The 72089-nt window shown below is 42.7% G+C and overlaps 2 protein-coding genes across 2 annotated transcripts; one reads left to right on the forward strand and one right to left on the reverse strand.

Annotated features, from left to right (window-relative positions):
* Window positions 1–1223: 1223 nt before the first annotated feature.
* On the forward strand, window positions 1224–4086 carry TRIM60 (tripartite motif containing 60). The gene has a single exon (XM_026647877.2). The coding sequence runs from the start codon at window positions 1703–1705 to the stop codon at window positions 3125–3127; it is 1425 nt and encodes a 474-aa protein (XP_026503662.1). The 5' UTR covers window positions 1224–1702; the 3' UTR covers window positions 3128–4086.
* An 11723-nt stretch (window positions 4087–15809) lies between these two features.
* TMEM192 (transmembrane protein 192) lies at window positions 15810–51294 on the reverse strand. Its single transcript, XM_024218922.1, has 6 exons — window positions 51145–51294; window positions 38534–38680; window positions 34225–34489; window positions 29879–30013; window positions 21899–22001; window positions 15810–17262 (listed from the first exon to the last, which is right to left on the reverse strand). The coding sequence occupies exons 1-6, from the start codon at window positions 51187–51189 to the stop codon at window positions 17139–17141; spliced, it is 819 nt and encodes a 272-aa protein (XP_024074690.1). The 5' UTR covers window positions 51190–51294; the 3' UTR covers window positions 15810–17138.
* Window positions 51295–72089: the final 20795 nt, after the last annotated feature.

Consider the following 72089-nt stretch of genomic DNA (forward strand, 5'->3'; position numbering starts at 1 on the left):
GCACTTGAGTGCAGGGCAATCCCTGAGCTGTCTTCCCACACAGACTCTGTATGATGCTACAGCTGGGAGTGTCCCTACCTGTGTGTAAGCAGCAGGACACAGGGAGGGAGCCCAGGCTGGTGGAACGGGCAGGCTCAGTGGAAGCTCAGTACATCAGGTGGCACCCTAGAAGAGGGGACAACTCCTAGAATTTAGACATGAGGAAAACCCCCTAGAATTTAGAATTAAAAACTAATATAGTAATATAAACAGGAAGTGTTGTACCAGAACTACTGTGAGATGTGATTGCTGAAGCTTCCAGTAACTTCAATGATTCTTACTAAACCTATGCACAATTATATCCATCCAGTAGTAACAAATGTAAATGATGAAGACGTGCTAAGAGTAAGAAATGCATTTTAAAAAGTAAACTAGTTAAAGGAGCAAAACCACATTTACAGTGCATCACAAGAAAAAGGCAATCCAATTCAGGTCATCAGAACAGCAGCTCAAACGCATTTGGGAATTGCTGTGAGGCTTTATGCAGTCATAGGAACAGATAAAGGATTCTTGTAAACACTAACACCATGTATAAATGTGAAACTGCTCGGACGGGGAGGGAGAATGCATGTAACTATTTCACTGGTCTCCTTGAACAGCTCCAACATCACCTCCGACAGGGAAGAGCTGCCTTGTCTAGGCACAGGGATGCACACAGCCTGGGGAAAGGGGTGCTGAGCTGTACCATCCTGCTAGGGTGAAAAGACGCCTCTGGTCCTCATCATCTTATGTTTGCAACTACTGCAGCTAGCTCGCCTCGCCAGCTGGGGTAACTTATCCCCTCTGCCGTCCCCAGTGCCTCGTTCACAGTCCCGACTGCTTGCCCTTCTCCTGTGCATTCAGGCCCCACCCCCCGGGCTCTGCCCCCCTTCAGGCCCCGCGCACAGCAGCGGCAAGGCACCCCGTTCAGCCGAAGTTACTGCGCAGGCTCCATTCGCGGCCCAAACCTGCTCAGTAACAGCCAAGCAGCGACGTGCGGCGGGCAGCAGAACGTAACGTTACTCCGGCAGCCCCGCTGAGACTACAGCTCCCAGCGTGCCACAGCTCCCCGCCGCACGGAGACCGCAGCTCCCGGCAGGCAATGCTCTGTCATGGGCCTGGCCGGGACTTGTGCCCGTTGCATGCCGGGACCTGTAGTCTCCGGCGCACGGAAGTGTCACCGTTGTAATCTCCTCCCCGAGGAAAGGCGCACGGCTGGGGAGTCCTCATGGCGGGCGGCTCAGTCCCAGTACCGAGCGGAGAGGACGTTATTTGGCGCTGCCGCGAAGGCTCAACTAGGCTCAGCTCCGCCTTTCACAACTTCCGCTGCGTCGGGAAGCCATGGCGGAAGGAAGAGGGTATCTCTGATTGGCTGAAGAGAAAGCGAGGGGCGGGAAGAAAGACCCTTAACCCCGGCCGCTCTCCATTTTGATTGGATACAGGGCCCGAGGCCGACGTGGATGCAGGGGTGGAAAGTCCTCTCCTTATTGGCTGCGGGCCGCAGCGTCTCCCCGGAAGGAAGGGATAGATGTTGGGCCCAAGCAGACTTGAGCGGCTGCGCGAGCGAAACCCTGGAGACTCCGCGACTGGGCCCCCCTCTGGCAGGGTCACGTGGCAGGCCTGTCTCAGGAACTGTTGGTCTGGGGGCCGTTGGTGAGCGCGCGGGCGCTGGGCGGGGCTGAGCATGGCGACGGCCCAGGCCCTGGAGAGCCTGCAGGTGGAGGCCAGCTGCTCCATCTGCCTGGACTACCTGAGTGACCCTGTCACCATTGACTGTGGCCACAACTTCTGCCGGGGCTGTATTGCCCGCTGCTGGGAGGAGCTGGAAGGCCACTTCCCTTGCCCTGTCTGCCGCCGGCGCTTCCACCTCCGCTGCTTCCGTACCAACCGCCAGCTGGGCAATGTGGCTGAGATCGCCAGGCAGCTCCGTGCCAAGCGCAGCCAGCGCCACCGGCGCCCCCGCCCTGATACCGCCAGGGCTCTCTGTCACAAGCACCAGCAGGTCCTCAGTCTCTTCTGCGAGAAGGACCAGGAGGCTGTGTGCCTAGCCTGCCGTATCTCCTGCCACCACCGTGACCATGCCGTGGGTCCCCTTGACAGGGCCGCCCTGGCCCATAAGAAGAAGCTGCGTGCCTACCTGGGTCCTCTGAAGAGGCAGGTAGAAGATGCTCGTAAATTCCTCTCCAGTGAGCAGAAGAAGCCGGCTGAGCTGAGGGAGAAAGTTGAGAGCCGGCGGCAGAAAATTGCATCCGAGTTTGAGAGGCTGCACCAATTCCTGCAGGAGGAGCAGCAGGCCGTGCTTCGGCGGCTAGAGGATGAGGAGAAAGAGATTCTGCAGAGGCTGAGCGAGAACGCTGCCAAGCTTGCCGACCACAGCACCAGCCTCAGTAAGCTCATCACAGAGATTGAGGAGAGGTGCCAGCAACCAGCCATTGACCTACTGAAGGGCATCAGGAGCACGCTGAATAGGTGTGAAAATATCAGGATCCCCAAGGCCATCTCCACTGAACTGAAGAAGGACAGTTGCAGTTTTCCATTGCAGCACTTTGCCCTGAAGAAAATGATAAAGAAATTCAAAGCAGATGTGACTCTGGATCCAAAAACAGCTCATCCTAATCTTATACTGTCCGAAGACCGCAAAAGTGTGAGGTTCGGAGAGGCCAAGCAGGATCTGCCTGACAATCCTGAGAGATTTACTTATTACCCATTTGTTCTGGGCTCAGAGGGATTTGTCTCAGGAAGACATTACTGGGAGGTGGAGGTGGGAGATAAGACTCAATGGACTTTAGGAGTTTGTAGGGACTCTGTGACTAGGAAAGGGAAGATTACACCATCACCTGAGGATGGATATTGGAGACTCAGGCTGTGGAATAAAGATGTTTACACAGCTCTTACTTCCAGTCCCACACCCCTACTGTTGAGAGTGAAGCCTAAACGGATTGGGATTTTCCTGGATTATGAACTGGGAGAGATTTCATTTTACAATCTGAATGACCATTCTCACATCTACACTTTCACTGAAACTTTTACAGAGAAACTCCGCCCTTTTTTCTATCCCGGAGTCCATACAACTCCTCTGATAATCCGACCAGTTACAGATTGGGAATAATGAAATCAAGACATTAAAATAAAATACATTTAGAAAACCAGGATTTTTTTAAAGTGGTCATCTTCACTTCTAGTAATGGACTGAAGACCTGGTGGTTTAAGGCCAGAAGGGACCATCAGATCATCCAGGCTGAGTTCCTGTATATCCTAGGCCACCAGCTCCACCCAGTACCCACACATTGAACTAAAAAAAACGAGAGTTCAAAACCATTAGAACAGTTGTGGACCTTCTCACAGTAATTTCTTTCTACAAACCGAAGGCATATTTTCTTTTAACTAATGGAAGAATTGGCTTGTTAGCTCCGGTAGATATCCCATTCTTCTCCAGAGTAGAAGGGAGAGCCCAGGTTATCAAGGAGTAAACTGATACAAGATGACATTGTTTGAAAGTTTTATAAACAACACGGATGTATAGAAAGTTACATGCGCTTATGCTATTATGGCTTTTTTGTTAGTGGAATGGTATATGTTAACTTTTGCTGGGAGTGCAAACTGCAGTTAAAGTTGTATTTAGGCTTCCAGTATAAGTTCTTGTTTTCAAATATTCATGATTTTTTGTGTAAAATTCAGGAAAATCTGTCAATTTGTTTTTTAATTTATGAGAGTTTGGGGATAAAATGACTGTTTTCTACCCTAAAACATGGTATTAGTTTTGGGTGATTGTAAAATGGTATAATGGGTTTTCATGTGTTTTACTAATTCTAGACCAAATTTGCTCAGTTTAGAAGTTAATAAGATGGGGTTTTTTTAAATTGTCAGTCCTGCAAACTCAATCTCTGGGCACTGACAATCAATCTGGGTTCTCTCTTGTTTAGGCATAATCAATAAAGATTCTTCAGATTAAATTATAATCTTATTACAGATCCAGTTCAGTTATCTTTAGGTGGTTTGTATACATATGTAACTGAAGGCAGAATTTGTCCCTCCAAGTGAAATTTTAATAAAACTGTTTCACCACAATCAGACTGACATTCACAGCATCAACCACTCCTCTTCCCTCCTCAAAAAAACAAAACAAAGCAATCTTACAGAATGTTCTGTGCTTAGGGTAAACTGAAAAAGAAAAAAAGCAAGAGAATCCAAGTAGTCTACTAGGGCTTGTCAACATTTGGAAGCTTATCAAAATGCCCATTCTGGAATAATTATTACCGAGTAGTAACTTTGGTATAAACTGCTCTGTGGATACTCTTCTTCCAGGATTCATCTCTCCTTATTCCATTACTTTTGATGAGGTGTGGATCTCTAAGTCTGATTTGGAGCTACAGGAATGCTATGACATTATTTATGGATTCCACCCCCCCAACCAAGAAAACTAAATGGAAAAAACCCTAAATCAAAGCAGCACTAAGGTCACAATTTAAATATGCACAGAAGTGAGGGGGAGACAGAGTCATGCTAAGCTTTTGTAAAAACCGGTTACCTATGTTTCCTTAACTGGTGTTCTTTAAGATGTTGCACATGTCCATTTCGCTCTGGATATGTGTGCTCTTCACATACAGTCATCAGAAATTTTTTCCCTTGGCAGTAAGCACTGGGGATGTGTAAGTGCCCTCTGATGCCTCACACCATTGCACCCAGGTATAAAGGGCCATGCTGCCCCCCTCAGTACTTTCCTACCAGAAAGACTGGAATGGACATGTGCAACACATCTCAAAGAACACATAAGGAAAGGTAGATAATTTTTTTCTTCAAGTGATTTTACATATGCATTCCCCTGTAGGTGACTCACAAGCAGTTTGAACTGGAGGTCGGCCTCAACATCTTTTATTGTGTCTAGGTTGATAAGAGATGGCATAAGAGGAGGCAAACGTATGGACTGATGACCAGATTGCCAACCTACAAATGTCCAACATGGGTACAGAAAGGATGTGGAAGCTGCCTGCAACCTAGTTGAGTGAGCCACATCAGTCAATCAGTAGCATAAACGAATACAGGTGGAAATCCAGGAAGAGAACCTCTGGGTGGGTTTAGGGTGGCCCCTACTCTGTCTGAAACCACAATGAAGACCTGAATGGTTTAGTCTGATCCGGGTAAAAAGCCAAAGCTCTTCTAACAGCTAGAGTATGAAGTTTTTCCATTCCTTTTACTTGAATGTGGCTTTGGAAAGAGTCGGTAAAGAAATTGCCTGATTAATGTGAAAAATCAGAAGCCACTTCAGACAGGAATTTAGGGTCAAAGGAAAACCTTGTCCCTGAAGAAAATTGTATAGGGAGGCTCTGATACTAAAGCTTCTAGCTCCCTTGCTCTTCTGGCTGAGGTTATAGCAACCAAGAAAGCCACCTTCATAGACAGGGGGAAAATAAGTCACTAGAGGCACAAAAGGGACCCACCAGCTTTGCTAGAACCTAAATTTAAACTCCTCTGTGGAACCAGGCTATGAACCTGTGAGTATAATCTGAGAAAACCTTTTAGAAATCTGATGGATATAGGTTTTGAAAAAATTGACAGTTATCCACAGGAGGGTGGAAAACTGAGATAGCTGCCAGATGGACACTGATGGAACTAAGAGCTAATCTTTGCTGTTTTAGAAACAAAAGATAGTTCAAGATATGGCAAATCAGAGCCTGAGCTGGAGGGCGGTACTTTTTTTGTATGAGACAGAGAATCTCCTCCATTTAGCAAGTTAAGTAAACTTTGTTGAAGGTTTTCTACAATTTAACAGCACTTCCTGCATCCCTTAGAGCAAATGTATTCGGAGATTAGCGATGAAGCATCCACACTGTCAGGTGTAGGGTCTGACTGAAGGTTGGGATGAAGGAGGTGGCTGTAGTCCTGGGAGACCACATCCACATCTCTTGGGAGCAACAGAGCTAGTAGAGATGAAAACCAATGTTGATAGGGCCACGCTGGGGCTACTAGAATAAGGTGAGCAGACCCTTGCTTGACTTTGAACAGGAGCAGAAGTGGAGGGAAGGCATACAGTAGGCCTTTTGACCAGGGTATGAGGAACGTATCTATCAGTGAACTTGGGCTGTGACCTGCTCAGGAGCAAAAAAGACTTGTTTGTTCTTGTTAGAAATAGGTCCACTTAGGGAATTCCCCACTGGTGGAAAATGGCCCTGGATATATCTGGGTCAAGAGACCACTCATAGTGGTGACCTGCACATGACCCAATCAAGCAGAGGTGACGGGGGATGGGCAGCCCCCAGAATTCTGCCATGGTTTATACCCTTTTTTCCTCTTCCCTTTTTTTTTTTTTTTTTTTTTTTTTTTGGTTTTGGGTTTTTAGTTAAAAATTCCACTTCCCCCCCCCCCCCCCCCCCCCACTATCAACAGTTAAGCTTCACCTCTGTGCTCAAACGGTCTGCCAGAGTGTTTTGAATTCCCATAACGTAAGCAGCTTTCAGGTTGATGGAACTGGAGAGGCAGAAAATCTAGAGGAGAATTGCCTCTTGGCACAACAGCTCCAAGCACTTAAGAAGTGGGAAAGGTGGTTGGAAAAATTGGGATGGGGAAAGATGGTACTTATTGATAAGTGGGAGACTGCTCTCAACCAACAGGTCAAAATGATTGAGGACCCAGTTTGACTAGGAGAACAGCTGCAGAAGAGGGGGAAGAAGGAAGATGCTTCTTGTATCTTCTGCTCTTTTTGGGTACATGACAAGAAGGGCTGAAACTGTTGGGACTGCTATAGTTTTCTTTTTGTCGACAGTGTATAAATCTCCAGAGATTTAGGGGTAGCCTATAAATCCTTAAGACTATAAAGCCTTCTTGAAAACAGCAAGGGGCTTTCAAATGGGAGGTCTTGAATTGTTTGTTGCACATCGGGGGAAGACTTGATGACAGCAGCCAAGATGAACACTGAATCGCAATGACAGAAGCCATAGCTCAAGCCACAGAGTCCACTTTATCCAGGCTTACTTGAAGTGCTGTTCTGGCTACTAATTTGCCCTCTTACACCATAGCAATGAATTTGTGTTTTGCCTTATCAAGAAGCTTGTCTTTGAACTTCAGGATATTATCCTATCAACCCAGCACAGCCTCTTGGTTTGCAAATCCCAATCCTAAACTGTAAACCTGTGGAATAAAGTTACCTGCTGACCAGATCTAGCTTTTTAGCTTCTTTCCTTTTGGAAGTAGAAGCCTGGTGTCCCTGTCTCTCTCTTTCATTAGCAGCAGTGACTAGCAGGGAGCATGGAGAAGGGTGGTTAGAGAAGCGCTCAAATCCCTGTGAAGAGACATCTCTTTTCTCCATCCTTTTAGCAGAGGGAGGCATGGAAGATGAGGTCAGCCATAAAACCTTGTCGGTTCCTAATAGGGAGAGCTACCCAGGAGGGTTCTGCAGAGGCTAAAATGTCCATGTGTCAGAGACTCTTCCTACACCTCTTCTGGTTGGATATCCAGAGCAGCAGCCAGTCTCCTCAATATGTTTTGATGAGCTCTGAAATCATCAGGAGGGGGAGGAATTGACTGTTATTACCACCTCATCAGGTGGCAAAGAGGCAGCTATGGGTTGTTGAGGAGGTTTTCCAAAGATTTTCAAAAAAATGTATTAGTGTTTCCTTGATTGGGTAGTTTAGTAAGTCTAAATGTGCCAAAGTAACCCACTGCCACAACTAAGGTCTGATTTTTAGAGCCTTTCTTCCCGCTGAAGTACTCTGTCTCTGCTTGGATGGTCTTCATCCCATTAGGGATTTAACTTTCTAGTTGGAGCATTGGAAGAGAATTTTAGATTTTTCTCCCCCAACCCTTGACCTCATTAAAAGAGTTGATGCTGCTTAGGATCAGGGCCTTTTTCACAGAGGTAGGGTCCGACTAACATTCTTTTCCCTGGCAGATCAGCACTTGGATAGGAATATGGTGTTAGGTGATTTTGAATAACATATCTGTTGGTCACCAAAGATGGCAATTGTTTCAAGTAGGAAAGGGATCTGAAAAAAAAACAAACAAACTAAGAACTGACTCATCTGGCACTCAAGCTAGATTAGCTTTGGGTGAACATTTCATGTCCTGAGTTGGACAGCTCTGTTCTGCAGAGCATTTTTCTTCTTTGTTACTGTCACATGTACCCTTTTTTAAGTTAGGGTGACACACAGATTGCTTCCCTCTTCCTGCAGTTTTAAACGTATCTTGTCTTAAAGAAATAGACTTCTCAGTGAAAAGTAAGAGAAGTACGAATCTTAAGAAAAAGCAGCACAATGTCTGCCACAAAATCAGAAATGGACAGTAATACAAAAGACACTGCAAAACTTTTCTTGGACATAAATGTCTTTATTCAGTAACATTCACTACATTTGTGTATCTGGCCACTATAATAAACTGCTTGAAAGGGAAAACAGCTACTTTAACTCTTGTATTAATTTGAACAACTTGTTTCAATCCTTAGATATGTTTTGAGTAACACTAATATTTGAGAAAAGTAATGGTTACTGGAACAAATGTTGTAAAACAAGTCTAACAATTACATGTTACTTATAGACAGAGATGGGTCCTGTTCATTCAGTGTACCTTGTGTTTGAGTGCATGGGACATTGAGTGCTGGTGTAAATTGCAAAGTCGATGCTAGCCTTAGCTTTGTCCCCATTGACTTAGAGTACCCATATAACCTAATACCAAATCACTTCCACTAATGTGCTGCATATTAGCATAAATATATATGCAGAGCAGTTTTCATTCTGGAAACAAACATCAAGCTGATGTGACGAGCATTTATAGTTAAAGGTTAGTATAAACAGATTAAGTAATCTGTAAAACAGTGTTATAAATTCATAGATTCCAAGGCCAGAAGGGACCATTGTGATCATCTAGTCTGACCTGCCATATAATACAGGCCATAGAACTTCCCTAAAATAATTCTTAGAGCATATATTTTTAAAAAGCATCCCCTCTTGATTTAAAAATGTCCGTAATACCGAATGCACCAAGACCCTTAGTAAATTGTTCCCACAGCTAATTACTCTCCCTGTTAAAAATGTATACCTTATTTCCAGTCTGAATATCTAGCTTCAACTTCTAGACACTGAATCGTGGGATTTTTTTTTTTTTTTTTAAATCTTTTTCTGCTAGATTGAAGAGCCTATTGTTCAATATTTATTCCCCAGGTAGTACTTAGATTGCAATCAAGCCACCCCTTAACCTTTTTGTTAAGCTAACTAGATTGAGCTGCTTGAGTCTATCAGTGTAAGGCATGTTTACTAATCCTTGAATTAGTCTCAGCTTTTCTCTGAACCCTCTCCAATTTTTTCAACATTTTTCTTGAATTGTGGACACAGTATTCCAGCAGTGGTCACACCACGGCAAAATACGCAAGTAAAATAATCACTCTACTCGCAATTCCCCTCTTTATGCATCCAAGCACCAACCCTGGGAGCTTATGTTCAGCTGATTATCCACCACAACTCCTCAATCTTTTTTCAGAGTCACTGTTTCCCAGGATAGAGTCTCCCAGGGTGTAAGTATGGTTTACATGCTTGATTCCTAGACATATACATTTAGCCATATTAAAATGTCACTGACTCAGTGACCTGTCCTCTTCATTTGCCACGCCCCCAATATGTGTCTCATCTGCAAACTTTGTGATTTGTGTTTTCTTCCAATGTTAAAGAGCTAAGGCCAACAACCCCCCTAGAAATACACCCATTCAGTGATGGTTCCTTGTTGAAAGTTACATTTTGAGGCCTCTCAGCCAGCTTTCAATCTATTTAATGTGTGCTATATGGATTAAAAATAGATATAAAATTTAAAAATGTTTAGTAATTGTTGTTGCTCTTACATTATCATGTCATATTAACATTAGGTTTTTTACATCTTTACGTAACTCACAAACTTAAGCAAGTTTGCCAAAAGCCAAAATATAAAGCCCATTAATTATGCTCAAATAATGTACATAGCATCTCTGAAAATTAGAGGCCAGAAAAGTTATCAGTTATATGCAGACATCGCATCTCCAAATATGCTGTATTTTCCTATTTTTCTTTGTTCGGTAGAAAACATGGTAGTGTCCAAAAGGGTGAATGAGGATTGAAACCCCATTCTGCTCAATGCTGTACAAACCTACCTGAACCAATCCTTATGCAGGAGGCTTCCACTCTAAATTATACAAAAACCTAAGGGAAAAGATGAAAATACAAACGAATGTGGTGAAGAGTTAGGAAAGTGTTATGTTTATTGAAGGTTGAAGAATAGGGAAGCAAGAAGGGGAAGACTAACAATTGCAGATGAGGAGGTAGGGTTTTGTATGGTCATGTAACCATGTTTTCCAGTTACAATATTTCAGACTCCTGGGGGAAACTACAGATACTGCCCTCACTTTGTGTATGCAGCCACAAGGAAGGCCTACCTTTCTCCCCCTGAAGTGGAAAGAGAAGCATCAGTCCTACTAATTCAACAACAATTTCCCTCTGAAAGCAGTAAAATTAATCTTTTACTAGGCTGTGCAACTATTTTTTCACATCCTGGAGACAGGAGACGAGGGGAAACAATAGTAGTTGGGTGAGATGGAAATAAAGGAATGGGTGGTAGTGGTGGGAGGAAAAGAAGTGTAGGGTGGATGGAAATGTAAGCCTAAATGAAAATTAGTGGACAGTTACTCCACCATAGCATTTATGAATTAAAAAAAAAAAAAAAGCAGTTACTCAGTTCTGTAAAACATTACAGCTGAGATTTTAAAAATGGGAGGCTCAGGGTTGGTTCTTAAATCCATCTTTAGGCACTGAAGTGTCCTTATTTTCAAAGGTAGCAAATCTGTGCTTTTAAATTGGAGTTTGAGGGTTTGCAGAGCAGTGAGTACAACATGCCAACTAAACATGGGTATAACAGTCTGCCTGCTGCATTGCTGCACTTGAATCATGAAGTATTTGCTTATGTGTCAGTGTCTAGAAGTAGGAAAAAATAAAAAGCATATTGTGAAGTTATCTCCCACATTAATTGTGAATAGAACTAATTTCAACTTTGAATTCTGAACTTCATAAAACTGAATGTGTTGCCAGTTTGTCCGTCGTCCCTTCCCCCCCCCCGAAGTGTGCTGAACCAAGCTGGATGGGTACTATATCACTTGAAAACACACACATCTGAACTTTAATTAAAGCCAGAAAACTGGTCATCAGATCAAAACCCATGACCTATCAGTCATGCCATTTGCTTTGTGGGAAAGCAGTTTACTTTGTATAACATGCCTCAGCACAAGTTTCTGTAGCAAAGCCATAGATGACATGAAAGTAGAGGTTCCCTCATTCTATTTCTCCTTATTGAAGAAAGACAAATACATTTGCTCAATTACTGCAAGCTGAAAGCACTGAATTCCACCCAGAGGCAAGAAGGTAAAAAGCTTCATAATCTGAACACAGTTTCAGTTACACAATTAGCATTACTAAGTCTTCATTGGTATGAATTGCTGCTTGTATCCTGTCAAACCAGGCCCTCAAATTTAAGCAGAAGAGATTTAAGTTATGAAAATAGGGAATTATAAGGATTCTGTGTGTTTTTGAAGCTCAATTTGTTGGGTGGGAGTTCAGAGGTGCTCAGCATTAGCTTAACATTCCTATTGATGTTAAACAAATTTGACTTTTAAAAGTGGGCACAAATGGCTATGGAAATTAAGTTTGGGCTAGCTTCACAAAAGCTTTAAGTGCTTAACTGCTGCTTTAGGCATCACTGAATCTTCAAACTCCTGCTTAACTGCCACCTAACACTGTAGATGCCTAAAGTCCAAGTTTCTGCTTGTGAGCATGCATGCAGTTGCTTGAGTCCAGGTACCCAGCTGCTAGTCTCAGGCCTAAGACGCAGTGGGATTCTCAAACTAGATGTTCCCCTATTTTGCCTGCAGGGCATGATTAGGTAGCATGTCTATCCACACAAAGGAGAAGGTAGTGCGGCCCCCTCCCTCTTCCCCACAGGTTGGAACACTCAAAGGATGTGGGAGACTCACTTCCAGATATGGAGCAGGGATTTGAACATTGGCTTCCCACCTCCCAGTAGAGTGCTCTAACCACTAGGCTATAGTCGCTGTCTTTGGCCCCATGCATATTTAGCTTATGCCCTGCGGACCAGCTCCAAACAACAGATACTGAAAAATCTGCCCCAGAATATCCCATAGCCAGGAAGCTCAGGGTAGGGCATGCATGTGCACTACACAAGAGTTCAGGCCGCCCATTACCAAGATTATCCAGGACCAACCAACCATACTATCCCCATGCCAGGAAATACAGCCACCTCCCGCCCAACATCCATGGGAGCTTTCAAGTCAGTTTGAGCCTGGATTAGGTTCTCAGGTCATTATGGGGAGAACAATGATGACCAACATGCCAGCCCATGCAAGAGAGACATGAACTGCTCCCAGCACATGCCCCAGATACTGTGCCAAGACAAAAATCATATCCCAGGCAAGGCTCAGCTACAAGCTTGTCACTGAATTACACACTCTTGTAAACTGACTATACTGGTGCATTATATACAATAGACATAGGAAAGAAGTAGACATTATTAAAACCAGTGGCACTTATAGCCCCCAATCTGCATCCACCTCTCCCCCAGGCAAGCACATTAAGAATTTATAGGCCTGGATTACCAGTGTCCTATAACCTGGACATCTGATGCACCCAAACCCAACTGGGTAGCCACTGTTGCAGACCCTATATGGAATGAGTGGAAGCCTGCTGGCATCCTGCAGTCCTCCTAACTCACCTGTCCAACATTGTACTGAATTTTTTTTGAAGACTGCACACAAAATAGCACAGCTCATGGGCATTGCTTTGTTCACATAAAACTGACCATGAAAGGAAAACCCCAAGAGATCAGAGTCTGTCGGGTAGACCAGGAGGAGGCAGAATGCCAATTTTGTCAGTCTTTGCAAGCAAGGGTACAGTGGTGCACAAGCCGACTACATGCACCATTGCATCAAGTGATACATAGGGCACAATGCACAGCTTGGGGTTAATCACATCAGTCAATAATTCTCCCATTGGGTACAAGAGATCATGAATAAGAAGACACTCACTGGACACTTACGTGACAAGGCCCAAGGGGAAGATATGAAGACTAGGCTGTGGCAATAGCCAAAAGGGACCCACAACTCTGCTCAAAATAACCCTTTCTAGATCTTATCCCTGGCAGTGCCCTCCATTACTTTAACAGATCTGAAGTTATTTGCCATTACATGCACCCTGTCCCCTTCATACAGGATCCTGAAACCCTAACAAAAACCTTCCACAAATATATGGAATCCTCCTCCTTGGGCTAATTCCTGAAAAGGGGGGCTAAAACACCCATTAATTGGATATGTTGCTCTTTTCAGCTGTGTGGCCCCAACCACCCTCTGAGTGGACTTGAGCTGCTGTTCATATACTCTGCCTGCCATATCTTCTCACGCATCGACTGGAGAAGATAGGCCCCCAACTGATCAGAAACAGCTGTATAAGACACTGGATTCAGACCAATATTAGTAGACCCTAAACCTCCAGTTGCCAAAAGCTGGGCTTGGATCACTCGATAACTGCCCTGTTCTGTTCATGCCCTTTGAAACATATGACACTGGCCACTGTTGGAAGACAGGATAATGAGCTAGATGGACCACTGAATCTGACCCAGTATGACCATTCTTATGACCCAATAGGTTGCTGTAGAGAGCCAATGGGGGGAGGGAAGAGGGAGGAGAGAGGAGAGAGACGCAGACGGACACACAGAGAGGACCCGAGGCTGTAGGGTTAGGAATGAGGGAGCCTGTTGGCTGGAATCTGTAAGGCCATTGACTGAGATGCTGGAAGGCTCAGGCCTTGGGTTCCCCCTCCTCCATCCCCAATACCTGAAGACAGCCAGTGTGTTGTATGACCCACTGTTCACATTCCTCTTATGGTTCCCTACAGGCCAGACCCTGAAGCTACCTAGAGCTCCTCCCATTACTTCCACCAGAAGCACTCACCTGAGACCATAAGGCCACACTGAAGGAATATGCTGAACCCCAAAACACACCCACTGAGGAGGCTGGAACCTAGGGCCTGACCCCCTCCCCCCCTCACAGTGGGCCCCGATTGTTTGTGAAATCACTCTGCTGCAAGGACAGAGGTGTTGCATTGCACCTGGGCATTGTTTTCAAGCTGCACATTATCTCCATGAGTTGCCCTATCCCTGGCTGCTTAGGATGTGGTTCCCTTCCTAGCCTTTTGCTGTTTCCTCTCGCTTTCCTGACTTTTCCCCATTGCTTTCCCACCTGGGATAGGCAACACAGCCCCCTGCATCAAGCAGCTGTCCCAGGTCTGTTAGCCCATCCTGCTGCCCCACAGGTTCTTGGTCCCAATGCTGCAGTTGGCCAGCCACATGCCCTGCATAATTGAGTTGGTTTTGGTCATTGCCAAACTGCTGCCTCTAATCCATGTGATTATCTGCATACTCTGTCTACTAGAAAAAAACAGGAAGTGGCCTTAAGTACAGAGCTCCTATCATGGTTCCAAATCTCCTGCCAAATCTCACAAGACCTCCAGCCCACTCCGGAAATCCTTTGGGGGCTGGAAATCTCGTGGTACCTGGCCCATCCTGTTCCTTTTTGCCCTCTGCCATTGTCTGAGCCACCAGACTCACCCCTCACAAGGCTCAGAGACCTCTTATGATTTGTTTTCCTGGGATCCTCTAAAGGAAGCTTCTAGGAGACTGAGCAATTAAGTCTCAGAATGGGACTGAAAAGAAACTGAGGTCACAGAAGGCAGCTATAGCTGAACCAAATCTGAATTAAGATTCTGTCCCCTATTATTAGACAGCAATAGCAAAACCAAGAGCTTGTCTACACTTGCAGTGGTGAAGCTGCACCACTGTAGCACTTAGTGAGGATGCTACCTATACCAATGGGAGAACTACTTCCATTGGCGTAGGAACTCCATGTCCCCAAGAGATGGTAGCAGCCCTCCCATTGACATAGCACACTCTACATCGGGGGTTAGATTGGTGTAACTATGTTGCCCAGGAGTGTGGATTTTCCACACTCCTGAGCAATGTAGTTATACCGACATAAGTTCCAAGTGTAGACCGAGCCCTAGTTCCAGTGAGATTGTGAAGAAGCGCTAGATTCTAGTCTGTGAGCACTTCATTCAGATCTTAAAGTTTCTCCATTGGTGTGGAGCTAGAGGATTCACTGCAAGCGAAGCCATCAGGTGCTCTGTTTGGGCTATCCTCTCACTTAGGTAGGTTTCCCACATGGCTTAGTACCAAGTATTATTCTATTGCACATGGCCCATTAGTTTCTTCCACTGATGCAGTGGAGAAGTTTGCTTTAAGGACAGCCAAGTAAGTGACGATGCTATTACCTACTACTTTACTACAAGCTAGCTTCAGCGGGATACTCCAGCAGGAACCAGCTGCATCAAGCTAACCCAAACTTACTGTTTTCCGGGCAGCAGGAATTTAGAGCAACTTATCCATGATAGATAAGGCTGCTATCACCATTGTAGGAACTTTCTGGAGAAAGGCACCCTTAAGAAGTTTTTACTAGCCCTCATGTTACCTTTAGAACATAAGCACCTGGAGTATTCATAAATGAGTAGATCCTGTTCTTCCTCTTTGCAGGGTTTTACTGTGATCAGCAGTTTAGCAAAGTGCCTTCTTCATCTAAATGCTGCTGTCCGGTATTACAGATTAAAAGGCAATATCCAACTCTTGCTTTTCCAGACTGGTCCAAAATCCTTAAATTAAGAGATCCCATTTTAAATATTTGAAGAGTAGATATGATCATTGTAATGAAAGGCTTTAAACTTTTCCTTAATTGCATTTATTGTGCATGAACTTCAGTCACATTCTCAGCTTTTCAGACAGATATATGTACAAACGGTTATACGCAGTTACATCAAAACCTGAGTGTTCTAAAACCAAAGATTCATATATCCCTCAAATATTCAGTATAAAATCGGCTGTATTTTGAAAAATACAGCTAGGGAGAAAAGAATAATAATGTCAGATAGCAGCAAGTCTCCAATTTTCCTGTTGTCCCTCAACTACAAGTATCGTATGTTATTAATTACTCTGAGTGATTACAATAGAATTGGACACCAAGTTGTGTCCCAGAACCAAGACAGGATGGGGTAATTTTCCTTTGGTGTTCTGAGATGACCACCACTCCCAGCATTATACTGAGATTGTATTGAACTAAAGAGTCAACAACAAGTTTAGAGAGTAGTTTACAAAAATGCTCTCTCCAAATATAAATATTTAATGCAGAATAGTTCCTATTTATAGTTCTTGGGAAAAAGTTCAGCAAAAAAGCCAAATATTTAGGACAGCTCTAAAAATCAGATTTAGACATTTTACACTGAAATTCTGTTTAGATGCTTGATCAGCCATCAATTTGATCAAATGTCTGCGAGCCTAGTTTTTACATGCTATGCTTAGTGACATGAAATCCTACGTTTCCTGCACACAAAGGAGAGACTTGGATGTGTTTTAGACCAAACACCTGATTCTTCATCTTTGCTTGATCTCCCCATTTGTGTAGTTACCCTTTTTAACACACAACAGCAAAAGACACTGATCCAGAAACTGAGTCTCTTCAATTTGCCCTATAGACTCTTCCACTCCAACTGTAGAAGTGTGTTTAAGGAATATTGAAATAAATAGCCTTTAAAAACTCAACATGGTAGACAATGAGCACAGTTGTTATAGCATGTTACAATATTTGATTTCATCTCAACCTCTACCATAAGAAACCCAGAAAGTCAGAAGGGGCCATACCCAGCAATGTTTCATTCTGGAAAACAAATATTTGAGTTCTAGAAGCACAGACGACTTTGGTAGTTTGGAGTTTGTTACAACAGTGCAAAAAATCTCAATTGAACAACATTAAAACAAAGTTTAGTCAGGGAGCTCAGGTCCAACTTCAGCCCAGCAAAAGTTAACATCCTCAAAGAAAGAGTTTGTTCAAAATAGACAATATCTCCAGCTGCAGATTTTACACTTCTAATAGAATTCATACTTCCAACTTGAGAGCTATACTACTTCCATTAGAGACAGTAATCAAGTGGAGTTGTCTGTCCTCCAAATCAAATTATATTGCTTTGGATTCCTCTTAAAATGCAGCAGCAGCTTCCTGGATATTTCTAACCTCTGATTTGCTGTGATGTTAGTGCTAGTAGTCTCTTGCTGAGCAGCGCATTGTGTCGTTGGAGATAGTCTATCACATCTCCTTGCTTTTCAACTATTTCTTCCAAACTTGAGCTTTCCCTTGAAGACATAAGAAAAGGAGGAAAGTCATTCACAATGTGTGTTAAAGGAGTATATTACACATTTTTTATCACTACACATAAAAGGAGATTGGAGCTAACTGATGATACTTCTACAAACCCCTTTGGTTTAGTTCCTCTTGATTACTTTCCTACTCTGAGACTATAGTTTGGGCCATAAGAGGAATATCTGAGCCTTTAGCAAAATTATATGGGTGTAAGGGGATTGGAGAGGCCCCATACAGGCAGCACCCTTAGATCTTCCTGGGTCCCTGGGGCAAGAAACATTTGCCCTTCTAGTTTTAATGTCCATCCCATCAGCATTTTACCATGTGTTTTGTTTAATGTTGTAGTACATGTATGAGTTCCATATTCTTTGATAGCAAAAGAAGCTGTGGTTGGATCTGTCTGGGAAGCCTATGCATATGACGATTACAAGGCACATGCATAACCCCACTCTCTCTCAAGTTAAAAGCTTCTCTGAGTGAAGAGGAGACAGACTCTGAACAGAGAGGAAGGTTCATCTGCTCAGGCCACCCAGCAGGGAGTGAAATTGATCCCAGGATGCCATACAGCAAGTAAAGTAAGCATTCATTTGAATACTATTGTGGTTTTCAATAAAGTGGTTAAAAATCCACCTGGTCTCTCAAATTTAACAGAATTACCCTAAGGGGAAAGGGTCAGAGGGTAAGGGTAGGGAGTTAGCCATTAAACACAGGCCCTCTTCCAGGGCCTGGTTTGTAGAGGCAAATAGTTTAACTTTAGTGTTAAACATCTTCAGCCAAACACAACGTGGTTACGTGACAACGTTACAATAATATTCAGAAGTTATTTGGACAGAAGAGTTTTGGTAAAAGCTATAAACTAGTGTTGTACTCATCATTCAAAGATTTCTTTGGTGCCTCAATAGTGTACATAAACAAGTTTTGTTTCATTTTGTTGTAGCTGGCTTAATATTGTTTGCTCTGGTTTGCATAGAGCTTTTTAAGCTTCAAGCCATGTAGTGTACTTGCACTGAAATACGCTATTCTGGATAGACATCTTTGAAATGCCTTCTAATATATTGCTATCAAATCATAACCAAAATAGAACATGTATATAAATACACTACATGGCTTGATGTTAAGAAAAAAGGCTAAAGTATTGGGTGACCAGACAGCAAGTGTGAAAAATCGGGACAGGGGGTGCGAGGGGTAATAGGAGCCTATATAAGAAAAAGACCCAAAAATCGGGACTGTCCCTACAAAAAATCGGGACATCTGGTCACCCTACAAAAGTATCAAATGCGAAGTGCTTCGCTGTTGGCTAGAATTTAGCCAGTTCTCTTGTACTAAAGAACGCTGTAATGGCTTCTTCCTATACCCCGAATTAAGAAGTTACTTACCATAAAGAGTCAAGAAGAATAGATAAGAAGGTTTATAATTTAGTGGTCATTGCCAGAGCCTATTAGCCTCATTTAGACCCCAGGAAAATGCATTTCAATTTACAGTTAAACTAATAATGAACAGCACTTGTTTGTATGATGCAGCTGAAAATAGTTCACAGGAGACTTCAAGAAGCAGTGTCCTCCATACTAAGTGATTACTTGGATCGGTTTTTCCTTTGCAGTTCAGCACCAAACACCATTATGCTAATAATTAAATCCAAAAGAACTATATTTAAACATTCAAGTTACAAAGTCAAGCACTCTAGAATAGCAAGTGCCAGATTTAAGGTTACCTGGTTCAACTTTAATTCAACTCCTTGTGCGTATAGTATTATTTCCCCTCCGCCCCCTGAACAAAACCCCTGACAGTAAAGTGCCAAGTTTTGAGTCCCTCCAGAGTATGGAAATGCTACAGCTTGTCAGCCATGCAATTAAAAAACAATAATTCCTACAAATAAGCCATGGATAAGAAGAATCTTTCCCACATTCTTTCTTTGAGATGGCTGAACCATGTTTGCTGAAAATGTTCCAAAAGTTCAGAGGCAGGTATCTGAATTGGAAAATTTCAGCCCAAACAGCAAGAGTCTGGTAGTTATACAACTGAAAACAGGATCTTTAATGGAGAATGTTGTGCAGCCTTAACTATAATTGGTGCTAGTAGTGCCATCCAATGGCCTTTTTTCAGACATGTAACAGTCAAGATTACATGCTGGCTGAAGTTTCATTCTTATTGGCCTAGAGAGGACTTTTGGAAATCCAATTTTTTTTTTTTTATTTAGAACACATTAGGAGGAGCACTTCACACTTAAATCCTAGAATTTGTGCTCTAATAAATTTAAGCCTTTTATAAAGCTTTACGCATGTTCAATCACCTGTTTCTAGTCTCGTCCACATATATCCAAATACATACTTTTGTGGACTTCTGAGTACAATACACCTCTACCTCGATATAACGCGACCCGATGTAACACGAATTCTGATATAACACGGTAAAGCAGTGCTCCGGGGGGGTGGGGGGGGGGAAAAGAGGTGGAAGAGGGGGCTTGCGCACTCCGGTGGATCAAAGCAAGTTCGATATAAAAAGCGGTTTCACCTATAAACGCGGTAAGATTTTTTTGGCTCCCGAGGACAGCGTTATAGCGAGGTAGAGGTGTACTACATGTACTAGAGTGCAGTTCTACTCTGAAGAATAACTTGGCACAGAAGGTGCCACATTTAAGAAGCTTCACTAGTTTGTATTCTTGTTAACCCTACAGAGCCAGTGCAGCCCTGAGAATGGAGCTGCAGTCTCTTCTTGTACATCAATAGAGTTGTTTAATAGTTACAGTTCCAGGCCTGTCAGTTACACCAGTACAAATCCACTTAAGCCAACAGGGCTGCACAAGTTATTGAGGGCAAAAGACTGCCTGCAGGACTTTTACTACTGAGTAAGTATGAGAAGGAAGGGAACAGCTCTTCTCAGATCCCAACTTGAATTGTCAGCCCTGCAAAGTTATTCTTAAGTAGACATTTGATCTAAAGAACAAGAAAGCGTGGAATTCTCTAATATCTCTGTCCTCCTTTTACGGAACTTTTCACAGTAGACCTGCTCTTTAAACAATCAAGGGGTCAATAAGTCTCTTGCTCAGCACAGGTGGTCTTACTACAGAGTGATGCAGAAATGTTCTCAGAATGTTTGAGACTGAGTCAAGAGGGGAGTTGCAGGGGCGGTTCTATGTATTTTGCCACCCCAAGCACGGCAGTGAGGCGGCTTTCGGCGGCATGCCTGCGGGAGATCGGTCGGTCCCGCGCCTTCGGCGTACCCGCCGCCGAAACCGCGGGACAGGCAGACCTCCCACAGGCATGCCGCCCAAGGCAGCCTGATTGCCACCCCCACGGCAACCGGCAGGCCGCCCCCCGTGGCTTGCTGCCCTGGTGCCGCCCCTCGGGAGTTGAATCAATAAGGGTTGTGATCCCTTATACAGATTGTACCACACACACACACACACACACACACACACACACACACAGGACAGAGAGAGAGAGAGAGAGAGAGAGAGAGAGAGACCGACCGTCCATCCCAGATAGGCAGACATTGTGATAAGATAACTCCACTGAAGACCTTCCCTACATCCTGGGTTTCTGCGCTGCTTGTTTGGGGGGAGGGGCCGCACATCAGTTTCTCCAGAAAGTGCATGGAAGTTTGAAATTGTGAACATCAAGGTTCAGAAGAGACTGACTAGCAGAATTGTTAGATCTCTCTCTCAGCACCCCACCAACAGACTGTTTCCATGCTAGTATGCCATGACAGATGGGGTATTTAGTCACAGATTTGATCTACATGTGCAGTCTAGCTTAGATGCAAGGAGGAGGGGGAGTAGTTCCCCCACAACCAGTACCCTAATCTTTTAATACAAACATTTGAACACCTTGCAGTGGCTGAAATATGTAGTAGTCAAAAAAGTAAATGGGTCAGGGTGTTTGTCAGGTTAACATGAGCAGGCTGAATGACTGGTCTCTGCAAATAGGCTTATTCATGGTCTCTGCCCTCTGCCAACACGCACAAAATATGCAATATATCTGTAGAATTCCTCTCCAAAAGTGGAAATATACTTCCCACCCTATACCAGCTGCTCCTGACCCCAGCTTAAGAGAGAAATCCCTGACCTCAAGCTGCAAAAAAACACACCACTTCTGACCTTCTAGCAAAGAGCACCCAATTCACTTCCCTCCCAGCTATCTACCCAACTCCTTCTGGGCAAGAGCTTCTTAGTTTATACAGAGACACATTTGAAATAACATCCAAGACAGCAGTATTTCTCCACAGACTGCTTAAAACCAACTATGTTAGGAGATTAAGTGCAGCTAGTTTAATAAGCACAGCTAGTTACATTTAGCACATCATAGTAGAGATTCATATAAAATTTTACCAGTAATGGTCATATGGCCCCTATGTACCTTTTAAGGCAATGACATACCCTTTTCATGATTAAGTATTTTTGTATTTATCAGGTTACCATTGCTGAGGGGGACCATCTTGACAGTTTCTGATTTTTTTGTGTCTATGATACAGCAGCTGAAATGCTACAGAAGTCCATTAAGGAATTTTAATATCACCTTTCTATTTTTCCTTACAGCTTTAAGGTCCCACACGCCATTCTGTACAGAAATTGATACTAAGTGTTTACACAGTTACCCAAATAAACTAACTGAAGATAACAGAAGAGGTTACCTGAATCCAATCTCCGAGGTAATGCGACTGGGGTAAGCATACATCTTTTCTTCTTCAATTATATCAGGCCTTGGCCTTGCCTTGTTGAAATTGCTTATTTTCACTGAAATAAAAAGAGGTAGTTAATGCAGACAGTTTTTAATAGCATGGTCTGGCTCCTCAACTCGGAGTCCTACACAGGGTTAAAACCTGCCTTAAAGGTTACAGTAAGGGAGATAACCAGGGATCCCAACAAGAGGGTCAGGTTACACGTTAAGAATTGGCATTTCCTTTGGTCCTGCTGCTCAAAATTGCATAAGGGCATGCCTAGCATTGTGGCGCTTGCACTAGCTGCAAGAACCCCACGCAGCACTCTGCTTGTACTTAAGGCTGTTACTGGGCACCCTACCCCAAGAGCTGGGGAATGTTACATTTCCTGAAAGATACAGGAAGATGATAAAACTCGCTTGCTCTCACCTGTCTGTACTGTCTTGTTCTTAATTGTGTACAAATCTGCCAAGTTCACAAAACAACTCTTTAGAGAGCAGGCTAGGAACCATGTTGTCTGTATCATTAGTGGTCATTTTCCTTTTCTATTTGCAGCATTCCAATCTCATGTACAGCAGTATCTTGTGTGGGAGTGCTGTATAGTTATGATCAACCAGTCCTAATAACTATATTAAATTTCAGAGAATCCTCATGAAAGTCCTGATATTTGGTGGAGTTTCACTCTGTATTGTTACCGCACATTATGAAAATGAAAATGAATCAAGCTACTTTGGCACCTATGTGGAAGAAATTGTCCTTTACCAGTCAAGAATGCTGTAGGGTTTATTAAATGGTCACTTTGCTAGAATAAGACAAGACCCTCAAGAGATTAGCCATGTCAGGCTAGGAAGTTATCACATCTATCACAGTATTATACAGAGAAAACCAGCTTAAGGAGATACCAGGAATTTCCAACATGACTTGTCCATGACAATATTAATCTTTTATTTGGTAGTATTATAAGTGTAGAGTTTAAAGAATTACATCTCTACTGACAATAGAGACAAGTCATAAGGTGCCTCCCATTGCTGCCAAGAGCAGAGAAAATAGCCAAGAAGAGTTCATTTTAGTTGAATATAGATTTGAAATTTCCTCTCACCCCCCACCAACTCAGGAGGATCAGATATCAAGTCTCACATATATGTCACTACATTTTACATCAGCTCTGTATTGACAGTAAGTTGCCACCATTTCATTCAATGACCTAATTAAGGACTGAAATTAGCATAAAACTGCAGACAAGTAAGTAGCTATTTTGGTTAGAGGAAGTGATTTTTCTGCCAGTGTAGATGAAGTGGTACAGCTTATGTGTTTAGACAAGGCCTTGGTGGACAGGTTCCCTCATTGCAACTAGTACTTATTAGCATCCTTCAAGATGAGTCACCAATCAGCAGCTAAGGAATTAATGGCACTGGATACAAAGTTGGTCACACCCTCCAGAGGTGGTTCCTCCAGAAGAGGGAGGCATACTGACAGGGGAGAAGGGAAAGCTGTCTTTCAGTGCCCATGATGTACCTGGTTTGTAGAAAGAGGATTTACAGTATCTTGTCAGTGTCACGGGGGAACAAGGAGTGCTTCATGTAGGCAAATTTGATTTGGCCTATGGTATTAGGCATTAAAATAGTATTACGGTCCAGTTTGTTCTGCTTGGACATGAAATTACATCACAATTCCTTGTATACAGAAGAGTAGACTGCCTACAAGCAAGTTTAAAGATTCATTGCAGGAAGACAAGTTGGTCTGGGACACTGCAAGCCTCTGAACAGACATTCAACAGTGCAGCAAGAAGTATGTAGGGCAGGGTGTAACCAGAAGCTTTTAATGCCTGTATTTAGGAAGTGTTTTAAAAGAGGATTTAATATTGGTGTGATAAGGAAATGAGCTTTCAGAATTTTGACTCCAGAGTAGTTCATTCAATGCTAGCCTGCTTTTATAGAGTTCTTTACATTACACTGTATCCCATAAATCAAGAACATCTCAATCCAAGAGATTCTCTGCTATTGGAGATTACTATGCAGTCAATACTGATTCCATATCGATTATCTCCCATGGCAGCAAGAGTGGCAGTGGGTCAACAAGGAATACAAAGCTACTCATTCCTTAACAAGCTTGTGCCAGAACATGTTTAACCAATAGCAAAAAAAGTGTGATATCACGGACTTCAAGTACCTATGTAAAACTTGCTTTACATCTACTTCTGCGTACTGGATTTTAATGTTTGTGTTCATACAAATGCATCGATGCTTCACAGATTACTAAATATACTAATTAACTGTATAGCTAACAAATACAAGAAAACAGGACAATTATGACTCAGTGCTGTTTGTTTCTGTACTAGGGTTTTCTGGCTTCAGGGCTGTATTTTTTTTAAGCTATACAAACATGTTGACTTCTTCCCATCCCACCTTTTTCCAGACAGTTTTCATTCCTGAGCCATATAGTTAACTGAACTCCACAGCACAAAAAGTTGCAGACTAGAGACATTTGTGCCTAGCCAGTATAGTTACTGTATGCTCCATTAAGAACTAAATTAAGTTGAGCACTGAATAAAAAGTGTGTAAACTCTCCAGGGCAGGGAATGTTTGGGATTGGAACAGTCCCCAGTATGTTTTGAGGACAATTGCAAGACAATCCTTAGCCAGTGTTGTGGGACTATTTCAAGTGACAGTGTAAGTGGTTTGCTAGCAATACAAAAATCTACCAACCCGTTCTGGCTCACACATGTTAGAGAATAAGAAATTTACTTTCTGGTGCCAGAAGAGGAAATATGGTACAACCCTGTTTCAGATTGTTTATGATCTTTCAGCTGAGTTAGTGTAATTCGTAAGTGAAAAGATTGCTTTAGTTTAAAAAACAAATAAGAAGGCTACATCAGGAATAGATTAAACTAGAACACTTCTGGAGGGGAGAAGAAAAGCTTACCAAAAGTAGTTTATCATAAGAGAATTACCTAACCTGAGAGGCTTCAGAGTTCCTTCGGCCAGGTCTACATTTGAAGCTATAGTGACAGGTATAGTTTTGCCACCAAACCCTCCTAGTGTAGACGCAGTTTATACTAGCTTATGCTCATTTGAGGGAAAAGCTGTACTGGCAAAAACATTTGTATGCTGGTATAAACTGCATCTCCATAGGAGGATTTGCTGGTATACACCTGTTGTAAGAAAATTATGCCTCCAGCCTATGTTACTATACTGGCAAAAGTTTCTAATGTAGACCTGTCCTCAAACTGACTTAAAATGTTCATCAACACTGCTTTCATCTTAGAGCCACATACTTTAACAGACATCTGTGTACTAGAAAGAATGCCAGGCAAGTGTTTGGTTTTTTGTTTTTGGTTTTTTTTTTGGAGGGGGGGGGGGAAATTCAAGCATTTGAGAGAAATGCTCCAAGTTCTGTGATAAAACCAAACATCCTGACAGAGAGCCTTAATGCTTGCACTCAGGTAGTGCTCTTCTGTCAGAAATACCAAGAGAGAAACTGAGGGGCTATCCCACCATTTAGTTTACGCCTTTTCAGTGCTGTAACCCATTCCAAATTCATTTTACTTCAGGAGTTTAGCCTTTAAACAGAATTTGTGCATGAAGTTACTATGTGTGGTTCTGTATCAATTTAAGTCTCTCCTGCTCCCCCCACCCAAAAAGCCCTCACTTGCTTTTCCAGTTTTGCAGTATATCTTGAACTGACATCAATTAGATGGGATTACAGAGACTCCTCATCTTTTAAAGGGGTGTGAAGCTCAGTTTCAATGAATATTTGTGTTAAGGCACATGAAGGTTTAGAGCAGGGGTCGGCAACCTTTCAGAAGCGGTGTGCCGAGTCTTCATTTATTCACTTTAAGTTAAGGTTTCGCGTGCCGGTAATACATTTTAATGTTTTTTAGAAGGTCTCTCTCTATAAGTCTATATATTATGTAACTAAACTATTGTTGTATTGTAAAATAAACAAGGTTTTCAAAATGTTTAAGAAGCTTCATTTAAAATTAAATTAAAATGTTGATCTTACGCCGCTGGCCCGCTGCTGGTCTGGGGTTCTGTTCACCTAGGCCGGCAGCGGGCTGAGCGGGGCCGGCGGCCGGGACCCCAGACCAGCAGTGGGCTGAGTGGCTCAGCCCACTGCCCCTCAGGGGTTCCATCCGCCGGCTCCTGCCATCCGGGATCCCGACTGCCGGACCCGCTCAGCCCGCTGCCGGTCTAGGGTCCCAGCCCTGCCCACATACAGTGAGTACCTACCGTCTCCCTGGTTCTGGCCCATTCTCTTCCTCTCTCTCTCTGCACTGACCTGAGGGTGGGAGTGCACTGAGCACAGGGCTGGGGGTGAAGGAGCAGGCTGGCGGTTGGGGTGTAGGGTCTGGCCAGGAGCTAGAATGAGGGAGGGGGCTCAGGGTTGGGGCAGGAGATTTGGGTGTGGAGCGTTTACCTGGGCAGCTCCTATTTAGTGTGAGGGGTGCAGGTGGGAATGTGGGGGGGGAGGAGGAGTGCAGGAGCTCCCGTTTGGTGCTTGGGGTGGGGATGTGGGGGTGCAAGAGTTAGGGCAGCGGGCTGGGGACATGTGAGGGGGGTGCAGGTGTCAGGGCATAGGGTGTGGGGGGCCTGGGTATGTGTGGGGATGCCAGAGTCAGGGCTGGGGTCATGGGGGGGGGTGGAGTCAAGCAGAGGGCTGGGTGTGGGAGGGGGGCGCAGGGCTCACGGCAGGGGCCTAGGGGGTGTGCGGGGCTGCAGGGCTTAGGGCAGAGGTTGTGGGGTGCTCACGGCAGGGGGCTGGAGGGGATATGCCCCTATTCCACCCTCCCCTTCCCCAAGGCCCTGCCCCTGCTTCTTCTCTGCCTCTGCCGGGAGCAGCGAGCAGGCTGACTCCACTCCTCCCCGACCCCTCACTTGCGAGGGCAATCAGCTGATCGGCCAGCAGGGAGGGATGGACGGAGAGGAGGAGGAGGGGCAGGAACCCAGCACACTGCGGGAAGAGGCAGGGGAGCCAGCAGGACCAAGCTTCTGCCCCCTCCCCCTTTCTCCGCCCCCCCACCCCCTCCCAGGAGCGGGTGGAGAACAGCGGGCCGGGCCAGGCTGGGCAGGATTTTTAACGGCACGCTGCTGCCTGCCTGAGTTGGCAGGCAGCAGCGTGCCATTAAAAATCGGCTCGCGTGCCATCTTTGGCACGCGTGCCATAGGTTGCCGACCCCTGGTTTAGAGAATGAAGCTCAGCTTCCAACACTAGTATGGAGACCAGCTTTTTCTTGGTTGTTTATCCAGTTAGAATAGGACAACAAATCAAGGCTGAGAAAGAAATACCCAATTCTTTGCTCTTTGAATATCAGTGTGTGCAAGGGAAGCAATGGAGTACTTTGTTTAGAATGTAATGTTTGCAGTAAAAAAACCCTTAGGTCTATCGAGCAGTTTGAAGAAGTTTGAGGAATGTGACAGTTCAGAAGACAGTTAGGAAAAACAAGTGCTATTGTGGAAAGCCCAAATCAAAAGAGTGGAGGCAACCACCATGAGAACAGGACCTGTAAGCTGTTTTCATTACCTTCCCTTCCCCCATACCCAGGATGAAAGGTGCAAGTTGGGTAATGGAGGGGGGAGCAATGGCATCCCACTGGGTTATTCTGCTTGTGGTAGAAATCTTATTGCTAGTGCACACCATCTGTGCTATAGTTTTCAAGGCAGTGAATGATGGCTGTTTCTGTCAGCAAGTCTTTGTAACTATGTTCCAGCTTTTTTTTTGTGTGTGGGGGGGTTGGTTAAGCTAAATCAACTCTCACTATTTTCCATTAGGATATTTGATTTACTTTAATGTGCTTAAAAGGAGAAAACTATTTCAACAATATCCACTTATTAAAAGTAGATATCCAGAATGGAAAATATACTGACTACAGCAGAATAACTATTCTGCTATAAGAGTGATTTTATTTTGGAGTAATTACTCTACTTCCAAAGTCACATTTGCTCCAGACTAGAGTGTTCACCTGAGGAAGTTATACCAGCATAGCTATACAGGAATACTTTGCTGCAGCTATGTTGGTCAAATTCCCCATGTAGACAAACCTGGTGTCAGAGCCTCTATTATAGCCAAGGGAGGTAGATTGGTACATTTGAGGCTGTAGTCTCAATACTATTACAAACACAAGTTAAAAAGAAAATAGTAAGTCAGATCTTGAAACCGTGTATTCAAAACTTTTATAGAATTTGGTAGTGTACCATTAAACTGGGAATAACTACACTCTACAACTTTATAGCAAGTCACTAACTAGGCTTTTCTCTAGTCATGAAGTTTCTCCTAGAGTAGTTTTAAGTTGAGATACCTTATGGGTCAGTTACTGACAAACACTAGCTATTAAGAAGTCGCTTTGGCATTCAGCATTGTCCCATGAGAATCAGCAGCATAATGTTACAGCAGCTGTTTCCTCTCCCCTCCCTGAAACTACTTTGTTCCCCTTTTCAACTCAACCTCTTCTCATCCCTGTCCTTCTTTTGTCAACACCACACTTCTAGTTTTGCAATTGGTTTCCTTTCTAACTACTGGGAGGAGATCCAGAACTTGAATTCCACTACCACAGTAGTTTTGCTGAGCTACTAGCAACCACCTGATACTTCATTCAGCATTCATTTTGTTGTGTAGGAGACACTGGTGCAGCTCAGTTCCTGCTGAAGTCAATTGGTCCGTCTCACTTCACACTAAGCTGTGTACACCAGCCCATTAGGAAGTAAGTACAGTTGATGAAAGCCTACTAGGTTTTTAAATAAAACCAATCCGTACTCCAATTTAAAAAAATAGTGTAAAGAAAATGAAGATTCCCAGGAGTTAAAGGACAATGATGTTTACACAGGGTTTAAAAGCAAGATATAAAAATAGATGATACCACTTTGTAGTATTTGTCTGTGTATTTCACTGTAGCAATGAAGAATCCACGTGCAACAGCTCAAGAGAGAGGACATTTAAGCCAAGTGCATAATCTTATTTAAGAGCATGAGAACTAATTTCTGCTTTTAAAAATCAAACACTAGTTTATCTGGATTTGTTGTGTTTCACACCTTTTGTTTTCCTTAATAGTGGTAGCCAGGAGTAGAAGTTTATTTCATGTTGTCTCGGTCACCCCTATGATCTTTTAGCCTGGCATACAAGCAATCTGGCCAACTAAATTTGAGTTTTATTGTGATGGCTCGTTCTATTAAACCAAGACAGAAACCAAAAAAACATGGCCCTGGAAGATTAGGCCAAACCCATCAGGCCAGTAATGCTATATAGTATTCTACATTAAATTATTTTGTACTAGCTGTTATTGTTATAGTGAACATGGGCTAGAGATACACATTGCTTCATATAATTAAAGTAGGGACTCCAAGAGTCTGAGTGTCACTTTACAAACTACTATCCTTCAACAAATACTACAGGAGATAAGATTGGGAGAAGAGGTAGGGAAGAGGAACTGGAAGGACATTGCGAGTTTGAAGATTGAGACATGCCATATACCAGCTTAAACATTTAAGTTCCACATGCCAAAGGAAAGTGGTTTTGACTAGACAAGAAAAATATTACTTCTCTTCAAGAGACAGTATCAAAACACAACACAACACACACACACACACCTGTCTGTTTGACAAAACGGTCATGAAAGCACACTAGCAATCTGTGCTAGACAATTACTTCTATTTTAACTACTTCAGTTTCACTACATCACTAACTTCATGGGAAAGTGCCTTAAACTCTAACAACTAGCCTAGTTTTTATTTGGCAACATTTAGAGTTCAAGCCATGACAATGACTTTCCAGTTTGTTTTAAACAAGAACATCTGATTGTCTGCAATGGGTACAGATACTGAGAAGACAGTTTTACAATCATAGCTGCAAACAAGTCTTCTGGTGCCAAAAGTTATTGTACTATGCTAAGAGAACAGAGAAAAAGAGTTTAGTACCTATTGTAAGGTGGTCACGCAACAAGGCAATAATTGCAGTTTTTACCTGTGTAAACGACTATGCACGTCAAAGAACAAATCAGCTCCAGACACAAGACTCCAAGGATAAGGTAGAGATACTTTTTACTGTAGTTAGGAAAGGAATGCTGAGCTGACAGTATCAGAAGCAGGGCTGCATTTCCTTAAAAGAACAAAAAAACCACAGACATGACATTTACATGTTTTAGTCTAGCGAATAACCAAAAATGGCTCAAGAAAACTCCCTCCAATATCTACATCCCAGTGGACCCTTGTTTGTTAGGCTAGATGGATTATAGCTATGGAATGGAAAAACGTGACTGATGTAAAAAGCAACAGAGTCCTGTGGCACCTTTAAGACTAACAGATGTATTGGAGCATAAGCTTTCATGGGTGAATACCCACTTCGTCAGACGCATGTTAGTCTTAAAGGTGCCACAGGACTCTCTGTTGCTTTTTACAGATCCAGACTAACACGGCTACCCCTCTAATACATAACTGATGTGTGATTTAAATTGCATAAGAGTAAGAAAGCTATTTGTAATTACAGTTATTTGTGAAACTGTTAAGTTAGAAGTCCTACAGGACCAGAATGCTTCATTCTATAGTTCTTGAAGCCTTCAAGTGAATGCACAAAAAAATTCAGTGACAGCTAAGATATACAATGAATCAGTAATGTTGTCATTGTTTGACAAGAATGTTAGACCTATTGTCTAATATTTGACCTTTCAGTACATCAATCTCGTTCTACAGATCCAATATAGAACTCCGATTATGGGTCTGTCTTGTACTACAAACACATCATTTCAGTTTAACTTTGAGAAGAGGAGTTGCAAATATTTAAGAGAATTTAGTTCTTAGGTAAGTATGAGCACATTTTTATACATACATGCAGATCAGAAGTTTTAAATACACGTATTACAGCTGAGTGAGTGTAACTGTACACATTAGAGCCCATTATCTAAATATGATTTTTACTTGAGTGATGCTTGAAGTTATTTCCCAAATCTAGTCTACCAAGGCACTAGCTTCATTTAATTAAAATCCTTCTTACTTATATAAAGTGCAACAGCTCGAACAGGAGAAATTGTGAGACCCACCCCAGAATATCCAGTAGCCCAGTGGCTAGGCTACTCACCTAGGACGAGGGATACCAAGATCAAATCCCTGTTCCAAAACCAGGCAGAAAAGACATTTGAATTCCCATTCCCCTCCCATGTGTCAATCTCCATCCCCATGCACTTCTTGTGTCAGATATAAAATAGAAACTAAGTTATTCAAAGTAGGGACCATGTCCTTCTTTTGTGCTGTAGAGTTCTTACAACATTCTAGGGAACATAAGACATCTTTCAGCTGTGAGGTAGGTGTAGAACTCATTTACTACTTTGAAGCAGAGCATGAACAGTATACTATGTATTTAAGGAAATCTGCAAACACTTGGAAGGTGATAAGGTGATAGGGAATAGCCAGCATGGATTTGTAAAGAACAAATTATGTCAAACCAATCTGATCGCTTTCTTTGATAGGATAATGACTCTTGTGGATAAGGGAGAAGCGGTGGATGTGGTATACCTAGACTTTAGTAAGGCATTTGATATGGTCTTGCATGATATTTTTAATCAATAAACTAGGCAAATACAACTTAGATGGGGCTACTATAAGGTGGGTGCATAACTGGCTGGATAACCGTACTCAGTAGTTATTAATGGTTCCCAATCCTGCTAGAAAGGTATAACAAGTGGGGTTCCGCAGGGGTCTGTTTTGGGACCGGCTCTGTTCAATATCTTCATCAACGACTTAGATATTGGCATAGAAAGTATGCTTAAGTTTGCGGATGATACCAAACTGGGAGGGATTGCAGCTGCTTTGGAGGACAGGGTCATAATTCAAAATGATCTGGACAAACTGGAGAAATGGTTTGAGGTAAACAGGATGAAGTTTAACAAAGACAAATGCAAAGTGCTCCACTTAGGAAGGAACAATCAGTTTCACACATACAGAATGGGAAGAGACTCTCTAGGAAGGAGTACGGCAGAAAGGGATCTAGGGGTTATAGTGGACCACAAGCTAAATATGAGTCAACAGTGTGATGCTGTTGCAAAAAAAGCAAACGTGATTCTGGGATGCATTAACAGGTTTGTTGTGAGCAAGACCCGAGAAGTCATTCTTCTGCTCTACTCTGCGCTGGTTAGGCGCAACTGGGGTATTGTGTCCAGTTCTGGGCACCGCATTTCAAGAAAGATGTGGAGAAATTGCAGAGGGTCCAGAGAAGAGCAACAAGAATGATTAAAGGTCTTGAGAACATGACCTATGAAGGAAGGCTGAAAGAACTGGGTTTGTTTAGTTTGGAAAAGAGAAGACAGAGGGGACATGATAGCAGTTTTCAGGTCTCTAAAAGGGTGTCATAAGGAGGAGGGAGAAAACTTGTTCACCTTAGCCTCTAAGGATAGAACAAGAAGCAATGGGCTTAAACTGCAGCAAGGGAGGTTTAGGTTGGACATTAGGAAAAAGTTCCTAACGGTCAGGGTGGTTAAACACTGGAATAAATTGCCTAGGGAGGTTGTGGAATCTCCATCTCTGGAGATACTTAAGAGTAGGTTAGATAAATGTCTCTCAGGGATGGTCTAGACAGTATTTGGTCCTGCCATACGGGGAGGGGACTGGACTTGATGACCTCTCGAGGTCCCTTCCAGTCCTAGAATCTATGTTGGATGATTGAACTGTTAAGGCCAAATTGCCACTTTATGACATGTGGCATTACATTTAATTTCCACCTTCACTTCTCAGTAGTGTTTGAGGGAAGTTGACCTTCATCCCCAACAAGGAAGTTTGGCTTGGGTGTTTACACACTCGGAATTTTAACCATTACGTATACTAGAAGCCCTAAGCTTGCAAAAGGAACATAGTTAAACTAACATAAGGAAATTAGTACATCAAACTGTAAGACCACACACGTGTTATCAAGATAACAGAGAAGTTTCCATTTCAGCTATTTGAAGCACACTATGTAGTCAGCTTAGGTTTTATTCTCCACAATCAGTGCCTTCCTATAAAAAGGACCCCTATTCAAAAATGAGCCATGACCATATGATTTTAGGCAAGAATTAATTTCAGTTTCTGGAAACAGCTGGACAGCTGCTGCTAGTTAAACACCTTATATGCTTGCCGCCACTAGGAAGAAAAAGTAAAACTAAAGAACGTACAGAGTTAAAATGCTGCCAAGAATCCTCTTTGCCCCAGGGAAAGTAGGAATGAAGTAGCATTCATAACATGAATCCTGCTGCAAATTAAGGAGTTTTATGTTGCTTGAAACTTCAGCAACATGCAACCTAGGCCTGGGCTACACTAAAAAAAGCAGATCAACCTAACTGTATCACTCAGGGCTGTGAAAAATCATCATGCCTTGTGTGCCACAGTTAGGTCAACCTAACCCCAGTGTATACATGGCTAGATTGATGGAAGAACTCTTCCATCGACCTAGTTACCACCTTGGTGGAAGGGGTTTCCTTCATTATCTCTAATATAGGAAGCATCTATGCTACAGCAGCACACCAGCAGTGCTGTAGCTGTGCCACTATAGTGTACATATGTCCTAAGACATATTAGAAGTTGGAGTATGTGGAAAATGGTAAAGGGGGATAAGACCTCTTCAGACTTTTCTTCCATTTTGCAGTTATGGAATGCACCCCTTGGAAACACTCTCCACACATGCACATGATCTCTCCATACATGAAAATGAGAAAGTCTGTGCTGTTTCATAATGATACAGAGTAGACCACATAGTTGTTCTCCACCCCAGCCCTTTTTGTAAAATGGGGCATGTTACATGACTGCTTTTCTCCAACCTGAACACCCTTTGCTCTTAAGTTCGGGAGTTTGACTGCAGAGTCAAGATTAGAAGCCTGCACACTGATTAAGTAGTGCAGATTCTTATTACTATATGAAGCCTACAATGGCTTCAGAAAGTAAAGTCAGCCAAGAGTATTCCTGGGGCCCTATGGATGCATGCGAGTCAGCATTTAAACAGCCAACAGTCCATCAGAAACCGGGAAAAATTACTAGCAGCCAAATGCAGCGCATGTTCGCTCTAAGGACATTATGGCTACCACATTTAGTTGATGGGACAAGACACCCAGTCAATGGCTATTATTTCTGAATCTATTTCAACTCAGGTGCATTCTGGCCTGCTGCTCCAGTGATAAAAACAGAGTAGGGAGGTTTGTATTTAACTATTAAGCACAGCACTCACAAACAAACTAGTATGCCACACCTTAAAAATTATGAGTTCATAAAGTGTAGATGAAGTAGTTCAGTTCACAATATTTGTTGATACAGAATCCATAAAAGAGAAAAATTCAAATCGGTTTATCTCACCTATAGAATGTATAAGGAGTGGCAGCCTTTTAAGATGTCTTGTTGATCGGTAGATCAGGAGGTATCCTCTGCATCTGACTTTACCGTGATGATGCTGAACATATCGTTCAAAGACAACATGCAGAATCCACAGAATTACCTTCGCAATGATTATGACACTTTGCACCTTAAGTGGGTTGGTGTAGTTTCCAGGGCATTCATCCTCATTTGGGTTTACATAAGAACAATATATACCTGCTAAAAATACTAAGACAACAAAAGCAACCTGTGAAAGAAGGGAAAGAAGAAAAGCTTAAGGTTAATAGTTCGAATATAAGCAATATTACCAAAATTTAACTACTATACCTTATTTTCTGGATTGGTTCAAATGAAAGGGGGGGGGGGGAGAGATCCCTAGAATCCCTAATGCAGTTTTCTAGAAGATACTTCATCCTTGTACGATAAGTACATCATGCTGCTTCTTCCTGAATACAGAACTGAAATATTTGTTCTGCCTTTTTTGCATCATTATTAAATTTTACCACCTCCATCTACCCATGGACCAATAACATTGCTAGGATTTTTTTTGTTTCTAGCATATAGTACTAAGACTACTTATTGTCCTCAGCTTTACCAGCGATGGATTTTTCCCAGAGGTCTTTAGCTTCCCTTATTTTATACATTTCATGATTTCTAATTTATGTCAATTGCTATCTATTTCCCTTTACATGTGCTATATTGCTTTTGTAATTTATAATCGCTGCCTTCACTGCACCAAGATGTGCTTTTAGCCAAAGTTGTCCTCTTTGTGAAGCTGTGGCTTTTTGACCACCTAATAAACTCAAAGGACTCTCCCATTTTTCTAATTTTTCCTCCCAATCAGCATTGCTCATAATTTTCCTCAGCTTTGGGAAACTAGCCCTTTTGGAACACCAAGTATACATTCCTGTTTGGGACTGTCCTCTGGTTGCCCATATTGAATGTAATCAGGTCATGACAGCTGATCTGTAGGTAACCACCAACTTCCAGTCCTGTTATTAGTGCCATTTTTAAAAAAGCAAAAAGCAGCTTAGTGGCCCAAGGCCTTGAGTGGCTGAAGAATCAGATAAGAGGACACAGCTTTTTAGTCAAGAGAATTAAGTTAAACATCCTTCCTTGTACTGTCTACAAGATGTTTTGTGCAGACTACGTTGGTGACTCAGGCTTTCACAAAGCTGAAGAGGATAGGTATAGTGGCTTTCAAAAAAAAAAAAAAAAAAAAAAAAGTGTTAAAGGAGGCATTTAAGCCTTGTTTAATTATTCTACTGCCTTATCCTCTCACGGGATTGTCACGGTCAACAGTAAACTAGTTGTAGCAGAAGGGACCACAATCCCGTAAGAGTGCTCAAATATAATTATCCTGCGAGATAACACGGGTGGTTTGTTTTTAGTTTATACTATATAAACCAGGTACTTACAAAACTAGTCTACACAATTAAAAACCCAAAAGAGTGACAGAGGTTTTGATTCTAAGCCTCCCTGATCTACTAAAATCCTAAACAAGAGCATTTTAAATTCTGAGGAGACCAAACACACACACACAATTGGACTCCAAGCTCTCCAAACCTTTATCTACAAGTACTTATAATACTAAGCTGCCATTTAATAGTAGGTCCACTTCAGAGTGATCTTAAGTTTGTAGGGAAGAAAGTAAATGCCTTACATTTTTCCCCCTCCCATGATTTAGATCTTCCATGTATCAAACTAACAGTAGTGTATATCCTGTTACAATAATACTCCACAGTATAAGCCCATGCATTCTAGATAGAGAACTAATAGGACCGAGTTCTGCAAATTTTTGACATTTAAAAGCATGTGGATTTAACATGTAGTTTAGTCTTCCTCCTCACCAAAAAACTTAGTTAAGGATTTCCACTTTTCTAAGAGATGGTGCCAAGAGTTAATTTAAGTTTATAATCCAAGTGATTTCAGTTTAGAAATCATGAGCTATTTTTGTCTGGTATGTTTAATTAAGTGTCCAATAACTACATCTCTACTACCTTAATCCAGGTAATTAATTCTGGACAAGTACAATACTTTTTTATACAACACTTGAACTGGATCCACTCATTAAAAGAACACCTTGTAATGGAGATCAGCCAGAAATTGTTTTTATGTCTGGAGAGTGGATATGACTTCTCACCCTGCATCTGTTTGAGAAAGTTAGTTATGCCGCTAAACTACCATTATAATAACTACCTACACTCTTAGCTCTTCATCCTTCCATTTCCAAATTCTTCCTTACACTTCAGAATACTAAAGTTTCATTTCCATTTTACAGATTTAAAAAAAGCACATAGAAAGATTAAGTGATTTACCCAAGGTCACACAGCCTGTCAGTGACAAAGCTGTGAATAAAATTCAGATTTTCCATCTCCCAGGCCAGTGTCTTGCCCACTGGACAGGTAATTTAGAATGCCACTGTCATTTTTATTTTGTCCAGTTACTTAAGCGGTATTTTTAATACCTTTGCTGTTTCTCAGGTATTCCAACATGGAACTATAGGTATGTATATTTTAAATTACCAGGATTAGGATGGAAACTGAGCAAATATTATGCAGTGTGTACATCCTCAGAATTGACTGGAGAGGGAAGGATGGCCTAATGTTTATGGTGATGAGACTTGGGAAATCTGGGTTTGATTCCCTACTGTGCCACCAACTTCCTGTGTGAGCTTTGCAAAGTCACTTAGTCTCTCTGTGGCTCAGTCCCCCATCTGTGAGAAGGGGATAATAGCACTTCCCTATCAAGGACAAATGCATTAAAAATTGTCAAGTGCTTAGATAATATGGTAATGGAGTGAAATAGATAGATCAATATTCCAGAAGGTCAACAGATCAATTTGACATACTCAGTGAAGGTTCAGTTTTGAGGTAAGGGAAAGTTAAATGTTTATGAATGCATAGGTGAGAATGGAGCTGGAGTCTCTGGAAAGCAAAAAGAAGGTTGCAAACGGAGTAAATCTGAGGTTTTAAGCATGCAAATTTGTGAAAATTGATTTCAAGAGGACTTTGAGTTTGACAGGAGGTAAAGCATTCTGGACATCTGGTTTGGAGTAGCAGGACTCCCTCAGACAACCAGGTGATTGAGTGTTCCTTCCTTTTCCCTCCCTCCCCCCCCCCAGCCTTTTCTGCACCCCAAACTTAGCAGCTTAAGAGCTACACGTACAAGTTACTGAGGAATGAATGTTCCCTATTCCCTCCTGCCTCAACGATATGATCTTTAAGACACTCATTTGGTTGCCACCATTTCCCCCCAAACCTTTGCCATCCTTGGTAGGCTCCTGCCATTCTCCCCCCAGCTTGAGAAGACCCCTCTGTCCCAAGTGATGAGTATCTGGGTGGTGTGAAAAAGGGATGGTGAGAAAAATTCAGATGGAGCTGTGCTTGAGAATACAAGCTAAAGCTTGTCAGAGAGAAGCCATATTTTAATGTTTCTAGTTACCAACATACAGGGAGTTTAGGGCTTGTCTACATAAGGAAGTTACACCAACTACATTGATTTCTAAATTGACTTTATGCACTCTTAAATTGGTTTAAGAGTCTCCACACAAGGGGGTTGCTCAAATCTAGTGAAGTCCATTTTAGGAAACTGGTTTAGTTGATATGTAGACTGAGCCTTTAAAACAAACAAAAAAGGGAAGGAGTGCTGCAGATGTGACATTAACGCATTGTCCACATTAGATCTACCCAAATTCTGTTAAACACACTGATGTAGTTACATCAGTCCAAGTTTCCTTACATATGAGGCCTAAGACTTTTTTCCTAACCCGAGCAGCTGGAAGGTGGGCTAGGACAACAACTCGGGAATCTTTATCAGGCACTAGAAGTAGTGAGTACAGACAAGGCTAAATTTACTAGAACTAACTAAGAAGCAAGTCAAAAATTTAGATTGGATTAGTCTTTAATATGAAATATTACTAAATCTTTTAAATCAACTCTACACAAGTTTAAGTACAGGAATGTTTTCTTGGTCCTGAGGCAACATCCTAATTTAAATGTCATTTTGTAGCACTGACATTATCCAAAACACTCAACCTAAATGACTTCCTATCTGACTAGATTAAAGATTACTTGCCATATCCATGAGAGTGAGAAGCTTGTAGTGTTGGGATGGATTGTTTAAAATACAAGGTAAGAGGAGTATGCAACACAAGTTACTTCTCTCCATCCCCACAATCCCTGCTTTAGATCCAATACATCACAGCTGGAGAACCAGAATTTCCCATTATCTCCTTCTACCCAAGTTAATAAAAAAAAAAAAAAATCTGATGATTCTTCCCCAAACTTACATGTATAAGCAACAGAAAATTGGCAACCAAGACTGTAGGAATAGCATGGAATCTCGGTCTCAATTGGGAATGTAACGCATGAGGTGGAAGAAGTGGTGCATCGAGTAGAGGATCATCTTCTGTGCTCTGCGTTATCTCCAAGGAACCCTGAAATTTAATCATGAGTTTCAGATTTATTTTCCCACATTACTCTTTCAATGGGTGTTTCCAAGGCAGGCCATCTTCTTGTACCACAAAATTTCAAGCAGCTTTAACTTTCTGGGAGAACACTGAATTAAGTAATTTAACAAACTAATCATTAGGTCATTAAGCACTGACATGGCAGAGATCATGCCATTTGGCCAGTTCTAGAATGGCTGTACTGCTATTGAGGGCCTTTAGTCTTCAAAATACTTTTCAAATATTTGAGTGTAACTGAAACTTCTGACACCTCCACATTTAAGAAGAAGCGGAACACCTCTTCAACCACGCTGAAATCTCAACCAAGGAAAAGCCCACCACCACAAGAGATAACTTTACTGCTTCCAGCTCAGGGAATAGTGAAAAGCAAAGTAGCCTGCTGCCATATACTAAGCTTGTCTACTTTGGATGAGGTTAGAATTTGTATTTTAGCATGCTTATCCTATGATAAGTTAATAGAATGTCATGCCTTGTCCACACTAAAAGTGATTTTATTAAATACAGAAAATAGGATTTAAGTGGTTCCAAGTGGTAACAGGCAGAACAAAGTAAGTCACCAAGCAAAATAAAATAAAATGCGCAAATCTATGCCTAATCAAACTGAATAGAGATAATCTCACCCTCAGAGATGCTTCAGGAAGTTTTTTCTCAGACTGGACACCTTCCAGGCCTGGGCACAATTCTTTCCCCTGGTACAGCTCTTGTTCCAGCTCAGGTGATAGCTAGGGGATTCTTCATGATGGCTCCTCTCCCTCCTTTGTTCTCTTCCACCCCTTTATATAACTTTTGCATAAGGCGGGAACCCTTTGTCCCTCTGGGTTTCCACCCCCCCACTAAAAAAGCACCAGGTTAAAGATGGATTCCAGTTCAGGTGACATGATCACGTCACTGCAAGACTTCATTACCCACTTGCCAGCACACACATATACAGGAAGACTCACAGGTAAACACAGCCATCTGCAGACAATGGGAGTCATCAAGATTCCAAACCATCATCAATGGCCCACACTTTACATAATTACAATAGGCCCTCAGAATTATATTTTATATTTCTAGTTTTAGATACAAGAGTGGTACATTTATACAAATCGGATGATCACACTCAGTAGATTATAAGCTTTTTAATGATACCTTACAAGAGACCTTTTGCATGAAGCATATCCCAGTTACATTATATTCACTTATTATGTTTTTATAAAACCATATAGACTGCACAACGTCACAAACCCGTGTTCAGGCTTAACCATACTATAATTAAAATAATTTTAAAACATGCAGCATTAATGAGCCCTCAATTTGTGTGCAAAATGTGCTTTAATTATATGAAGAAGGGGGAAACAACTTTGTTTTCTGAGGTCAATTCAAGTTTTATAAATAGGTCATGTCATGTTTTGCAATAAGTGGCTATATTGTTTTCAGTCTTTGCAATGGAGCAAGTGCTGACATTTACATTTTTCCAAAAGGAAGTACTCTGTTTGTGTTGGGCAGAAAGCGTTTGCTTTATTTACTTTTAAGGTCAGTTTCAGGGGCAGACACACCCACCCACCCCCTATTTGAACTAATTCATTCAAAACTGAAAAACCAATCAGGAATTGAGAGAGCTGTAAAGTTTGTTTTCTTCCAATGTATGAAGAGGAATCAGGTGGGAGAGGAGGATCTCTAATACCTCTAAAACCTGACAATCTGGATGCTTATTCAGTGGTATTTAGGGGTCTAAACATGCAGATAAGTGCCTACTGGGATATGCAAAAGAACACAAGTACCTTGAAAAATCTTGCCCATGGTGACCAGAAACAATCAATTCACTAGCTACAGTCAAGAGCCGATTTGTTTAATCAGTTTGCTAAATGAGAGTATCTTAAATGCCTTGATACATAGAAAGATAAGTTTAACAATATCATACCACCACTATATAAATCCATGGGACAGCCACACCTTGAATACTGCAGGCAGTTTTGGTTGCCCTATCTCAAAAAAGATATTAGAATTTGAAGAGGTGCAGTGACGGGCAACAAATTATTAGGGATATGGAACCTCTTCCATATGAGGAGAGACTGGGACTGTTCAGCTTAGCAAAAAAGAAGAGTGAGTGAGTGAACGTGAGAGAGAGAGAGAGAGAGAAATAGGACAGAGGTCTATAACATAATGAATGGTGTGAGGAAAAAAAAAAGTGAATAAGGAAGTGTTATTTACTCCCTCACATGACAAGAACCAGAGGTCACCCACTGAAATTAATAGGCAGTAGGTTTTAGACAAACCGAAGGATGTAATTCTTCTCACAACGCACAGTCAACCTGTGGAACTTGTTGCCAGGTGATGTCAAAATATATCTGATTCTTTTTCTAAATCTAGTTAAGTTAATGGAGGATTGGACCATCAGCAGCTATTAGCCAAGATGGTCACAGATGTAACTCCATGCTCCAGATGTCCCTAAACCTCCAAGTGCCAGAATCTGCTATTGGCCAACAGGGATGGATCACTCAAAGTTGCCCTGTTTTGTTCATTCTCTCTGAAGTGTCTGGCACTGGTCACTGTCAGAGACAAGATATTGGGCTAGCTGGACCATTGGTCTGACCCAGTGTGGCCATTTTTCTGGTCTACATTTTTAAAGTTTTAAAATGCTGTTTGTGTGTTTCATTGAATTCTGATCTCCATTCAAATGTAGCTTGACAAATTGAAAGTTAAAAAAAAAAATCTAGTAAATAAAAAAAATGTCATTCACCATTTAACATTAAAAAGTAAAAAAGGAGTCTGAGTAAATGCTCTATCAAATTTAGAGTAAAGGCTATTTTTCATTGAAAGTTGATGAGTTTTAATGATTATACCAAACAATGAGAATGAATCTGTTTAGGAAATTGAAGTACGAAGGCAACACAAGATTAAAGTCACTTATTTAAATCAAGCTTCCCTGCTTTACTGATTGTAAACTGTGATTAAAAGCAGCAATTTAAAATTTAACATTGCAAAAGTATAGGTTCAGATTAGATGTATGGAGCCTCAACCAGATTGAAGAAAGATTTAAAAAGCCAGGTGATTTAAGTCAGTGAGATCAAACCCTCCAGCCACTTTACAACTCAAAGCTATGGCAAGCAACAGTGGTATAGAAGCCACATCAGGGAAAATAAGGAGACTTCTCTCTCAATTTAGTAGTTCTTCCACTTGAGGAAGCTAGACACACCGTAGTATTTCATAGTCAAGAGATTCTTTGCAGCTATAAAGTACTAGCAATGTATCATTAGGAGAAACTGCAGAGATTCTTCTTAGAAACACCAACGTGGTTGGGCACATGCCTTTTTGGGTCTTTATGAGTGTATCTGTGGCCTGATTTCCCCCCTCCCCCCCCCCCACTTTTTTTTTTTTTTTTTTTAAGATGACAGTTTTCCAGCTTTGTTTTTACCTTTGAAGATCCAGGAAGTCTGGTCTTCTAAGGACAGGGTCACCTGTAAAGAGACTCATGGTCTTGTCTACATTAGAAGTTTTACTGATTCACTTTATTGTAAGCCACGCTAAATTCAAACGAATAAAAGCAGAGATTCCAGGCTGCACCTGCAGGTTCACAGAAAGGAGTCTTAGGGGAGGAGGGTGCAGTGATGCAAGCCCCTTTCCAATTCTGGGATGCTCCCAACAAAGAATCTTGGCTGCCCTACTGGATAGCAGTCCCAGGCTGCCCAGATAAACAAATTCTGCCAAGTCTAGGTAATAGGGTTGTTTTTATAAATCTGATTGTTAATATCAGTTTTTATTTTTAGCCTTCCTCCCCTCCTGATTTGTATCTATTTTAGTACATTTTTGCAGCAGTGCTGCACGGGCTCTCTACACAGCTGGTGACACCAGATCCCTGTAGGCACAAGAAAGGCTACAGTCTTGGCAGGGCAGATCAGATCCCCAGCCAGGGCCATGAGGATGACAAACCCCACCTGTGAGGGAGACAAGCCCACTGGTAAAAAGCTCCTGCCCAGGAATGGCCACTGCACACCCAGCCAGCAGGTGGAGCTGTGACAACAGGCCTGCAGAGAGCTCCCTCGGTGGCTAGTGACACCAGATACCTACAGATGCAGGGTGTGGAGGAGGTAGTGCTTGGTCAACTGTTACCAAGGCACCCCTTCCCTTCTCCCCCCCCCCCCCCCCCACCCCTGCTCATCAGTTTCAGCATGCCAGGTGAAATTAACCTGTGATGACTATTGAATCTGGCCAAGCCTACCATACAGTGCAAGCAACAGAAAACTTCCCTCCTGACCCCTGCTCCAGGGTTTGCAAGGGGAATTCTGCCCCAACCAACAAAAGGGTTTTATGGCTCATGTATGTGGTTGTAAGAGCCTACAGCTGGTTTTCAACACAAAATTGGGTCATCAAAATTAGTTAAAAGGTGTTGGGGCTGGTTGGGCTCAGGTCTCCACTATAGGCACTGCAACCTGGCGCACAGGTTTGCATCACTGCTCAAGTATGGACCAGCTGCCTCTTCATCATGACAATGTGGGGGAGGGGGCAGCCATGCCAACTCTGTATGAGTGGCATTGTTACCCAATGCACCAAGTTGTAACACCACTCACACAAATTTGGCCTGGCCAGCCCCCTATTGCCATGATGATGGGGCAGTTGGGCCAAACCTGAGTTGTGCTGCAACTCCAGAGGTCCCGAAGCCCACAGTGGGAAGCCACAGGACAGGAGCCAAGGGGGAAGTGGTAGATCTGTTTGCATTAGATGTAGCAGCTCACTTGGATGGTGGGGGGTAGGTCAGGGATTCTGGGGGTCCTGGCTACTCCCTCCTAACCTGCCCCTTCTTTCCACAGGTATGGGGAAGAGTAGTCTCCTGCTTTGGTTTCCATGTCACATTCTCTGGTAAAAACTGGCCCCCAATGTACCAACGCCACAGACCCCCCCCCTTAGCCATGTAACACCCCCCATCTTCCATATAACTTGCCCTGCCCCCCCCACTCCAGCTTTGCCCCTAGATCTTCCCCCACTTCACCCCAGCCCCTTCTGTCCCCCAGCCCTTAATTTGCCGCACCCCCATGGATGCAGGGAGCTGTGTATTTGGGGGGGGCGGGGGAGAATATCTCAGCTTACCACCCAGACTCACTTCCCAGCGGAGGGGGTTTCCCACCTGTTAACATCTGGCTGGAATCTTAGCTCTGCACCCCCTCCCACCCCAAATCTCCAAAAAGGCCCACTGCAGGGAGAATCCTTCCCTTAGGCCTTGTCTTCAGTAGGTACAGATGCATTTAAGTATGTGCAAGTCAACATGTACCAAGAGAAAAAGCTCTCTTAGGCCAGGTCTATACTGGAAAACACTATTCATGTAGAAGCAGTTTATACTGGCAAAAGATCTTATACCAGTTGCCCAAGCAACGTAAGATCTAGCTATACCAGCATAAAAGTGCTTTTGCTGGTACAGCTACATTTACATTAGGGCCTGTGCGGATATGGAAGCGTCAGACCCCACTAACAAACATTATTATACCAGCAGAAGCCTAGTGTAGACATGGCCATAGAGTCTGTAGGTGCTATGATTCAGTGTTCTCTCATTGCCAGGGAAAGTTTGCTACTTCACTTGCCTCACACACACACCAAATTTCTGCTCAATACTGCTTTTAGAATTTTAAATACAAATGTTTTCACTTAAGTACTTCTATGCATGGGCTAGTTAGTTAGATGTTCTCATGTAGTGCTTTTAAGTTTAACCCCTTGAGATATGGCTTTTTATTTACCCTTTCTAAAAATTTAAATTACAAGTTTTTTTACTTTAAATAAGCCTATTTTTGAAATTATGACAACCCATAGTAAGCCGTTCACTATAAGATGTTAGAATGGTTTAAATTAAATAAGATGTTTGCTTCCAAGTTTTCAAGAAAGCCGAACTGAACTGGTGGAAGTTACTAGCCATGTACCTGCAACCATGTATTTTTCACTTTTAGATAAAGTTTAATAGTCCCTTACCCCTAATAAAGATTAGAAGTAGTTACATAAGACATTAAAAAGGTTAAATTTACTCAAGAATTAATTGTACTCCAGACCACCCAAAATTAGTCTTATGCTGCACATACATTTAGGAGAATTTACAGAATATTTGTTTTAAGGAACCTATACAACCCATTGAGGTTTGTCCATTAAACAGGTTGAGAGAGATTAGGAGTCAGATGAACTTTGAGCTTTACAACAATTTGGGGCTTGTTTACCCAGAGTTGCACTATTTAAAGTTTTATTTTTGTATAAAAATAAGTACAAGAGGCAGTATGCATGCTTATTTTGATTTATATGAGGCTTATTTTGTTTCATCTTGAGCCTGTTACAAACATGTTTAAACTAAACTAAAATAAGCCATTTAAATTGAAGTTAAGAGTGCTCATGCACCAGGTTGGTTAAAGCACTGGTGTTGCCTATAGAAGAGTTCCTAATACACCTCTACCCCGATATAATGCTGTCCTCAGGAGGCAAAAAAAAAAAAAAAAAAATCTTCCCGCGTTATAGGTAAAACTGCGTTATATTGAACTTGCTTTGATCCGCCAGAGTGTGCAGCCCCGCCCCCTCCGGAGCGCTGCTTTACCGTGTTATATCCGAATTCGTGTTATATCAGGTCATGTTATATCGGGGTAGAGGTGTATGTTGGATACAAAGAATTAGATCATCAGTAAATGTTGGTTTCATTGTACACACAAAAGCCAAGAAAGTATTTCCATTGATAATTAAAATTTACAGATAACCAACACTTTTATTTTTGCCTGGGGGGAGGGATAGCTCAGTGGTTTGAGCATTGGCCTGCTAAACCCAGGGTTGTGAGTTCAATCCTTGAGGGGGCCACTTAGGGATTTGGGGCAGAATCAGTACTTGGTCCTGCTAGTGAAGGCAGGGGGCTGGACTCAACGACCTTTCAAGGTCCCTTCCAGTTCTAGGAGATAGGACATCTCCATTAATTTATTTTATTTTTTTATTTAAAGATATTTATTTTGTATATTTTGACATGTTAATTTGTTAACTATTACAAATGTTTACCTTTTTGAATCTCAACATCTATTAAATAATTCCCAAGATTTCATGCAACTGAATAAATTGAGAAAAATAAAAAAGTGCTTATGTTTTAAGCAGATATCAAAACCAAATAAACCCAGTTCTGCCAGGCCTACTAGTAAGTAAAGTCACAGGTAGAAGATAACCAAATTTAAGGAATGGTTATAGTTGTGACTGGTTTGACCCCCTTCTGGGATGCCACCTGACGTACTGGGATTTCACTGAGCTTCTCCTGCTCAACCAGCCTGGGTTTTGCTGAATTAGGCTCTCCGGCCTCTTGCACACACACAGGTAAGGCCACACCCCGCTACAGACACAAACTGAAGTCACCTCTGTGTGAGAGGACTCCTCCAGCACTCACGTGCACACCCCTTTTGGGAGATAAACCCAAAATAATACAGTCTTGTGCTGTAGAAAAATCTGCACAGCAGAAGCTCATAAAAATCTGCCCTCTTCCTCAATGTGAAGAGAGATGTGCATGACTTCTTGTCCCCCACCCCAGTCCCCGGTAGAAATTACATAAACTGGGTTATATTATAAACAAGAAAAGTTTATTAACTACAAAAGGTAGATTAAGTGGTTAAAAAGATAGCAAACAGAACAAAGCAGATTACTAAACAAATAAAACCAAACACACAAACTAAGCTTGTTTCCCTAAAGATAGTATTTCTCACCCTAGATATTGTTGCAGACAGATTACAGAAAGTCTTGAAAAGGCAGCTGCACTCGTCTCCCTGTTGAGACCTCAGGTACTATTACTTACAAGTTAGACGCCCTTCCAGCTTGGGCTCAACCCTTCTCTCCCCAGTTCAGTTCTTGCTTCCAGGTGTTTTTCAGTGTCTCTTTGGGTGGGAAGGCAGAGGAGAGAACCCCGATGATGTCACTCCCCTGCCTTATATAGCTCTTGTGTATGGCAGGAACCCTTTGTCTCCCAGTGGAACAACACTGGCATTCTGAGGGGTGGGTCCAGTACCAGGTGACTCAGACCCATGTCTCTGCAGGGCTGCGGCAGCCATTACTCATAGGCTGTCTGGAGCGTCCAAAGGAAGACTAAGCTCTTTCTGCACCCTGACCCCCAACACCTTGTCCCAGCCCTGATCCCCCTCCCTGAACCCCTCGGTCCCAGCCTAGAGCAACCTCCTGCACCCCCAACCCCTCATACCCAGCCCCACCCCAGAGCCCGCACCCCCAGCTGGAACCCTAACCCCCCTCCCGCACCCCAACTCACTGTCCCAGCCTGGAGCCTCCTCTTGCACCCTGAACTCCTCATTTCTGGCCCTACCCCAGAGCCCACACCCCCAGCTGGAGCCCTGACCCCCGCCCACACCTCAACCCCCAATTTCGTGAGCATTCATGACCCACCATACAATTTCCATACCCAGATGTGGCCCTTGGGCCAAAAAAATTTACCCATCCCCGATCTAAACTATATCAAGGGCCAAACCCACCTTGCTGACTACCCACTCCTACTGCCACCTGGCCCTCTCAGTCTCCCTTCAACAGCAGCCCACATAGGAATGGGAAGTAGAAGTGCCAGTTGATTAAGACTAAGAGGGTAAAAAGAGAAGAAATGTGCCCCACCCTGAGTCCACTACTGTACCATCATCCTACATCAGTTGTGTCTGTTTATGCAGGTCTTCTGGACCACAAAACAATACTGCCAGGACTTCAGGATCTATAGAATTGGGACACCAACACCATTAAAAAGAATCTGGAATCCCATTGCCCTACACCTTCCAAAATTCTTCCCCTCCCTACCAGTAGATTCTGATATTATCCCCCTTAGAACACCACATTAGGATAAATTTTAAAGAGAGGCATCTGTAGTGAATTGCTCAATCAGTAACATCCTTAAATAGATAAGAAGAAAATGATCACCTGGGTTCTACTGCTGACTGTAAGGTTAGCAGTCAACAAAACCAGCACAATATCCACATCAACCAAGAAAATCACCAAGGTTCACAGATGAACTGTGGGAGATGAAGTGCAGAGTGAGAAGTTTAGAAAGCCATTGGGGCAAAGGAAAGAAAAACCCCACACAAAACTCTGAACTCCTCTGCCAATAGTGCAGACACTTACATGACTGCATCATTGCCTTAAAGAAGGCAAAACTAGCCTCTGCAATTAACATGGCAGAATCACAACAAGCAGAGCTATATTGCTTGGTCAACTCGCTAAGTCAACCCATAACCTCTTTCACTGTGGCTGATGCTTGGGTAACATGTGAAGTACAGAGAGCTAACTGGGATAGGAATGCTGGTTAGGATGGCATTTTCTAACTGAGTTTGGCCCCATAACACATGCTGAAGCGAAAGAAGCTCGGGGGGGGGGGGGGAAGAGGAGGAGAAGAGAGTATTAGTGCCTCAACCTGTTGAACTGATTTATGCATCTCCCAGCTGGTGAAAAACCAGTGAAGAACAAATAGATGTCCTTCTCTGAAGGAGCATTGACTATCAAACTCCATGAAAAATGAGCATTGGCCACACTATATTTCAAGACACCAATACTCAACTCTGAAGATCTTTCCAGCTACCATCCTGTTTCCTAGCCTCTCATTCCGTCAAAATAAAAGCACTAACACAGTGCTCCCATGTTACTATAATACAAATGAAATCAGAAGTGTGAATATTCACCTTCAACTGACTGAAGAGTACAAGATGTGGGTGTAATTTTGAAAATTTCATGTGAACAGCAAAAAATACCTACAAGTATGTATCACTTCCCCCTCTTACCAGCACTACTAACCCATGACAATTCTATGTTTTCAGACATTAATCTTTGCTACTGTAGTCAGCATAGTACTCTTAGTTTCTACATGAATGGCTAAATCTGATAGCTTCCAAGATACTTGTCATGCCATCAGGGTGATCTGTGAGAAAACCTATCATTACAGTGCAGTTCACTTATTGAGGCCTGGGCTACCTTTCTAGGTCAAAGCGGGGGGGGGCACCCTCAGGAGGAGAAAGATGCAGGGAAGTCACATTTGTGGCTTGCTACTGCAGTTATGGTTTCAAGAGTACAAAAGCATCTCTTTATACTAATTCTAGTTACTCTCACACCATAGATCCCCAGCTTCCAAAACCCTCCAGCCATATTTCCATGCCAGAATCAGAAGTTATCTACATTTTGTTTGTAGAGATTGTGCATCTGAATAGCCAAATGCAGATTTTAAAATTTTATTAAAGCTAATGTTAAAAAAATTATATTATATTATATTATATATATATATATATATATATAGGTTGGGAAAAGAGTGTCTGTACATCTGGGTATAGTGCTTATATTATCCACAAGTATAAAGTTAAAGTTATATGATACATAAGAGTACCTAATTAGCAATAATCCAAATATAGGTGAATAGATTTAACAATACAGTTTAGATAATAGAATCCAAATATTCGGGTACATCATTCATGAAAAGTTGTACGGGGATTTAGCTGTGGAAAGCAAAATATATCAATGAGTGGAGATTGTCCCTCAGTAATTGAGGATTAGGTTGGTTGTCTACTTAGAAAATACAATCCATGAGGAATGTATTGGTTACTTTCCTGACTGCACTTCTCATCGGCACTCCAGCTCATCCCTCCAGGTATTGAGGATGTCCAGTGATGTGTTCTATGTAGATGTCCCTTGACCACCTGACTGTATCCCACACCATGAGTTGCTGCATCAGCTGAGCAGAGTGTTGACTGATTCCACATTCTCTCAGCACTCGCTCCTTACTGGGGTCCCATGCGCCTAAAGCTCTGACAATCAGTGCAGGTGCCTGGACCTGGTAACCCTTAGCTCTCAAGGTTTCAGCCAAAGGAGCATATTTCTCTACCTTTTGAGCTCAGGCATCGTGGAAGGCCTGGGTCCTGTTCTCGAAGGGCACTGTACTATATCAACAGCTTATATATTTTAAGGTCAGAGTCTTTTGTGTATTAAATAGAGAACTTAAGTTTCCTGGCCATTCCACTTCCTCCACGTCCTTCTTAAGGAAGCAGCATTACCAAGTTTGGTACTATAGATAATCATCATTAATTTGGGTGGGGGTTGGGGCTGTTACTTAAGTTTATGCAGTGAAGTTGCTTCTGTGATGTATCTTTGTCACACTCACATATATATACACACACATATATATACACACACACACAGAAGTGGTATCCCCTACAAGTGATGTTGTTTGAAAAATCAATCATGCATCAAAATAGCAATCAGTATTTTACATGCTTACAAAAAAAGCAAAGAGTGTTCCCTATTAGAGCCCAAACGAGACAACAGGAAGAGATTATGTAGGAACATAAATAAAGAGCCTCTGTCCTAAAAGCCTTTTCAGAATGAGTTTTAAATTGTTCAGTTTTGGAGTTTAACATAACTACCACTCCTTCGTACAAAAGCCCATTTGATCCACCTACAGTTATCTTTTAAAAAAAAGAACAGGAGTACTTGTGGCACCTTAGAGACTAACAAATTTATTAGAGCATAAGCTTTCGTGGGCTACAACCCACTTCTTCGGATGCATGTTTGTTAGTCTCTAAGGTGCCACAAGTACTCCTGTTCTTTTTGCGGATACAGACTAACACGGCTGCTACTCTGAAAAGTTATCTTTTAGCTGCTCTCAATCCTGTTTACCCACCCCACCACACGTATTTCACTTCACTATGGGAGTTCCCCGCTTGCATCCATCCCCACAGGCCTCTTGAGCCCATATAGTGTTCTGAAAACGGAGGAGCTACACAAAACCACAAACAAAAGACTCCTCTGTTGAATAAACTTTGGTATAATTTGTATATATAATAAATCTGTTTGGTTTTCTAATAAGCAAACAGATTCAGGCTGCCTTTTGTTTTCCAACACATCAGTTTAAAAGGCAGGTGTAAATTACTTGTACTCCGTTGGACCCACGTTGTAAGGAAGATTTCTTAAGTCATTTCAAAATAACTAATAGTTAAAAAGCCAGGGCAGGGGGAGGGAGGGGAAGAGTAAATCAGCAACAGTAAGATTACCTGCTGGATGCTAGTTTGTTGTTATAGGAACTTCTCGCCTGCTTTTTAAAAAAAGCCTCCAGAGCACTTTTACAAGAGTAGAATCATTAGTCTGACTGTGCAGTTGGGGAAACTGAGGCACATGTCACATGATGAGAAGTCTGTGCAGGGCTGGCCAAGCGAGGACCCAGCCCCATGACTTCCCGTGCAGAGTCCCGATGCACGGGCCCACGCTCCTAAGAGGCAAGGCAGGCGCAGCCAAGAGTGAAAACCCAGGGAATCTGATTGCCTCCAAGCCTGCATTTGCGGAATGGACGCTACAGGGGGCTGCCACCGAGCCCGGGGGCCCACACCCCCGAGCACACCGCACAGCCACGCCCCCCGCGACCCCTCGGGGACCCCCGCGTGCTGCGCCGGCCGGGCAGAGACCTCATTGCCGGACTGCGCCCCGATGCTCACGTTATCCAGCTCCCGCTGCGGCCCCGCAGCTGCTCCCGCCGCCATCTCCGCCGGCTGCCGGGCTGGGCTCCCCCGGCTGTAGCGCCCCCACTGCAGTCCCCAGCTCTATTAACGGGCGACTCCCCTCCCGCAGCGGGCGGGCGCGGTTTCCCTGGTGCAGCCCAGGCCTTGGCCCGCCCTGCCTGCCGCTACCGGCCTTAAGCCCGCCTCCACGCCAGCCTCGCCCCACCCGCCGGCGCTCCCTGTCGGTGATTTCTAGGCAGCTGGGTCCCACCTGCCTTTTCTGCGTCGGCTCCCGGCTGCTTTAGCCGAGGCAGCAGCGGTTCTGTCATAGCTAGCGCACGGGGAGGCTGGAGCTTGGCCCTGGTGCCGGGTACGCACGCCTGGGCTGCAGTGTCTTGGCTGGCTGGGAAACTGCGTGCAACACCCGCAACTGGCTTTGAGCTTTGCCGGTGGTTTGATCTAGCTGATTTTTATTATTTATTATAGCATTAGACTCATACAATATTAGGGTTAGAAGGGACCTCAGGAGGTCATCTAGTCCAACCCCCTGCTCAAAGCAGGACCAACACTCACTAAATCATCCCAGTCAGGGCTTTGTCAAGCTGGGCCTTAAAAACCTCTAAGCTTTGTATTGAAGTACCGGGTTACAGCTCAAGCCTGGGTGCTACTTGCTGTACAAACAGGGGAGACAGTCCCTGACCCTCACAAAATCAAAGCAAACCCCAGAGTACTAAGCTCCCATTAAGGGAAACTGCTCAAGGTTGCTTAGCTCCAGGGCTGGCTTTAGCATGGGTTCATGTGCACCCACGGAAATCATGAAACCCAGGGTGCCAAACCCAAGTGGTGATCTGCTCCAACCCTGTGTGCCAGGTAGCAAAGCCTGGTAGCGGGAGCCAGGCCTACCTCTGCCCTGCAGTAGAGGGCTTGTTGTCCAACCCTGACCCCTTCCTCTCCATACCAGGCTGGGTTTAGAGGTGGAGGGGGTACTTCTGTGGGTTTCCTCTGTTCCTCCTTTACTACAGGATGGGGCACATGTTGAATCAGGAGGCTACGTCCACCCTTGCCCAGCTCAGTCACCCACAGGAGGGATATGCTTTCTCACTCCTTGCTAGAGGGCAAATCCCATTGATCACAATCTGCTACGTGTGGCATGGCCAGTGGGTCTTCAACTATGCAGATCCACTCACTGAATGTGAGGGGGTTGTCTCAGCAGACTCAACAACCCCAATCATGCAGCTCTTGCATAGGTGATCTGTCACCCACTGGAGGATTCCTCCATCCTTCCTGACCATGACACAGTTCCACTGCATAATGCTTGCCTGGGTTGATAGGCATGGAGATGAAAGGTATTGATAGTTACAACACAGGCAACTGTAGTGCACATTTCCATACCTGCCAACATACCTGTTCTGGAGCAATCAGAACTACTAGTTTGAGATGTCATTACATTTCCACACCCATTCATTCAGATGAGGCAGCTAATAAGAAGCCCAATAAGGATTCTAACTAGTGCCAATTATTATGGTGTTCTTGGAGAAGTGGGTACTCTTCAATTGGTTTGAGTGCATTATTTTAGTTTAGCTTAAGTCAGTTAATTACTGACTTGTCAAATCAATATGGGGCAGTCTGAAACCAATTTAAGAGTTTCTATACAAGGGAATTGCATCAATTTAATGAAGAACATTTCTAAACTAATTTAGTTAAAATGGTACAACTTTTGTTTGCAGATAAGACCCAAGGCCCCCTAACATTGCTCTGGCAGTAGTAAGTGTAAATGTAATTTATATCTACTTTAAGGCCTCTTTTTGCAGTGAAAGTAAGAGCGGTGGCCTTAGTGAAAATGAGACTCAGATTCAAACATATGAAGGAGGTATGAAATGTATTTACATTAGTTGGTAGCTGGAACTGTTCTTTTTTATTAATGAAGTCTGGCTTTTTAATATTTCAATCTTGTACTGATAAATTCAGAGTAAGCCCAGATCCTCATTGGTATTTAGGCACCTAACTCCTATTGAAATCAAGGCCTGAGAGTCTGCAGATGGAGTGTGTCTAGTAGTTAGACTAGGGAACAGAGAATCAGGACTCTTAGATACTACTTCTAGATTTGCCCCTAATTTCTTGTGCCACTTTGGTTGTCACTTAAACGCTCTCTGCCTCAGTTTATCCATCCATAAAATGGGGATAATACGTACCTCCTAAAACCATTGTGAAGTTTAATTCTACTTGATCATAGCCAAAAAGTGAGAACCAGTTTGGCTTAATAAATATTTGTAAAGTGCTTTGGGGATTTACATGTGCAGATAGATAGTATATGTATAAAAAAAACTATTATTACATTAAGCAAGTGATCTATCACCATTTCAGATTCACTTGTTCACAGGTAGCAGCAGCGTTTGTAGATGCCTGTATCAGGCTTTTTTGCCACACACACACACAAAAAATCCCACAGTTACTACCAGTGGTTCATGTTAAACAGAAGCATCAATCAGTGTGAGCCACTATGGGCAGGAAACTGGTACCACTTTAGGTGACTTTTATGTTTTCTATGCCTATGAAAAAATTTAGGACTTGTTTTGTAAAAGCACAGAGCTCACAGCTGAACAGCCTTGGATTTGGATTCTGAATTTAGTATAGGTGTCATTTGAGCTGATGCCAATGAAGAAATATGAGAGATAATCAAAGAGATTAAGTGGTTTAGCACAGTTGTTCTAAAAGCTATGAACAAAGAAGATGAAATCCTGGGGCCTGATTCACCACTAAGTGACACAATATTTTTCCCCTTGTAAGTCCAATTTTATTAGAATTACAATAATATTTATAGAAGCATTTCTTTTCATCCTTTCCTCCTTCAATAAAAGTTGCTTTTTACTTGGTATATTCTGATCCCAAAATGTAAGTATTTACATGTATCTTTTACAATGTTTTAAGATGAGAATATAAGTAGCTGTCTGTTTTCCTATGCCAGTTCAGTGGAAAATTTGTGATACTAGCCCCAGATGGTCAAATAGTTAGAATTTGAGTCTATTCTCTAATCTACTAATGCACACTGCTGCATAATTTGAAGAATCTACTCAGGAGGTTGCACAGGGATATGCAATAGAGAATTTACATGGTGTAGCTTATTATGCAATTGCCTATCTGAGACCTGGTCTACAGTTAAAATTTAGATTGACCTAGTTATATCATTCAGAGGTGTGAAAAAATCACATTCTGGAGTACCGTAGTTAAGGTGACCTAACCCCTGGTGTAGAAGTGGCTAGATTCAGGGAAGAATTATTCTGTTGACCTAGCTACCATCACTCAGGGAAGTGGATTACCTACTTTGACAGAAATATCCTTTCCATTGTTGCAGAAAACATATACACTATGGATTACAGCGGCATTGCTGCAACACCATGATGTAGACATGCCCTTAGGTTGCATGGGTTATAAAAAAAGATGTCCTAAAACCTAGTGAATGTGCATCTATCAATATTGGCTTGAGTATGCAAAATTACATGGTATAATAAGTAATGTTTCCACTGAATGTAAACTGAAATAGTTCTTTCTATCAGTTATTAAAGAGTATATTTTGGAGACAGAATTAAAAGTTTATTGTAAACTTTTCACACAAAAGTAAACATTTCTTGTACATACTACAGGTTATCTAGTGTTTCCAAAAACTGCAACTGTTGTTAAGAGCAGTTCAGGGTTGGTTGGTTTGTTTCAGTCAGTTTATCTAAAGCACCAATCTTTGTAGTATCTATCCTATTCTATTCTGGTTCTTATACCACACCCATCACCATTGTATCTAGGTGTAATTACTGATTTACCAGCCTTGTAGATAATTAAACTGGGACAGCCTACAGTGATATAAATTAGGCAGACTCTCTCTTCTGCTCCATCCCTGTTGTACCGGTTCATTCACCTGCACGTCCACCAATGTAATATACACTATCATATGCCAGCAATGCCCCTCTGCTATGTACATCGGCCAAACTGGACAGTCCCTACGTAAAAGGATAAATGGACACAAATCAGATATACAAGGAATGGCAATATACAAAAACCTGTAGCAGAACACTTCAACCTCCCTGGACACACAATAGCAGATTTAAAGGTAGCCATCCTGCAACAAAAAAACTTCAGGACCAGACTTCAAAGAGAAACTGCTGAGCTTTAGTTCATCTGCAAATTTGACACCATCAGCTCAGGATTAAACAAAGACTGTAAATGGCTAGCCAACTACAAAAGCAGTTTCTCCTCCCTTGGTGTTCACACCTCAACTGCTAGAAGAGGGCATCATCCTCCCTGATTGAACTAACCTTGTTATCTCTAGCCTGACTCACTCTTGCTTGCATATTTATTCCTGCCTCTGGAAATTTCCACTACATGCATCCGAAGAAGTGGGTATTCACCCACGAAAGCTCATGCTCCAATACATCTGTTAGTCTATAAGGTGCCACAGGACTCTTTGCTGCTTTTACAGATCCAGACTAACACGGCTACCCCTTTGATACTTAACTGTAGCAAATGTCGCCTGCAAATGTTGGTCACCTGAATGTTAGTAGCCTATCTTCCGTAATAGGGATTGCCCCAGTGTTAGGGAGTCAACTATTAGTTGTACCCAGCTCCTATACCCACCTCCCTTGCAGCCTTTACTGCAGGGGGTGCATTGGTAATAGTGAAGGGTCTGTTGAGGGCAAGGAATAATAAAGAGGTGGCCTGAGTGTTGTACCATGACTATCCTCACTTGGCAGACAGTTCTTTAGGGACTGCTGTCAACTGACAAAGGTTAGAGAATCCCCTAGGGTCTGCCCTGGCCAGGGCCTCTTCTAAATAACCAACGATTCCAATCCTTCTTATATGATTAAAAATCTAACAGGTTATTCCAAACACACATTTACCCAATTCTTTCTATTGTATCTACTGTTCCTTTTGTGTTCATACCTCTGTTCATAGACTCCAAAATTATATTCACTAAGCACACAGCTGAATGTTCACCCTCAAGATCATTTGTCTATATTCTCTTTTCCTATTTTTGTCCCTGTCGGGGACTTTTAACCCAGACAGCACCGTTCGTTGTCTGACCACAGAGAGAGAGACAGGCAACACCAGCAAGGTCCAATACAAGCTCTTTATTGAAGAGTGCACACAACAATAGAGAGCGGCCCGTCTCCACTGAGAACCAGCCCCGATTACAATAACTAGTAAGGTTATATAGACAGTTCCGTCGCGTCATAGTTAAAACAACCCAACCCCCCTTTATTAGTTAGAAAGCTTCTAATATTCATGCATATCTATCTTCTTTGACACTACAAACAATTCATGATGCCTCAGCAACTTCTTATGAGCTTTGTTGTCATGTACCAGAAACTAGGAGAAAGGAGGGAGTTAAGAACAGATGAAGAACAGAAACAGGGAATGGAGACTGCAAGTTTCCATATGTCCAAACAAACTGTTCCTAGCACTTCTGGTACAAGAATGCGGCCCCCACCTCTTATCTCATTCTCTGCAGCTCAAGCAAGCATGCCCTCAGGTTTCACAGAGAGACAGGAATGGCCCAGCAACTACTGTTAGCCTAACTTTGGCTAAGCTGGCCAAACAATGTTCTATACTCCATATTTTTGGGCCTAACATCCCTAACTTCATTGCCTGTTGTTGCTCTTTGTACACTGAATTGTATATGCCTCATGTCAGCAATTGCTCCTGACCCACAAAAGCTTTCTAAATTTGGCTGCCTGTCTTCTCTACTGACTGATCCCCAAATATCATATCATCTGCAAATGGTGTTTCCTGAATCCAAATTATATGTAAATAGAACAAAATTAGCCCCAGTACTGATCCTTTCAGCACTCCACATCACTTTTCATAATTTTTAGCAGTTTCCACTTATTATTTTTTTTTTGTTTTCAGATGAGTTCACTATACATTTGAGTCCATACTGCTGATGACTTTGTACTCCCTTTATTGTCACATGCCATATTCTGCTATTATAATTAAACAAAATTTCCCTTCAAACATTTATTCACTGACCACTGGATGGCACTATAATGATTTGTGAAAAGTAGTAATTTTAATTGATTGCACTTATTTATTACTGAGTTTAAACACACACACATATGTATATACTCTTTTACCTTCAGTATAGTACAGAAAGTTATATTTATTTTCTGCATTGCTAACAAAGATGGTTAAAACAGTGCTAACAAAATGCTATCTTAATGAAACTCCAGAGGAGCTAGTGAACAGGGCTGTTTTGCAAGGGAGTTTTAGAGAGGAAGTGTGAGAGCCAGATACAGATGATTAACATTCTCTGAATTTAGGCCAATTAATCCCCACCAAAAAAGTTGAAGGAGTAAAAAGAGTGTAGGCAGTCCAGCAGTAGAGTGGGGGCTATCCAGTTTATTGCACCCAATGTAGCATGTCTGATTACCTGCCATGTGGCCACGTGGTGTATGTGTGCTATTCAGTGCAAGGAGCTCATGGCCCTCAGAGACCAAGTATGGGCTCAGGAGACCAGAGTAGCTGAACTGGAGAAGCTGCAGGAGACAGAGAAGTACATATAACAGATTTTCTGGGACACAGTAGCATGGTCCCACCCCCAATCTGACATCTTCTGTGCTCTTGAGGAGGATGAAATTCTCAGGGAACTGGAGCAGAGGGAAGCAATCTTATAGTTGGAACCCTCCTTCCAGATGATTTCATGATATCCTCTTGCATTGAGGATACCTCTCTGGGGGAGGGAATCCCAGTTATTAGGAAGAGACAGGTAAAAGTAACAGGGGATTGGATCATCAGAAATATAGATAGCTGGGTTTGTGATGAGTGGGAGAACCACACAGTGAATTGTCTGTGGGGTGCCAAGGTTGTGGATCTCTCAAGACATCTAGATAAGCTTATGTGCAGTGCTAGGGAAGAGCTGGTGGCTGTGGTACACATAGATACCAATGACATAGGGAAAGGTAGGAGAGAGGTCCTGGAGGCCAAATTTAGGCTGCTAGGTAAGAGACTAAAGTCCAGGACCTCCATGGTAGCATTTTCTGAAATGCTTCCAGTTCCACGTGCAGGGTCTGTTAGACAGGCAGAACTGCAGGGTTTCAATGTGTGGATGAGACAATGGTGTAGAGTGGAGGGTTTTAGGTTTATTAGGAACTGGGGAACCTTTTGGGAAAGAAGGTGCATATACAGGAAGGATGGGGTCCACCTAAACCAAAATAGAACCCAATTGCTGGCACGTAAGCATAAAAAGGTTGTAGAGGAGTTTTTTAAACTAAGGGCTGGGGGAAAGCTAACAGGTGCCAAGGGAGCACGTTGTTCGGACAGAGACATCCTGTAGGGGAGGCTCTATTAATGGAGATTCTCTATATCCTAGTAAAGGGGACAGGATAGAAGGTGATAAAATACAGGTAGGAACTGAAGAGAAATAGTCAAATGTAAAAGAGTCCCATTCAATTACATCACATAATGGCAGACAACTAAAAAGTGACAAATTTTATAAGTGTACACAAATGCTAGAAGTCTAAATACTAAGGGTACGTCTTCACTACCCGCCATATCAGCGGGTAGCAATCAATTTATCCGGGATCGATATATCGTGTCTTGTTAAGACGCGATATATCGATCCCCGAACACGCTCACCGTCGACTATGGAACTCCACCAGAGCGAGCGGCGGTAGCGCAGTCAACGGGGGAGCCGCGGCCGTCGATCCCGCGCCGTGTGGACCCCAGGTAATTCGATCTAAGATACTTCGACTTCAGCTACGCTATTCGCGTAGCTGAAGTTGCGTATCTTAGATCGACCCCCCCCCCCAGTGTAGACCAGCCCTTAGATAGGTGAACTTGAGTGCCTGGTGTTAAATGAGGATATTGATATAAAAGGCATCACAGAAACTTGGAGGAACAATGATAATCAATGGGACGCGGTAATACCACAATACAAAATATATAGAAATGACAGAGTCGGTCATACTGGTGGGGGAGTAGCACTATATGTGAAAGAAAGCATAGAGTCAAATACAGTAAAAACTTTAAATTAATCAAACTATATCATAGAATCTCTATGTATAGAAATTCCATGCTTGAATACTACAAGTACAGCAGTAGGGATATACTATTGGCCACATGACCAGGATCGTGATGTTGAAATGCTCCAGGAGATTAGAGAGGCTGTAAAAATAGAAAACTCAATAATAAGAGGGGATTTCAACTATCCCCATATTGACTGCATACATGTCACCTCAGGATGGGATGCTGAGATAAAGTTTCTTGACACTTTAAATGACTGCTTCTTGGAGCAGCTAGTCCTGGAACTCACAAGAGGAGAGGCAATTCTTGATTTAGTCCTAAGTGGAGCACAGGATCTGGTCCAAGAGGTGAATATAGCTACATCACTCAGTAACAGTGACCATAATATAATTATATTTAACATCATTGGGGTGGGGGGGGGGGAAGGAAATACTAAAGAAGCCCACCACCATAGTATTTATCTTTAGAAAGGGGAACCACACAAAAATAAGGAAGCTAGTTAAATGGAAATTAAAAGCTACAGTCACAAGAGTGAAATTGCCTGCAAGCTGCATGGAAACTTTTAAAAAACACCATAATAGAGATTCAAAATCAATGTATAACCCAAATTAAAAAACATAGTAAGAGGACCAAAAAAGTGCCAGCATAGCTAAACAACAAAGTAAAAGAATCAATTAGAGGCAAAAAGGCATCCTTTAAAAATTGGAAGTCAAATCCTACTGAGGAAAATAGAAAGGAGCATAAACTCTGGCAAGTCGAAGTGTAAAAGTACAAGTAGGCGGGCCAAAAAGGAGCAACTAGCAAAGGACAGAAAAACTAACAGCATTTCTTTTTTAAGTTCATTAGAAGCAGGAAGGCTTCCAAACAATCAGTGGTGCTACTGGATGATCAGGGTGCTAAAGGGGCATTCAAGGAAGACCAGGAAGACAAGGCCATTGTGGAGAAGCTAAATGAATTCTTTGCATTGGTCTTCACTGCAGAGGATCTGAGGGAGATTCCCACACCTGAGCTATTTTTTTAGGTGACAAATCTGAGGAATTGTCCCAGACTGAGGTGTCAATAGAGGAGGTTTTGGAACAAACTGATAAACAGTAATAAGTCACCATGACCAGATGGGCATTCACCCAGGAGTTCTGAGGGAACTCAAATATGAGATTGCAGAATTTCTAACTGTCGTATGTAACCTATCACTTAAATCAACTTCTGTACCAAATGACTGGAGGATAGCTAATGAGACACCAATTTATAAAAGAGGCTCCAGAGGTGATCCTGGCAATGACAGGCTAGTAAGTGTAACTTCAGTACCAGGTAAATTGGTTGAAACTATAGTAAAGAACAGAATTACCAGACACTTAGGGCTAGTATACACTGGCAATGCAAAAGCGCTGCCGCGGCAGCGCTTTAACGTGCCCTGTGTGGTTGCGGCGCAGCGCTGAGAGAGAGCTCTCCCAGCACTCTAAAAGACCAGCTCAACGAGGGGTGTAGCTCCCAGTGCTGGGGCACTGTTTACACTGATGCTTTACAGCGCTGCAACTTGCTGTGCTTGAGGGGGTGTTTTTTCACACCCCTGAGCGAGAAAGTTGCAGTGCTGTTAATTGCCAGTGTAGACAAGCCCAAAGATGAACATGCTTTGTTGGGGAAGAGTCAACATGACTTTTGTAAAGAGAAATCATTCCTCAACAATCTATTAGAATTCTTCAAGGGGGTCAACAAACATGTGGACAAGGGTGATCCAGTGGATATAGTGACTTGGACTTTCAGAAAGCCTTTGACAAGGTCCCTCACCACAGGCTCTTAAGCAAAGTAAGCAATCATGGGATAAGAGGGAAGGTCCTTGTATGGATCAGTAACTGGTTAAAAGACAGGAAACAAAGGGTTGGAATAAATGGTCAGTTTTCAGAATGGAGAGAAGTAAATAGCTATGTCCCCCAGGGGTCTGTACTGAAACCAGTGCTGTTCAACATATTGATAAATGGTCTGCAAAAAGGGGTAAACAGTGAGGTCGCAAAATTTGCAGATCATAAAAACTTACTCAATGTAGTTAAGTCCAAAGCAGACTGTGAAGAGTTACAAAGGGATCTCACAAAACTAGGTGACTGGGCAACAAAATGGCAGATGAAATTCAATGTTGATAAATACAAAGTGATGCACGTTGAAATCATAATCCCAGCTATACATACAAAATGATGGGGGTCTAAGTTACCTGTTACCACTCGAAAGAGATCTTAGAGTCATTGTGAATAGTTCTTTGAAAACATTCACTCAGTGTGCAGCAGCAATCAAAAAAACTAACAGAAAGTTAGGAACCATTAGGACAAGAATAGATAATAAGACACTAAATATCATATTGCTACTATATAAATCCATGGTACACCCACACCTTGAATACTGTGTGCATTTCTGGTCACCCATCTCAAAAAAGATATATTAGAATTGGAAAAAGTACAGAGAAGGGCAACAAAAATGATTAGGGGATGGAACAACTTCCATATGAGGAGAAATTAAAAAGACTGGGACTTTTGAGCTTGGAAAAGAGGCGACTAAGATGTGATACAATAGAGGTCTATAAAATCATGACTGGTGTGGAGAAAGTGAATAAGGAAGTCTTATTTACCCATTCACATAAAACAAGAACCAGGGGTCACCCAATGAAATTAATAGGCAGCAGGTTTAAAACAAACAAATGGAAGTACGTGAATCGGCCAACTGGGGAGCCAGCCCCAACCCTGTGGGACAGGATCTGCCACTGCAGGGTGAGTGCAGTGTGGGCTTGCTCTCCAACCCACCCTGGCTCCTCTTCAGTGCGGGCGGGGGGCAGTGCCTGTGGGCGAGAGCCACACGGAGCCGCTTGCACGCCTCCGCCTAGGAGCCGGACCTGCTGCTGGCCGCTTCCGGGGTGCAGTGCGGTCCGTGGTGCCAGGACAGGCAGGAAGCCTGCCTTAGCACCCCCGCTGCCCCGCTTACTGGGAGTCTCCCGAGGTAAGCCAGCACCCCAATCCCCTGCCCCAGCCCTGGGCCCCCCCAAAACCTGGAGCCCCCTCCTGCATACCAAACCCCTCATCCCCAGCCCCACCCCAGAGCCTGCACCCAGCCCTGAGCTCAGAGCCTTTACCCTCTCCTGCACCCCAACCCCCTGCCCCAGCCCAGAGCCCCTTACCACACCTTGAACCCCTCATTCCCGGCCCCACCCAACTGCCCTCATCCCCATACCCCAAACCTCTGCCCCATCCCTGAGCCCCTCCCACACCTCATCCCCAGCTCCGTTGGATCACAGTCATCAACAATTTTCTTCAACTGTGTCGCCAGAAAAAAAGTTTGAAAACCACTCCACTAGTTTATTCCCCTTCTCCTTTATCTTCTACACATATTTTCCTGCTCTCCCTTTGAACATTTTCCTACTGGAAGGTCCTTCTCAGCCCTGTCCACGTTGTTGGCTGACTGGTTCTCTGCTCCCTGGGAGATTTCCATCCTCTGCAAAGAATCCATTTCAGGGTTTACACTGGGTCCACTGTATTCTGGAACAAGAAGCTGGGAGTTTTGTTAGTGCGGACAGATACCCATAGGATGACAAGATGGTAAATGAAGGAGGCAATAGTTAGAAATGTCAGTGTTGATCCTGCCATTAACTCTGCGTGCAGATCCCTGTAGCTCAGCTTTCATGCAGGAGTTTGCCTGTGCAGAACCTATTGAAGGACTGGTTCAGTAGTGTTTTAAGGATGACATGCAGTGAGAAAAAGTAGGCTTGTCCCCTTTTTGCTAATTTATGATGGATAAAGAAGCCTTGAAAGGTTTTTGTCAAAATGCAGAAAAATTTTCATTAGGAAGAATCTTCCAAAACAAAACTATAATAAACACATTGAGTTACATAAAACATCCAGAGCAAGATCCAGGAAAATAAATTAAGCAATAATAAAAAAAATATAATGAATAGTCTAACAGTTAGCAAGGTATGGTGAGGCTATTTTTTTCATCATCAGCTGTGCAGCCTCTCTCACTCACACAGTTTTCCACCAGGATGTTACTTGTGGTAGCATCTTATGTTATTTCCTCTTGCAAGGGCCCTGCAGAATGATATAAATAGCTGGGACTTTTAATAGCTCAACTGACAACAATAAAACATTAAATATAACTTCCACATTGTCTCTTCTTTCCATGTGAAGATGTCTCCGTAATCTATCTGTCTATATTAGATATATTGCTAAGGCTTCTAACCCCATGGTAGCTAAGTACTGTGCAACAATTAAGAGGCATTGCAAGTTCAGGGTGCCAGCATTCCTTTGGAACTACCTACCCCACTTATGGGTGGACAAAGGGGTGTTACAGGGCAGACCTAAGTGGAGTACTGAGTCTCATCAATACATTCAGGTCATTTGAGCTGATTCCTTTTCTTCAGAATGGAGGCAGTTTCTAGAAAGCATTCTGTTAAATATTTCTTCAGATAAGTAAATCGTTCAATTCCCTTTATAATAAATGTCTTCAAGAATCAAGTCGTTGCCTAAAAGGTTTTGTAAAGGGTCCAAATATGAGCCCATATGTGAACCCTCTGATCAGACCAAATCCCCAAAAAATCCAAACACTTTATTTAAGGGAATTATCTTGTAACGGTTAGAGAAGCCTTAAAAGCAATTGCTCTGTCATGACGATTTTACATTGTTGGGGTTATGGTACAATTATTTTTACTTTTACAGCTCTGAGCGGAGTCCTAGAAGGTGTGTGTGTGGGGGGGGGGGAACAAAATGGGTAGTTTGCCTTAAGCCTCCTGTTTGAGTAGGCCTCCGAACCAGAGTGGTGCTATGACCCCCACGCACAGCATCGCAATGCCACTCACTGAAATTTGGCCCTGTGGCCCCTCGTCATGATTAAGGGACCACTGGGCCAAATCTGAGTGGCACTTCAACCCCGTGTGGGAGGTTGCAATGCCTGGACCGGGGAGCCAGCCCCAACCCTGTGGGACAGGATCTACCACTGCAGGGTGAGTGCAGTGTGGGCTTGCTCTCCAACCCACCCCGGCCCCTCTTCAGTGGTAATTTTTTTTTGGAAGGGTGGGGGAGGCCTCAATTTCAGATTTTGCTCTGGGCCCCCATATTCAAAGAAAACATTATAGAAAGAATCAAGCTTTCTAAAAGTTAAACTAACATGAAAGATTAAAAATGGAGCCTGAAGAGGGTGAAAAGGAAATGAATACTGCAAAAGAATGAAACGTGGCTGAATTGGAAATGTGAAGTGGTTCATATAATGTTTCAATTCTGTCTTGTTAATAAGGGGCAGAATCAGACTACTCTGCTACACCCTAACAAAGTGGCAAAGTGGAAAAGTTTTAGTGTGTACATTTAGGAGTTATGAAATTGAGGGGGTCACACTGTCTTAGCACAATGTAGAAGACAGCAGCTTAAGCTTCCACACATCATTCAATGATTAGATAGCCTGATGAGTCCCCTTTAACTATGGATTGGCTGGATGCAATTAGGTCATGTGACCCAGTGAGAATAAGAATGCTCTGCCCTGGCAGAGTGAGTTCACTTCTGTATGTGGAAACCTGAAGGTCTGATGTAACAGGGAACTGTAGTAATCTAATATACTGAAGCAAGAGTGGCTTATGTAACACCTATATATATATGCTATACTGAACAGAATGGAAGGAACACTGTTAAATCTGCACTTCAGAAAGCATTATTGCTAGCATTATTCCTAGTCCACTCGCTACAGATTGCCTAGCAAGCAGATTTTGCAACAGCTCTTTCAAAGCTGTAGCAAGCAGCCTGTCTTCTCCTAATATGCAAACATTTCTGGGTACCTCCTGAGCAGGGGTAGCTTCAAAACTGTGTGGTGTTCAAAATTTAGACTGTAAAAAGGAGCTTGATTAGTACAAATGTTTCAATTTTTTTAAAAAACTCCAATGGAAATTTGTTAATCCCTTCCCCTCAAATGTTCCCTTGCACTGTTAGCAAATTAACTATCCCAGCATGGTAACAGAGTGGAAGCAAAAATGATTCCAGTGGCTTTCATTATTGAAGTGGAGAGGAATTTTTAAGATTAACAAACATAGTCAAAAGTAAATTGTACACCTCTACCTCGATATAACACTGTCCTCGGGAGCCAAAAAGTCTTACCACGTTATAGGTGAAACCACTTTATATCGAACTTGCTTTGATCCACTGGAGTGCACAGCCCCACCCCCCGGGAGCACTGCTTTACCATGTTATATCTGAATTCATGTTATACCGGGTCGCGTTATATCAGGGTAGAGGTATATTTTTAAATTGCTTTTAGTCTTAATAATCTCAGGTGTTATTAGAAACATAGGTAAAGATTGTTGTATCCCTTTATTTATTCTTCACTCAAGTGGCATCTAACATTTCCTTCCTAGGATGTGTTCCTCTAACGCACCCATTCACTTTTTTTACAAAAAGATTTTTTAGAATTAGTAAGTCTTGGTCATTTGGTGGGAGACTGATTCATTTTGGATTAATTTTAAAGCAGATATTACTCTTTCACTCTGAAGGATTTTGTTTTTACAGACACACTTAAAACCTCTCAGGCTTCTTAAAACCTCCCATCTTGTCCATTCTGAGATGCAGCATTATTTCCATTACATTCTTTTCTCTGTGTGACCTAGAGGTAAATGTCAGTGGTTTAAGTAGGGTAAAGTCTCCTGGAATCCTCCAGGTTGAAAGCAGCTATGCATAGTATCTTGGGTTTCTGACAGCTGTTTGAATTAAAAGTAACCTATGTATGATTTTTTAAAACAGATTTATGCCTTTTTCTTGCGTCTTTATGATGTATCAGGTAAAAAAATACTTTAAAAGAGCATTAAGGTTGCAAGTCAAGCATTCAAAAAATTAGGAAATGCCATAATTAAGGGGAAAATAGTATGTGATTACATAATTAAACACTATCATAATGCATACACACAGGAAGGCTGAATGAAGATTGCCCAGGGAACCCTTAATTATGGCATTTCCTAACTTTTGAGTGCTTGATTTTTGCAACCATAACATTCTTTTAATGTAGTTTATTGATGTATCAGCAATATCAATCATTAATAAAAATAACCTTAATTGAAGGACTGGTGTGTTAAATATTTTTAAATGACCTCCTTTCTCCAAAATGTTAATTAGGCATTGAAATGAAATAAGTGTTAACAAAAATAAATTTTAAATAGACTGACTAAAAGTCCCTGACCCTTTCAAATGCTTAATTTTCATTCTCAACTCTTGTAATGCGATCATATCACTAGTTCTCCAGATTCCATAGAGACCTTTAGAATAGGCAAAACATGACTTTCTAAGCTAAAGAGGAAACTCCCTGTTGTTGAGAAAATCTTTTCAGACCTTCTTTATCATAAAAAAGCAAAAGAAGGGCATAAGTCCAGTATTTTCTGTTTTTAGTACACTTTTAAAACACAAAAAGCCTGATTTTCAGCTACACTAAGATTCCTTTACACCACTCTGCCACATTGGTGTAAAGTGCCCTTAGTGTAATTGAGAATCGGGCTCTAACTCAATACTGAATTAACTGGCTGTTGCCTGAATTTCCTTAGGAGCTGACCACTTACATCTCCCATTGATTTCCAACTCAAAGTGTGGATGATGCTCAGCACCTTTGGAAATCAAGCCTTATGTGGTGACATATACAACTATCTATGGTATTTACATGATCCCCATTACTGTAGTATCTGAACGTCACCGAGTCTTTAATCTATTTATCCCCATAACATCCCTAGGATGTAGGAAGGTGCGATTATCCCATTTTACAGATGGAGAATTGAGGCAGAGAAAGAGTAAGTCTTAAGGTCACACAGGATGTCTATGGCAAAGCAGGAAACTGAACTGAGGTTTCCCGAGTTCCAAGCTAGTGCCCTCACCATTTGATTATCTTTAGCCTTGTTCTAGAAAACACCAATTCCAGTGTAAATCCTGAGATGGATTCTCTGGAGAAAGGAGAGGAAGGTTTATCTTTTTCTTTTGTTGTTCCAAACTTTTGAGAGGGATTTCTCTCCAGACATTGTCGTTCTTTCACTTACACAGCATCACTTAAGTACACGATGCTTCACAAGCAAGTGAAAGCAATACACCTCTGACATAATCTAAACACACATTACAACAATACATAATACAAATGATTTGCTATTGGCTGTTTCTTACTGCATGATCTAATGGTATATGTGTGTAGCTCTGGGTTTTATTTCTGGATCTACCACTGACTCATGTAAGTCAGTTTCACAGTGGGCCATTTAGGCACACAGTAGGGAATTAGAGTGCTCTGTTTGGATGCTGTTACAGCAAGGAAAGCTTTCAAAGTTGAGGGTGAGTGTTTGAGGAGTTATGAAAATTCAGCTCTGGGCTCTCTGGCTGTCTGAACCTGCATGATCTGATGCTTGATGAATACTCAGGTTCAGGGATTTTCAAAAGGCAGCTGTTTCACTAGGCTAGGATACTCAGCCTCTGGCGGACTAATCTGTTAGCAAGTGCCAGAGTTCCTGAACTCTTCATGATCTCCAACACTCAGCAACAAGTCAAACAGGCTATTAGCCTTTTTAAGTTCTGTTTGAACACTTTTATGGATGTCATAATTCAGGAACCTCTTGTCTAGTTCATTTCAAATGTTGTAGAAAACTTCCCTCTTAACCCCAGATGTTATGCACCAATTTTGAGACAGAGCCGACTTTGTGGGGACAGATCAAACACACTTAGTCTACTAAGGGCCGTTGTGCCACCCAGCGCGACCATGGCTGATGGTATCACACCAAGTGTCATGTAGTAAAGTTCCCAGATCCAGCTCACTCCTGCAAAGCCATGAATCTCTGGGACAGCCCTGTGGGTGTCACCAGGTAGGTTCAGGGAAGGCACCCCTTCACACGTCAATGAGGAGTTTGAGGGTACAGTGTGCTGTAGTGTTTTAGTCCATCCTTGTGACATGGATGAAAAACATGCAATGACACTTTTGCATATAGTGAGCAATTGAAGGAAGGCCAGATCTTTGCAAGACTGTGACATTTTGCACGAAGTCAAACCATTTTATGCTGAGGATTTGGCACTGACAATGCATATGGAATGCCTCTAGCCGCTGTAAGTCTGCCTGAAGAGGGTTCAGGTTTCTGACCCATATAGCAATACAGGTAGTCCACAGGTTTGATAGATCCTGAACTTTGTCTCAGTGCAAAGACATTTTTGTGTTCATAAGTAAGATATGGACTTCATGCAGGAAATGGTGAGACCTATTTGTCAAAGCCCGTCTGTTTTGCTGTGACCATTTGAACTCTGTTTGCGGTCTAATTAGATAAACTCGTCAACTCTCCACAGTATGCAACCCCACCTGAACTGGGGGTTCTGGTGACCTAGCTCCAAGGTTTTGGACCTTGGTCTTCTGCCATGAGATATTCAATGCCATAGTGCAGGCAGTGTCTTGAAAGCTTTGAAGGATGGGTCTGAAATTGTCTGACTTCTGCAAGAAAAAGGCACCGACCAAAACTTTGCTGATGACGCTAAACTCTTCTTGACCAAACTTGATTGTAATGTATGGAGCAGCAAGTATTACTATCCAGTTGATAGCCTGACAGAATAGTACTGGGACAAGAATGCATCCCTGCTGCACACCCGAGGTGGTGCAGAAACACAGAGAAGGCCAGGAACCAGCGCCTACTTTCCCACCAATACAGGTATGAAGATCGCGCATCAGAGTTAGCAGAATATTTGGAACAGCAACTCCTTTCAGTGCAAGCCAAAGTGCTGACATGTCAACTGAATCAAAATGCCACATGAAGCATATTGTTAAATTCTTGATGCAGTTCAGCCAAGAGCCAGAGGGTAAGACCAGCATTGTTTATTGCCCTGCAGTGAAATCTGACTGTTGTGGATGACAATGTCTGTTAAGGAATGACTGCATCCCACCAAGGAGAATGTGAGCAAAGACCTTTCCAGGGACCAATAAAAATGATATTGGCCTGTAGTTGGCACAATCGGTGCAAGATTCCTTGCCGTTATATAGGGACACTATGATGCTGTCTTTCCAGTCTGTTGGTACTTTGCCTGATGCTCACACTTTTAAGAACAGTTGATGCAGGCTGGTGCTCACTGGTTCCAAGGCACCTTTGAGCAGCTGCAATGAAATACCATCAGATCCAGCAGCATGTCCATTGTGTAACTCTCGGTTGACCTTTCATACTTCCTTGAGTTACCAAAGATCAATGTTTGTTCCTGGATCTACAGCTGTGAGGTTTGCCAGGTCATGTAGCTCTAAACAGTCATCAGCAGGTCTGTGCTTCAGCATGCTTTAATGTGTTTTCCATCTGTTTAGCACAGGGGTGGCCAACCTGTGGCTCCGGAGCCACATGCAGCTCTTCAGAAGTTAATATGTGGCTCCTTGTATAGGCACCGACTCCAGGGCTGGAGCTACAGGCGCCAACTTTCCAATGTGCCGGGCGTGCTCACTGCTCAACCCCTAGCTCTGCTATAGGCCCTGCCCACACTCCACTCCTTCCTGCCCCCTTTCCTGAGCCTGCCGTGCCCTCACTCCTCCCCCCCCCCGAGCCTCCTGCACGCCACAAAACAGCTGATCAGGAGGCGCTGATTGGCGGGGCTGCTGGTGGATGGGAGATGCTGGGAGCGGGTGGGGGAAGCTGTTGGGGGTGCTGCTGACGTATTACTGTGGTAAATGAACATTGGTAAATTCTGGCTCCTTCTGAGGCTCAGGTTGGCCACCCCTGGTTTAGCACCTCCTCAATGAGCAGGGAGAGCCATCTTGTTTCATAATAGGGATGTTAGAAGGCTGTTCATGGCTGCCAGCCAGGTGGGTGATGGCTTGGTAGGCAGGATGCAGATTGTTCTTTAGGCTGTCCTCTGCTTCGTCAGTGAGGGAATTTACATAGATCTCATGATTACATTTTGCCATGGTCCAGAAAATGCCTTTCAGCAGTTTACATTCTTGGACATCTGTCTGCTTACGTGCTTCTACCTTTTTCGATAATATAACAAACACTTCTTCAGAAAGCCGAAGTGTCTTGGTTAACCATCTGACGCTGATTGTTCCAGCGGTGGAATATGATATAGTGTTACATATACTATTCTAGGTGCTCTCCACATCGTCCATGCTGGTACTGAGGTTACATATGTGATCCATGCTGGCCTGAGTGTATTTCATGGCTTCAACAAGATCCTCAGAAAGATTCTGGACATTGTATTGGTAGCAAACATCTGGTTTGCAAGAAGTTGGAAGATGCAGTGAGAGCTGAGTGACAACCAGTCTGCGTTCTGAGTTTGCTGGTGCTTCTGAACCACCAAAGACCCACAGACAAGGTGGTATACGTGAAAAGCCAGGTAGTGTTGTCATTTGAGAACCCGAACCAAAGGGGCCTATTATGGGTTGCTGGATTTCATACTTAGTTCGATTGCAGCCAGTCACAGCATTGAAATCGCCAAGCACTAACAGTGTGTCGTGTGGCAGTGTTACCGGAATGTTTCTACTAGCTGGTACTAGAATGGGTCCTTTTCCACAGCTGGCGCGTGGGACACAACAAGAGATGTGTCCACAATGATGTTGGAGCCAAGTATAGAGTAAGCCTAGAGAGGTTTCATGTGGTTAAAGTCAGTACTAGAGCTGTCTAATAACAAGTGCCACACCTTGAGTTTGGTGTGGATGGAAGGTTGCTCCTCCACAGTAATGGGTAGTAGAGGCATAAGCTGCTGTTCTTCAGGATGTGGTCATCCATGTCCGCACAAGCTTTGTGTCTGACTATACCTGGTAAAGGCTCCTGCTCAGAGTAATAAGCAAATGCCAACAACTGACACTGTGGATGAGGACCAAGTTCCCCACTGGTGATGAAGGTGGATGAGCCCCAACAGTGGATGCATGGACCACATCAGATGGAAGAGCTAGCACTTCATAATGGTCATCCACACCCTCAGGAACCAAGAACATCTGGTAGAAGAGTTACTGAGAAGGGGGAATGGTATCCCCCAAAATAAAACCCTTCTATGTGTCCCCGGACTCAAGGGGGCAGAGTGAAACGGAGGGCAACCAGCCATGACACACCACAACAACAGCACCAGGAGAGGTGTGCTCTGCATGTGAGGATGGGTGTGACCCAAACCCCGTTTACAGAAAGTGCTGCCTTGAATGACTCCAACTTCCTAGGAATCCAAACCAGACCTTTATGGAACGTTCTAATTCTGAATGGCACTGGGTGCAAGACAGCTCTTGTCAAAAAACATACCCGTTATAAGATTATAATTGCCAGTATCACAGAGGCCCAGTTGCCACAAAGCAATCAAGATTTTGGAATGGGGTGTGCAAAAATCAAGAGAATAATGTGAACTCAGTTGCAATCTTAACTAGGGGAGGCCTGCTGTTGACCAATAATACCCATAAGTTAGTCTTGCAGGTTTAAAATACCAGAGGGGAGCCATGTTAGTCTGGATCTGTAAAAAGCAACAGAGAGTCCTGTGGCACCTTAAAGACTAACAGATGTATTGGAGAATAAGCTTTCGTGGGTGAATGCCCGCTTCATCAGACGCATGTAATGGAAATTTCCAGAGGCAGGTATAAATATGCAGGCAAGAATCAGTCTGGAGATAACGAGGTTAATTCAGTCAGGGAGGGTGAGGCCCTCCCTGATGTAGGTTTAAAATGTGGTTAATGATGAGTCTTATTTTAAAATTCTCTTCTGTGAGATTTGTCTTCCTCAAAATCCTTAGTGGACTTAATTGTTGCTGGTTAGGTTGTTAGGGTTTTATATGTAATTGTTGAGATAAATTAGTTGGGCTGTTCATTTATGTTCTCTTGGAACATGCTTATTTATTATACAACTTGAAAATCATGACTATTTTTAAATGGGGATAATACCCATCTTTTGTAGAGTGCTCTGAGCCCCTCAGAAGGACTCAGAGATTCCAAAGCCAGAAGGGACCATTGTCATAGGTGCTGACTCCTGGAGCACC

The sequence above is a fragment of the Terrapene carolina genome, unplaced genomic scaffold (assembly GCF_002925995.2).
Source record: "Terrapene carolina triunguis isolate 2854851 unplaced genomic scaffold, T_m_triunguis-2.0 Scaffold66, whole genome shotgun sequence".
NCBI lineage: Eukaryota > Metazoa > Chordata > Testudines > Emydidae > Terrapene > Terrapene triunguis.

Coding starts and splice junctions, on each gene's coding strand:
- TRIM60 (XM_026647877.2), top strand. CDS start 1,703: ATGGCGACGGCCCAGGCCCTGGAGAGCCTGCAGGTGGAGGCCAGCTGC.
- TMEM192 (XM_024218922.1), bottom strand. CDS start 51,189: ATGGCGGCGGGAGCAGCTGCGGGGCCGCAGCGGGAGCTGGATAAC. Junction 34,490..38,533: donor ATTTTCTGTTGCTTATACAT/GTAAGTTTGGGG, acceptor CTTCTTTCACAG/GTTGCTTTTGTTGTCTTAGT. Junction 22,002..29,878: donor GTGCATAGTCGTTTACACAG/GTAAAAACTGCA, acceptor TTTTTATTTCAG/TGAAAATAAGCAATTTCAAC.